Below are 72,089 nucleotides of genomic sequence, written 5' to 3' on the forward strand. Positions count from 1 at the left end.
TGATGAGACATATTCATGCTAGCTCTCATCGAGACAGTACACTAAAACAGTGCACAGCACGATGGGCTAGCTGCCCCAAGTATATGCCTGACAGACCTTGGGCACGTACTTGGAGAGGCTAGCTCATGCCACAATTCATGTGCCACAGCTACACTCTAGTTTAGGGCACTAGCTCGATGAGAGCTAGCACGAGTATGTCTCCTCAAGCTGGAAATCACACCTCTGCCTCCAAGCGTAGACATATCCTATATGATTATTCATGGAACAAAATACTACTCTGAAATAAGGCAGGCAGAATTTGTCATCCTACGATTTCATGAGCTCGATCTAATGGAATTATTTTTGCAGAATAGTTTTAACCTGTCCTGATAACTTCTCTCTTGCAGCTCATGGATTTCCCATTCCTTCTCTTCACCTTTCTGTTAACGTAGTGATGTGTTTTACATTATTAGAGCTTATTTATCAACCTCTTGCTCATGCAAATTCAATGGGATTATCATATGAATGTTTGCAGTATCTGGTGTTTCATGACACCCTAATCTAGAGATCTGGGATTTTTCAGTTTGATACTGAGTTCAGTTTCTCTCAGACTCCCTCATGCTTTCAAAGCAAGACTTCTCCAGCTTGGGAGAACCTGTGGGAGTGGAGCAATAAACCATTATTCCAATGTAAACTAAACACTTATTAACAACTACAGTGTTGAATTTCATAGTGTGATACTAGGTTGAGAGAAAGGCCTATAACCCAGGCTGAAGAGCCCTTACCTCCACCTCATTGCAGAGATGCTGATTAAATGTGCTCTTCTCCATTAGTGCAAGGATTAAAATAACTCAAAAATGCATTTCTTACACATCATACAAAACAAGCTATTGTGTTTTGGGAGAAATAAGACCTTGCCATAGGTTTAAAAATGCTTATCATAGAATCATAGAATATCTGGGTTGGAAGAGACCTCAGGAGGTCATCTAGTCCAACCCCCTGCTCAAAGCAGGACCAATCCCCAACTAAACCATCCGAGCCAGGGCTTTGTCAAGCTTGACCTTAAAAACTTCAAAGGAAGGAGATTCTACCACCTCCCTACTAACACATTCCAGTGCTTCACCACCCTCCTAGTTGAAAAGTTTTTCCTAATATCCAAACTAAACCTCTTCTACTGCAACTTGAGACCATTGCTCCTTGTTCTGTCATCTGCTACCACTGAGAACAGTCTAGATCCATCCTCTTTGGAACCCCCTTTCAGGAGTTGAAAGCAGTTATCAAATCCCCCCTTCATTCTTCTCTTCTGCAGACTAAACAATCCCAGTTCCCTTAGCCTCTCCTCATAAGTCATGTGTTCCAGTCCCCTAATAATTTTTGTTGCCCTCTGCTGGACGCTTTCCAATTTTTCCACATCCTGCTTGTAGTGTGGGACCCAAAACTGGACACAGTACTCCAGATGAGGCCTCACCAATGTCAAACAGAGGGGAACGATCATGTCCCTCGATCTGCTGGCAATGCTCCTACTTACACAGCCCAAAATGCCATTAGCCTTCTTGGCAACAAGGCACATTGTTTACTCATATCCAGCTTCTCATCTGCTGTAACCCCTAGGTCCTTTTCTGCAGAACTGCTGCCTAGTCATTCGGTCCCTAGTCTGTAGCGGTGCATGGGATTCTTCCGTCCTAAGTGCAGGACTCTGCACTTGTCCTTGTTGAACCTCATCAGATTGCTTTTGGCCCAATCCTCTAACTTGTCTAGGTCCCTCTGTATCCTATCCCTACCCTCCAGCGTATCTACCACTCCTCCCAGTTTAGTTGCTTTTACTTGCTGAGGGTGCAATCCACGCCATCCTCCAGATCATTAATGAAGATATTGAACAAAACCGGCCCCAGGACCAACCCTTAGGGCACTCCGCTTGATACCGGCTGTCAACTAGACATGGACCATTGATCACTACCCATTGAGCCCGATGGTCTAGCCAGCATTCTATCCACCTTATAGTCCATTCATCCAGCCCATACTTCTTTAATTTGCTGGCAAGAATTCTGTGGGAGACCGTATCAAAAGCTTTGCTAAAGTCAAGGAATAACACATCCACTGCTTTCCCCTCATCCACAGAGGGAGTTATCTTGTCATAGAAGGCAATTAGATTAGTCAGACATGACTTGCCCTTGGTGAATCCATGCTGACTCTTCCTGATCACTTTCCTCTCCTCTAAGTGCTTCAGAATTGATTCCTTGAGGACCTGATCCAAGATTTTTCCAGGGACTGAGGTGAGGCTGACTGGCCTGTAGTTCCCCGGATCCTCCATCTTCCCTTTTTTAAAGATGGGCACTACATTAGCCTTTTTCCAGTCGTCCGGGATCTCCCCCGATCGCCATGAGTTTTCAAAGATAATAGCCAATGGCTCTGCAATCACATCCAACAACTGCTTTAGCAGTCTCAGATGCAGCGCATCTGACCCCATGGACTTGTGCTCGTCTTGATTAATAACACTAGTTTTATAATATTCACAACTACACTAAAATATCTTTTTCAATAATAAGAATGGATTGCTAACATATATTGTTTTTTACATGTAGCACACAATACAACTCAGAAAAGGCACCCTTTCATCAATCTCAGGAATAAATGTAATTTTTCAGTAACAATCACCAATGATTTTTCAACTCCTGCTTCTTTATGAGGTCAATGCGAAATACAATAAAAATCATAGACACAACTGTGATGGTATTAATATAGGGAGAATATCCTTAATTGATCACTACTCTGAAAGATTTTAACAAGATACTGCATAAAAACAGTAACACAATAACTTCCTTATTCTGGTAGGAATTATTTCCTAAACAAAAAATAACTTGTAAGAAAAAAGATTCATGCCTCTTATTTATTTCCTTAAACAGACATGCATTAATCAAAGGACTATAGGCCCATAACAAAAAAATGAAATAAAATCACATAATTCCTATCAATCTATTTTCAGCTCTAGAATCTTGGCCTTCATCAGAAAGGCCTGGGTAAGCAGATAGGCTTTGCAATGCTTAGGTTACATAATATTGCCTAGAGAAAAGTAGTCACGTTTTATTATTTATTTCTATGATGGTAGAACCTGCAATGAGCAAGGCAGTCCCCAAACCAATAGGGAGAGACAGTTCCTACCAAAACTACATGAAAAGAATGTTGCCAAGTCAAGTACTCAAAAGTTAGAAATGCCAGAATTAGGGTTGCCTAGACAAGCTTAATTCACCCCCTCCCCCCCTTGTGTGTATGCATTAGGATACAGTCCTTAATTACAGGGTTATGTACTGTTTTCCTACAGGACACCTATCTCAGTCAGTGCAGGGTGGACTGTACTTAGAGAATGGCTTAGCTGTTCCATATTTATTTTTACCCTTCTCATCCAAAGGATGGTCCAATGTACTGATGCAGAACTGAGAAGCCCTCCCAAGTTACGGATGATCACACAGGCCGGTGCAGGAGGAACAGTGCCCTGCCACCACAGTTGAGTCACTAGCTTGCAACCTGACTGTGCCAAAGTCTTTGCATCTGGAGCTGCTAAGTAAGGAGGAGACAGCTGAAGGAGCATGGAAAGGAAGTAGTACCGCAGATTCCCAAAGATCTACAGCCTTTCCGATTAGCTCAGAGCAAAGGTAGTACAGCAAGCTGCTACTATGAGCACAGAGACAGGAGACTAGAGCTGTGACACAGCTACCAATCCTATGTATGGTAAGCTTGTCAGGTGTCAAGCATTTGGACAAATGAGCTCACTCTGCAGTTCTGTGTAAGTAGAGTCCACCCAAGAAGTCATATACCTCAGTTCATCTCTTCTATGTACGACTATTTTATATATGTATTAGAGATGGTGGAAACACTCTGAATTTCAAAGTTTCTCCGGGGGGGGAGGGGGAGTGATACAAATGGGCAATTTCTATGCAAAAAAATTTCTATATTTAAAATGGGGAGGTTTCTAGCTCTGATCCCCCTCCCACCTTCCAAACCACTCGGCCCCAGCCCGGAGCACCCTCCTACACCCCAAACCCTTCATCTGCAGCCCAACCCCAGAGCCCACAATTCCAGCCGTAGCCCTCACCCACAGCCAGAGCTCTCAACTCCCCACACACCCCAACCTCCTGCCCTGATCCCGAGCAGAGGGTGGGGCCTCAGAGAAGGGGTGGAGCAGGGGTGGGGCCTCAGAGGAGGGGCGGGGCAGGGCAGGGCAGGGGGTGGGGCAAGGGTGTTCGGTTTGTGCATATAGAAAGTTGGCAACCCTAGAAAGAACCCAAATTCTTTTTTTTTTAAATCACGATTTTTAAGATAATCTCATATTTTTGGGGGAGAGGGAGGGCTGACTCATAATTATTGAATACTTGGCAATACTGTTGATGGAAGTACTAGTTGCAGTGACTGCAATTGATTATGGGCCTTAAAACTACCATGCCAACAACAAAACTTAAACTATGTATCCATAAACTTAACAAATCTTCTGATTTTAACAAAACTGCCATCTCTGCTAGGCTGGAAGGCCATTTGGAGCTGCTCTCCCTCTTTCAACTCCTCCCTCTCTGCCCCAGGAAGGAGGGAGGCCCAATATGCAAAGTCCCCAGGCCCTTATCCTTCCTGGGTCACGGCAACTGTGACTAAAACTTGTCAATCTCCCTTTCCCTCTTGTTTTAAAAAAAAGAACATGGAAGCAGTGGGTACTGTTGGGAACAAGGATAAGTGGGCAAAGCATATCATAGTGTCATGTGAGTGTCTGGAAGTAGAGCTGTGCTTCCTACTGCACAGTAGGGCTGTGCGGAAATGTTGACTCCCATCTCTGGCTGGCCAGTGATGCCAGCCACCATCATTCACCTATTAAATTTTCAAACAAGCACCTTCATACTATCACTTGTGCTGCCCCACATGATTGGGAGGAGCTCCCCATTAACACTGAACAGCCATTTCATTATCTGCCTTCAAAACTTTCCTTGAAACTCTCCTTTGACATGATGCCTACAAAAAAAATCAAGAACTGTTATGCTGAGACCACTGCCTCTTATACCGACCAGTATTGTCTCTTTGTTTCCCTGTACTCCTTTATCTGCCTGTTTCCATCAATTGTCTCTTTTCTTATAAGATTATAAACTCTTTGGGGCAGGAGCTCATCATTTTCTTCTGTGTTTTTACAGCACCTAGCACAATAGTGTCCTGGGTCATGCCCAGGGATCCTAGGTGCTTGGGAATGCCACTACTCTCTATTAAATAATAGTCCAGACGTGTGGGTAGAGAACTGGGGACTTGAGGAAGAGTGTATTTCTGCAGGGCCCAGAAGAGGGGCTGTAGGGGACATTGGAATGGGAGTTTGCTGGGCCTCTGCAAGAAAGCAATCAGAGATAATCCATATCAACCTTAACAGTTATCCATGTAAGTAAATATTGGCACTGGTACATACATTGGGAAATCCCCAAACAAAATAAAATGAATTTTGGTTTCAGGTTGCTAGACTGCATATTCCTCCAACGGTCCAGCACAAACTGGAAAAAGGACAAAATAAACATTTAAGTCATTCAACTGCCTGTCTATACTACACTAACCGGTTCCCCCTTTTTACCTCAACTACCTCTCTTTTACCACCCACAGCCAACATATCTCTGGTCTCATCCTAAAGAAACAATAGGCAGCCTTAACTCTGACCAAAAATATAATACAAAACACAGATATGCAGACATAAACTCTGTAATTTCTATATTCTATTACTACCAATCCTTACAACACAGTTCACTCATTCATATAACTTTTCCTAAACATTATAGGATCTCAAAGCAGTCTTTGCAGACTGCAGACTTACACCCAAGCTAATTTACAGTGTTTTGTACTGGTATATAGTTCACTACTTGTGCATACAATGTAAATTAGAAAAACCACACCAACCATTATTATCAAAACACGGGAACATATAACCAATAAACATGGCCACAGTTCAAGGGTGTGTGTATATGTATATATTTTTAACTCTCTAAATGTATATTTGTTCACTATCGAAATACACACCTCTCTCTGTACATATATTAAATATATGCTTTTGTGTCTGTGCAAACAGATGTTTCTCTAGATACATGTAAATTATCTGTATATATTCAAACACCTCTTTGGGTACATGTATTGAATCTGTATTGCCTGGGTAGATATTTACATTGCTAAATATGGATGTATTAATAGACATGTAGATAGATAGATAATAGATAATGTAGAGTCCACATGTGTTAGCAAATATAGCTTTGTGCATATCTGTATACAGAGATTGTATCTATCTCTGTACATATTCTCTATACGTACAGATTTATTTTTGCATACAGGTAGTGAATCTATACTGTTATGTGTGTAGAAAGATATTTCTCTTACTAGTTTCAGAGTAGCAGCCGTGTTAGTCTGTATTCGCAAAAAGAAAAGGAGTACTTGTGGCACCTTAGAGACTAACAAATTTATTAGAGCATAAGCTTTCGTGGGCTACAGCTCACTTCATCGGATGCATCGAACGGAACTAGATACAGCAGAGCTATAGGCTGATATCGAGCTCTCTGTCTATGTATGAATTCTTTATTGTCTGTGGACAGAGGATTTTCCTTGTAGGCATACTTATACTCGATTGGTATAAACCTGCCTGTAGAAGTAGTAGTGGGTGTGTGGATAGTTCTCACTTTGTATACAGCATTCATTATTTATACACGCATGGACACTAACGTGCATGCTCAGATACATTTTGTCTCTCTTCATAACCCCTTCTCTCGAAGTACAAGTCCTGACATGTCTATGCCTCTCCTGTATTTCACTGAGCTATAGCTTATATGTATGTATGTATGTATGTATGTATGTATGTATGTATGTATTGCACAGGCCCTTCCCCCAGGCGCCGCTCTCAACCCCAGACGTTCTGTCCCAGCAGCTGCCGCCTCCCAGCGCCTCTCGCCTCCCCGCTCTATTTGTTTACAATCAGATTACGTCACCCCTCCCCGGACCCCGCCCTCCCGAACTCACGTCACAATGGTGCGATCGCGGGATTGGTGGCTGAGGGTTCCCGGCCCCGCCCATCCCCGACGCCATTTCCGTCCTGCGGCGGCTATAAGAGGCGAGGCGCGGAGGCGGCTCTCCTTGTCGCTCGCAGCAGGAGATGCTCGCTGTTTCGCTGGTGTCGCCGCCGCCGCTGTTGCCGCCGCCCCCCTGTCTGAGGAGGCCCCCGCCCCCCCGGGATGTGAGCAGGGGGTGCGCTGCTCTCTTGACCCCGCGTTAGAGCCGCGCCCGCCGCCCCCATGCATCCCGCCCTGTACACCCGGGCCAGCATGATACGCGAGATCGCCGCGGCCGTGGGCTTCATCGCCAAGTTCCTGCGCACCAAGGGGCTGATGAACGAGCGGCAGCTGCAGACTTTCAGCCAGAGCCTGCAGGAGCTGCTGGCAGGTGAGGGGCGGCCCGGGGCTGCTCTGGCGAGCGGGGCGCCGCGACCGCCGGGCCTGGGCGCTGCGGGGGAGTCACCCTGCCTCCCCCTCGGAGGTGGTAGCTGGACACTGGGCCCCATGGGAGCCGCCCCCGTCGCTGCTGGTTCCTCCCACACGGGCTCCCTTCCCCCCCCTCAGCTGCTGGGGCGCAGTGGCTCCCCCCGGGCTGGCTCCCCACACGGGCTCCCTTCCCCCCCTCAGCTGCTGGCCCACCTTGGATCCCTTTATTCCCCCATCCCCGAAGCTCCGTTTGCCCCAAGCGTTTTTACAAGCCCTAGTTATTCCGCGTGCCTCTTTCCCAGTACCCAGCACAACCGCCCGTGCCCTCTTGTCACTTTCCAGTTCCTAAACCAGGCCTCTAATCTGTATCTTCTGTCTGAGACAAAGACGCCCGACTGGCTTCTGGGAAGAAACCTCTCTAGCGTTTTTAAAACTCTGCAGTTTTATACAGTGCCTGAGTTTGACCGAGACAGGAATGCTTTTTACAAAGCTACGATATCTGATCGTGTGGTCAACCAACATCATGTAGCTTGTTTTGGTCTCTAGTATTATAATACAGTAAGATAGTTTTTACATAGGGAAAATCGGGGACCTTTCCTGGTTGCTTACAAAGGTCGCGGAGAAGGGGGCGGGATTTAAAGGGAAGCATCTTAAGTTTTACACAAGTGTTTGGACACAGACAGATAACAAAAAGAAAAGGAGGACTTCTGGCACCTCAGAGACTAACAAATTTATTAGAGCATACGCTTTCGTGAGCGTCGAAAGCGTATGCTCTAATAAATTTTAGTCTCTAAGGTGCCAGAAGTCCTCCTTTTCTTTTTGCGAATACAGACTAACACGGCTGCTACTCTGAAAGCAGACCGATAACAGAATCTCTGAAAGCAATCTGCACTTTGTGAGGTGCTGAAAACCCCATTCAGTTTCAAGTGTAAAATGTATTTAAATTGTTTTTATATCTGAAAATATATTACAGAAATGGGAATCTGGTTTCTTCGGGACCTATTTTACAGAATATGCACTATAGAAATCTTTCTGTTGTGGTACCCTTCAAAGGCACCAGTCAGGGTCCTTTGTCCTAGGTGCTATACAACTCCATAGGAAAATGATTCCTTCCCTATACATAAAAAGAAAAGGAGTACTTGCGGCATCTTAGAGACTAACATATTTATTTGAGTATAAGCTTTCGTGAGCTACAGCTCGCTTCATCAGATGCATTTTTTTTCCACTGAATGCCTCTGATGAAGTGAGCTGTAGCTCATGAAAGCTTATGCTCAAATAAATGTTAGTCTCTAAGGTGCTGCAAGTACTCCTTTTCTTTTTGTGAATACAGACTAACATGGCTGCTACTCTGAAATCTTCCCTATATAGTTTCTGATCCAAGGGCCAGGTTCTGATATTCTTGTTGGTTATATTTTGGTGGCCTTACCCTGCTACTTGGGTAACTATGGTGAGTAGAGGTATCAGAATTTAGACCTAGGACAACAAGCCATCTTCCTGCATATCTCTCTAGTACCTTTCTATATGAACATTCAAAATACATAAGGTCTTTATTTTAAATTGCCAGTCTGTTTTCCCTATTAGTTTTCATTAGCAGTACTCGCAATGGGAAAATAATGCTGAAATGTATCAAGATGCTATTTATCTGTATTTTGCCTCTAAAAGTTGAGAATATTAGTAAATTTGGGATAACTGAAGCCCATAAACTCCTTACTGCTTCACACACAACCAGCTTGATACTATGGTTTTGTAATGTCATGCTTAGGTGCATGTTACACGGAGTATTTGAATCATTTTTTAAAATGTGTTGAGTCAAAGTAATGACTCAGTAGCAGTTAACTCTTGAAAAATACTTGCCACATGAGATCACAGTAGGTAGTGTAAATTACCTCCAAAATATTTAAGAGCTCATCTTGAGTTTTTCCACTGTCTTCCAGGTTTACAGTTTATAATAATGTTAGATGTTCTGACAATGTTAGTCGCTTACTGAGCTGGAAAAATCAAATTTCCTGACACTGTCAAGTGTGAAATGGGTTAAAAAAAATTAGTGACCTTGACAATCATAATACGTCTTTCTGACTCTGTTAGCTAGAGCTAAGTAGTACAATCTTTTTTTTTCCTTATTCTGTAGAACATTATAAACATCACTGGTTCCCAGAAAAGCCATGCAAGGGGTCAGGTTACCGTTGTATCCGGATCAACCATAAAATGGATCCTCTGATTGGACAAGCAGCACAACGGATTGGACTGAGCGGTCAGGAACTGTTTCGGCTTCTTCCAAGTGAACTCACTCTATGGGTTGACCCATATGAAGTCTCCTATCGTATTGGAGAGGATGGCTCAATCTGTGTGCTGTATGAAGCTGCACCAGCAGGAGGTAGCCAAAATAACACCAACATGCAAATGGTAGACAGCAGAATAAGCTGTAAGGAGGAACTTCTCTTGGGCAGAACAAGCCCTTCCAAAAACTACAATATGATGACTGTATCAGGTTAAGATATAGTCTATGGATGGATCACCTTAAAATGGATGGATAAAATTGGTTTTTACTTTGGGTGGGCTCCTCTGGGGATGGATTATGGAATTTAAACCATGTCACAGCTGTGAAGATCTGGCACACAATAGAGTGGTAAACTTTCAAGTGACAGTGCCGTAGTTTGGACAGTACCTTTTCAGTGATTTAATAGCCTGTGAGTCAGAATGATCACTTTATTTGCTAGGGAGTGAAGAAGTCCAAGGAAGGTTTCAGTTTCTCCCAGACATCTTACTTTTTACACAAATTATTTCAATCCAAATCTGTATTTATAAAGTTACTCTCTGCTGGTAGTCTTGCAGAGGAAATTTGCACTATTACATTTACAAATTGTTACATTTTTGGCAGCTCAGTAACAAGACTTGTTATATAATGATAGTACTGGAAATTTTCTGACTTTTACCTAGCACTTACAATATGTATAAATGTACATAAAACAAACTGGTAAACATGACCTGGGGAAATGGTCAGATCTTCATATTGTGTATTGGCCTTGAAAGTAACAAGTGACCAGAATCTGCCATGGCAACAGGCTTTAAAAAAGACCATATAAAGACACTGTCTGAACTGTGGTGTTAGCACCAGCCAGCTATCTGTACATTTGCTAGCTTGTAGTTTTCTAAGACTGAGTAAACTTCTTATTTTTAGAAAGTGGAGGTCTGGTTTGTAATTTCCTTGTATGTAATTGGGTAAAAGTTTTTTCCACAAACCACCATCTATTTTGTGAACTTTGTTAGTCATCTTTTATTTGGTAAATTATGAACTGGTGTAAATTTGTACAGTTCATGTATATTGATTGTGGCAAAGTTGTACAGATTTCTATATTTTGGATGAGAAATTTTTCTTCTCTCTATAATAAATTGTTTCCTATCTTGGCATTTTAATTAATCTCTTGTCGTGATTATATAGGATCAGGCAAACTATTTATTTATCCTCCCAGTAGATGTAAAATAGGTACTGTACTCTAAAGGATAAGACCATCAATGGCACACTGTTGGGAAACACTTGATACAGCCATGGATTAATGAAGATCGCTTGTATACAAACATTTGGGAAGTCTAGGCAAACACAGTATTTTAACATTTCACTTTCATAACTTTTTAAAATCAGTCATAATATGGAAATAACTTCAGGGCCAATAATTCCAGGATATGAGGAAAAGGGACAAATAACATCCACCAAAGATGACTTGAATAAATCCAGAGGATTAAAGTTTACATGGCTTCCTGATGAAGTGAGGATATAGCAAACTTAAGTGTCCATTTTCATCCACCTTTGGGGGAAAAAAGTTCTCAATTCTTTCCTGATGGATTCCTTGCTCTATTAGCTGTTCCTGGGACAAATGTCCCGTAGCCTTAAGAGCAGGTTAACCACTTGGCAAAAGGTTGGTTGCCTTTTACTTTTCTTCAGATGCAAGCAAGACTTTCACTTATAAGTCCGTATGATGAGATTCAGCAAACTAAAGGTACGTTGTTTTTTTCTTTCCCAGATTTAAAAAGATGATTGATACTAAATTGATATGCACATATTGAAAAGTGTATTTTTCCAAGTTAATGGTTAGATGGTTCAGTAAGCACCCCACTAAAGGCAAAATCTTACAAGGGTTAGTTGCACTTAAGAAGTTTTATACTACTTTACTGCCATTTATTAAAATACTGAGATGAGACATGATTTTCAGATCCATGATCTAATATGCACATTACGTTTCATGAGCATGAAATAAAATGCCTACAAAACTCAGTTCCCTTCCATAATGTCATTCTTTACATAAAGCTGTAACTGATAAGCAAGTGCATGGCAGAATCATTACTCTGATCTAAATAAGTTATTGTCAAAAAGTTTGTCAAATTAATTGGAGACTTTCCACCTATCATAACAAACTTTGCTGACTGGCTTTAATTTACATGTCGTATCTGTTTAATCACAATATTTCAGTTATTTAGTAGATGCCAGTGCAGGGCTGACAGCCCAAATCTAGGCCTTCCTGTTAGATGACTGTAAACACAGCACTAGTCTAATAGTCTGTTGCTGAGCAGTGAGGCAGAGCACAACTCCTTTCTGTCTTGGAAGCTCAGTTTTACATGCAAGTTCGGATCATGGTAAAACTAAGAATTGCTTTAAAAATTACCTTTTTTTCCCCCAACACATTAATCTACCATTATGTGCCAACATTACTTGGGCTTTCCTCAGTTAAGTCATGCAAGTTATTGGTCAAGTGGTGGATCTTGAGAAGCTTTCAGTTTACTTTTGATTCTGACAGTAGCAGTTTCGTCACAGCTTCCAAGTTGCAGATGTGCTTTAAAATGCTGCTGTTAATCTTTAATTTTGCATCTCAAACTTAAACTGTAGTATTCATTTAAAGATCCATGTGCTTAAAATTTGGAAGACTAAAGTTATTTATTAAAATATAAAGACCAAGTTATGTTCCACTTCTGTGGGCAGCATGAGTACATCTGAATAGATGAGGCAATATAAATGTTGCAGGTGGTTTCCTGTGAATCTAAGGTTTAAAAAAACCACTGGTCTGAAACTTGCTATCTTTACACCACAGAGCAGTAAGTGGAACTGTGCTTTGTGTACTGTGCAGATGCTTCTGTAAACGTCTTCGGCTAGTGAGAAGGGGATGAGGAAGAGTTAGCTATGTAGCTTGCCTGTATGGCATTAATTATGCAAATTGTGAAAGTGTGATCAGACTTCAGCTGTGATCTCTCTTGCTGATAAGTCAGGCATAGCTTTGTGAACAAATATTTCAGCTGTGAGGCTGATGCGATAATTATCTTAGAATCTTCATTATGACATAGATTAGATATAGCTGCAGCTACAATTAGTAATTCATGTCTGCTTTCAGAAAAGTTGATTTTCCTATTGGAATTGTTCAGTATATACCATCCAATGCAACTGCCCCTTCTGTGCTCAAAATAGCTACATGAGCAGTAGCAACAGCATAGGAAGCTTTAATACTGAAGGGCTTTGAGTTAACCCTGGCTACAAGAGGCCATTAAAACTTGTGTTGCAATGCAACCAGGACAAAGATTGCAGATAAACTTTTATAGTGGCATCTTGCATTCAAAGGAAGATAAACTGTCCAGGCTTAAGTTGCAGGAACAAACATACCTAGACAAATGTGAGCGTATCCTCAAGGATGGCTTGCATGAGTAAGCTAGCTAAATTATTAGGCCTTGCATATTCAGTATTAACTTTTTTCCTGTTTGTCAGTGTTCTGAGGGTAGTGAGTTTCACTGTACCTAAAGCTTTAATGTTAAACTATCTGCCTGCCTTTAATTTCTAAACAGGTTAGAATCTACTAAGGTTATCATGGGCTAAACTTCTAGCCAAAAGTGCCTTGTAGTGTGTTCCTGGCATAACAAATGTTTGGTTCTTATGCATCCTTCCCACCACTGCCTTTTGTGTAGCTCCACATAGCTGAGACTCCTTTTTTCAGTTTCTATCTCCTAGCCATCTTCCCAGTAGACACTTTCAGAGCTGTCAGTGCTGCAGTTTAGTGGCCAGAAGAGCACTAATAAACAATTTTTTCCTTTGTTACCCCAGAGCTGAATATCCTACTTTAGTATTTGAACCAAGACTTAAAAAATGAGGTCTTGCATTAATGATCACACTCAAGTAACTAAAGAGGGATTTAGGGGCCTTAATGTTAGGCAGCCGTTTAAAAAAAAATCTTGGCAGTTGCTTTTTAAATCTCCATTTTTCTACTGGATTTTTTAAATAGGGGTTTCCCTAGATTCTATCTGTATGACAGGACTCAACTTGCCAGTTTTTGTCAAGTGGCTAGTTTCTCATGTAGCCTGACATAGTTTGTAAATAACCTGGTGCTTAAAGTGCAGTGTTACAGCGAAAAGTTACTATAAAAATGTTTCCTTCCACAGTTACTGTGCCTCAATGATTCTATATCAAATTGGCTGAGTTAACAAGTAGGAAAAAATCTTAACTACCAGCACTATATATTCTTCTGGGATCTGGAAATGAAGCTGTTTTGGGTAATGCATCATTACTAGAAGTAATTATTCAGAAAGTTAAATGGTATTTTTAAACCTGTGCACTCCTAATCTTCAATGAAACTCTGCAGGTGTAACTCGATCCATAATTTGGAGACAGTGAAACTGCAAGGGGTTACTGCAAAGGGAACTTAAACAGCTCTGTTGATGTGCAAGCTGTAAAAAATCAAATTCACTTGTAGTGCTGTTAGTTTTTCTGTGATGTGGTTAGTAAACATTTGCCACTGTATTAAGCAGTTATTGCTGAACAGCTGAGAAAAGGTCTGTTTTTTTTAACATGGTTACTTTTTTGAGTACATATGCATTAAAATCTGTGCTCTTATTCATTTTAATGCATAACAAGCTGTTCTCTACAGCAAAATGGTATATTGCTTCTATTTTTGCACATCTATGTTGAGTTTACTGCTGAACACTCATAAATCAAGTGGCACACCAGGTTTTTTCAAAGTTTTCTCTAGTACAGAGACTTGAAGGGAAAATGGTTTGTATATGGCAAAGCTGCCATTTGATTAAACTTTAAAGATGTTTTTAATTTAAGGAGTGGAATATGTATAGACTAGAGATAAACATTTGGATTAAAAAGGAATGTATATTTACATCTATTCTTGGGGTAACAGAAGTTATTTTTACATGTGTTTTACATTTACATTCCAGTGTGGCATAAAGTGAACATTGTGAAGCAGGATGTTAATTCAGTGGCTTTCTAAGTCAAACTTAGACAGTAAATGTTGTATTGAGAGTTAGCAATGACACTTAATTTCCTCAACCTAGAAATTGCAGGGTATAATTAACATCCGGTGCTTTGACTCTGCACTTCAATGTATGGTTTCACAATTTCTTTTGGCTGGAGTTAGAGAATATGCTGTGGCAAACTATGGATTGTTGATATAAAGTAGGTCAACAGTAAAATGACTGACTTACCATACATGGACAGACCTGAAATACTCTAAAGCATCAGAGCTTTCTGTATAGTGGATTTTCATAGGGGTAGAAACTTAAGCCTGTGAGACCCTAAAGCATAACTTTCTGTACCTTTTGCTAATTCTTTGCTTTCTTATCACATTTGCTAATTACTGAAAATGTCTTTGAACAAGGGCATTGCTCCCTCCCAGCTTCTAGTCTACTGAAGCCTGCACACAAGTCATAATGCTGCATCTGACACATTAGTCTTGCCATGGTAATGCTGTCATAAGGCTGTTTGTGACTTGACAGCAGAATAGGCCAAATGGAGCTGGAAGTGGTATTCAAATTCAATAGCAAAGGGAGAGTAATTACTACATTTTTAGCAGACATTTTTTGTTTTATTTCAGAGAACTACTTCATGATACCTTTAAGAGACAGGGAAATCCAGCATAAATCAAAGCTGCACTACAGGGACCAAGTCCTAGGTTGGGGAAGACTTCTGGAGACTTTTTTTTTTAAACCTAAGGAATGGCAGTTCCATTTTCTAGCAATCAGCCACTTGATTTCTAATCATGGCTATCACAATAGCACTTTAAAGTGTTTTGGGTGGTGTGGTGGTTGTATTTGACACTTCAACTTTTTAAGATACCAGCCTTTGGCCTTGCAGTTCCCCTGAGATGTTAGAATCCAGTGCAACTTTGTTTTGTGTGTTAGCACTTGTATTCACTTATTAAAGCAAACATTTCAAACACTGGGAGTATAAAGTGGGGGAAGGAAATAACGTTTAATGTTCTTGGAGCAGCCTTACATATACACAAGGAGTGGCAGCATCTAACAAAATGGCAGACAACTGGGGGGGTGGCTGGGGCTGGAGTAGGACTACTTTCCCACTAGAGTTCAAGACCACAACAAGGAGAAGTGGCCAAGGGTGTGAAGTAAGAAAAGGGTATGATTTCTCAAGTTACATAAAAATAGATTGGGCATCTACTAGTAACAGTGTATCAGCTGCTCACAGCTACACTAGGAAAATTCTTAGTGTGCGCTTGGTACTTTGTGCTGTGTGAGGCCTAGGCATTATTTTCGTACTTGAAAATTAATGTTTAGTTAGTTTTTTCCATTTTTTCCTAAAGTTATTAACTCTGCATTGAGAGCATTCTTGCACCTTAGTATGTGAATATTTATTAAAGGCAACATTCCTCCCAAGTGTTGGACATTGGAGATTTGTAATCTGTTTAAAATCAGTGTTTTAAACCATCTGATTAGAATAATTTCACCTCTCCCTTGATTCTTTCATGCCACAATGATGTCATTATTTCACTGGTTCTCAAGTCACCAGAGAGGTTTCTAAGGCGGGCAAGTCATGTATTTCTTAATGTAAAAAGACAAGCAGAAAAAACCCCATATCTGCCCCAGCCCCTTCCCTCCAACCACCCCACACTTTCCATGACTTTTGTACATTAGAATTAAAAATCCATCTTTTCCCCTGCTTGTGAACTTTACAGAAAAATTATAAATTAGGAACAGGTGCTAGTTTGGTTACTGGGTAGGTTCCCTCCCAACACAAATGTAATCAAATTTTTATTTTAAAGGAAATTGCAGTTTTTCCATATTAGATACTTAATATCACTTATTTAATCTGTTTAAATATCAAGCTAAAAATTAAATTGAAAATAAAACTCGCAATGTGGAATATCTTACTTCCTATTTACCACACAGGAAATACCTTTCTACTTTTCCAGCAGGCAGTCTTGTCTGAAACATCAGTAAATGTCCATTTGAGTCAAGGCTAGCTTCATTCACTGAGTAGATATGAGACTAATTTCTATGAAAGTTCAAATACAATCATCCATATTTGTAATTTTCCAGTGGTGAGAGCTTTCCTAGATCATCACAAAGTCAAGCTATCAAAAAATTTAACTTTTCTAATTACAATTGTAACTTGCACTACAGTGCACTTTGCCTTTAACCTCAGATATAACTCCTTTCCTTCCTTTAGCATTTCCATTTTTCAAACTGACCCCTAGCCAGCAATCACTATAAGGCCAGTGTGTTCCTAAGTTTCAAAATAGGAGGGAAGGTTGTGTGGTAGAAATGACAGTGCCAATATTTAGAAATGAGTCAGAATGACATTAAAGTGAATGCTAAATCTGGTGCCAAGTGTTAAAGGAACTAGGTTTGGAAGAATACAGGAAAGTGGTCTGAATTTAGATCTTATTTTGATGCATTTTATTTGTACCTGAGTTTTTCTTTCCAAGTGGTGAGAAAACAGTGTAACATACTTGTGTAAATATTCTGCAGAAGAACACTTGAAGCAAATATGTATATGCATGAATGTTCACAGGCAGGGTGTTTGTGTGGCCATCTTGAAAGCTTTGCATTTGGCAGACAGCTAATTGTACAATAAAAATCATGTGAGGGGTGACCACACAGCATGAACAACAGAATACTAATAGTGAATACTCAAAGCAATAGTTATAATGCATACTTGGAGTAATTGATAGAAATATATTTGCAAATACTATTTATCTAAACTATTTCAAATCACTATTAGTTAAACTCGCTGGATAATTTGAAGAGAAAGGGGAGCTCAGTTAACTGAATAGACTATTGCTTGGGGTTAGTGTGCCTTATTCTGATATGGGCATTATCTATACCTAGGTATGCCCTCAATTTCTCCTAATTTATTAATTCCATGTAATCCTGCGACAGGTTTTTCAACACAAATGCCCTAGTGACCTTCGTCCCTTTTTTATATCTATTCCAACATATATGAGCAACCTTTTATAATCCATTTACAAAGGCCATCCAGGAAAGACGTATGTTTCAGATTTCCAAGAGACTATAGCTTCTTAAAATCTTAGGCCCCAGCCCTACAAATATTTATGTACATGCTAAATTTTATTCACTTGAAGAGGCCCGTTGAAGCCTGTGGGACTATTCATGTGAGTATATATCACATGCTTCAGTGATTAAGGACGGGGGTGTATCTGAAATGCTTTTACAGTGAAGCAAAGAGGGTATTTTCTATTTACAGGGACACTGCAGTGAACCCTAAAATCCTTGCCATTGACCAAGGAGAAACTTCCAACTTTATTCTTACACATTGGAGGCAGTGGTGAGCTGGAGCCGGTTTGCACTGGTTCACGCGAACCGATTGTTAAATTTGGAAGCAGTTTTAGAACTGGTTGTTAACCCACTTCCCTGCAGGAGGTGCTGAGGCTTTGATGGGCTCCGGCCGGGAAGTGATGTAATTCCTCCTCCGGCCGCCAGGGGTGCTGCACTGCGGGAGCCATGTGGGCTGGTGCTGCTGCTCCTCCCCCAACCCCTGGCCCTGGGGCTCCTGATGCTGCCTGGTGGGTCCCTGGCTGCTCTGCAGGGCCTGGGCTGCGTCCTGCTGCTCAGGCTGCTCCAAGCTGCTCTCCCTGTAAGCACCCATCACCCTGCCTGCAGCCAGCCCCTGCCTCCAGCTGCCCCTGCACCCCTTGCCTGCAGCCAGCCCCTGCCTCCAGCTGCCTCCGCACCCCCTGCCTGCAGCCAGCCCCTGCATCTAGCCACCCCCGCACCTCCTGCCTGCAGCCAGCCCCTGCCGCACCCCCTGCCCTGCCTGCAGCCAGCCCCGTCTCCAGCCACCTCCTGCCCTATCTCGTCACCCTCATACCTCCTGCCTGTACCCCCTGCCCTGCCCGCAGCCAGCCCCTGCCGCATACACCCCCTGCTCTGTCTCCAGCCAGCCCTGTACCCCCTGCCTGCAGCCAGCCCCTGCCACACTCCTTGCCCTGTATCCAGCCAACCACTGCCGCACACACACCCCTGCCCTGCCTGCAGCCAGCCCATCTCCAGCCCCATGCTGCATCCCCTGCCCTGCCCGCAGCCACTCCCTGCCACACCCCCTGCCCTTCCCACAGCCAGCCCCTGTCTCCAGCCACCCCTGCACTCCCTGCCCGCAGCCAGCCTCTGCTGCACCCCCTGCCCTGACCGCAGCCAGCCCCTGTTTCTAGCCAGCTCTGCACCCACCTGCCTTGCCTGCAGCCAGCCCCTACCTCCAGTCAGCCCCTGCCCTGTCTCCAGCCAGCCCCATACCCCCTTGCCTCCAGCCAACCCTGCACCCTCCTGTCTCCGCCAGCTCCGCACCCCTTGCCCCTGCCCATAGCCAGCCCTGCATCTCCTGCCTTCAGCTAGCCCTGCCCCATGCCCCTGTCTGCAGCTGGCTCCACGTCCACTGGTGCCCTGCAGTTCCCAGGGCAGTAACCCTGCACACCTGCCTCAATGAGGGGGGCAGGGAGCAGCTGGGACCCACACATGTGCACAACCTAGGGAGACCAGACAGCAAGTGTGAAAAATCAGGATGGGGGTGGGGGGTAATAGGAACTTATATAAGAAAAAGACCCCAAAATTAGAACTGTCCCTATAAAATCGGGACATCTGGTCACCCCTAGCACACCCCCCAGGGAGTGGTGGGGACCCACACATGTGAAACGTAGCTCATTTCTAGTTCAGGCCCATCTTTTTAAAAAAGAACATTAGGCAGGGTTAACATACATCCGTATTTTCCCGGACAGGGTCAGGCTTTTTGGTTCTTAAATCACCATCCTGGAGGAATTTTTAAAATTTAAAAATTCCTCTGGGAAAATATGGATGTATGGTAACTCTGTTGGTACAAAAAATACATACTGGGCACATCCCTTAAATCAGAACTTTTTATAGGTTGTTAAGATTTTGGCAGCTCATCACTGATTGGAGGTATGGTATGTACTGAAATGAATGATTGGTGCACAACCCCTGCGTCATGATCTCATTCTAAACATGATTGTTTCAGTTTTGCTCACATCCAAATGCCCCCAAATCACTAGTCAGAAACCCAAAATATGAGATTGGCTTAAAATAAGTGTTTAAAAAACCCCTACATTCCCAACCTTATTTGCCTTCTGTTTTTTTTTAACCTTTAGGGAGTCATGTTTTCAAGATTTTCTCTGCAACTGTGATGAAGCTTACTTCCTTATTTTCTTTTATTAAAATGCAAGTTAAGATTCTCATATCATGATCCCAGGAGCTCTGGGGCTTTAAAGGAAAATACCAATATGAAACTTGTGATAAAAATTTGCAGGAATTGGCCTCAGTGAGATTTGGGAGATGAGTCAAGACCAGACAAATAATCCTGCTCATAAGAGACAGCAGAGCATCATGAAAGCCTCAGTAATGAATAGCAGTTTCTTTGTTTTTTAGCTCTTGGGATAGTGTTTGACCATCCACCACATTCCACACCTTCCAGCGGGGCTGGTGCAGAGTATGCCCTATTACTTTATGTTGTACTTCGGATGGGATTTGAAATGGGATAAGTGAGAGCAGAGGTTCCCATCCCTTTTTTTGCTGTGCCCACCTTTGGAGATTCTTGTCCCAGGCATGACCCCCCCTTTTCCTCCCCAGCTCTTCCTCCAACACCCTTCTCAGCTCCCTCCAGCCCCATTGCTCTCATTCTCCCAGACTGCCATCCCTTCTGCAGCCCCAGCCAGCTCCTCTCAGTCAGTCGAGATCCCTACCAGTCTGCACCTGGTGACTGCTTGCTGGCTCCAGACACTTCCTCCATGCTGCTGCCCAGACCCAATGCCACAGCCTGTTGCCACCAGCTCAACATCACATACAGGGAGGGTGACCAGATGTCCCAGTTTTAGGGGCTTTGTCTTATATAAGCAACTATAACCCCCTCCTTCCCCCAAAAAAGTGTCCCAATTTTCACACTTGCTATCTGGTCACCATATGTGCGGGGTGGGGTGTGAGATGGCAGAGCAGTAACAGACACTACAGGGGGCAGGCTTGCTCTCCAATCCCCTCCTCGGCACCTTTGGCACATCTTCATTAGCAACGGCAGCGCTTTAAAGTAGCTCTGTAGTCACGGTGCCAGTGCTATAACAAAAATACACCTCAACGAGAGCAATAGCTACCAGCACTTGTGCACTGTCTACACTGCCACTTTACAGCGCTGAAACTTGCAACTTTCAGGGGGGTGTTTTTTCACCCCCCTGAGTGAGAAAGTTGCAGCGCTGTAAAGTGGCAGTGTAGACAAGGCCTTCCAGCGTATACCAGCTGACGCCACAGCTCCTGCCCGCAAAGAGGCACTACCTTGGCCAACTCCACAGAAAGTAGCCAAGATGTGTGAATGTTCTACTTCACACTAGGTCCTCACGTCCCCTGATAATCGCATTGTACCCAGAAGGCACACCCCCCAGTTTGAAAACCTCTGAGTTGTCTCCCTCTCATTCTTGTCTGTTGACAGTTTCCATTTACGGTTAGCAATGTTGCCATCAGGCTCCTAAACTAAGAGTCTGACAAATTTTACTTTGAAGTAAGTGTACTCTCTAGGAGTCTTTCAAGCTTCACATTTCTGCTCAACCACGTATACGAACGTAGAACTCTGTTTGCCAATATTCAGGCTATATAATTGTTAAATAGGACATCAGTGATAGTTTGTGAAACTGATTTTACACATTCATAGTCCAGGTTTCAGACTAGCAGCTGTGTAAGTCTGTATTCGCAAAAAGAAAAGGAGTACTTGTGGCACTTTAGAGACTAACAAATTTATTTGAGCATAAGCTTTCATGAGCTACAGCTCACTTCACAGTTCAGTGGTTATCCCACTTTATGCCCTTGAATTTGGTGGGTGTTGACTGAATCCACTGCTACTATATGTCAACAAGTCAGAGAGAAATCCCAGTGCTGATTTGTTGGCATTAGATTCTTGAGTGATTAGATTCTCCACAGTCTGCTTTCCAGATGTAGATGCAGACAGTATGGATCGAATGTATGGCTGCAGACAACACAAGGTCAATATATAGAATAAGAGATGAGCTGCAGTGACTACAAGGTAGCAATTCCATCTGAGCGCTTTGATATAAATTGAAGCAAAGGGTCTCATGGCTAATGATTTCAACAAAAGAACCCCCTGGAATGGAATATTCTGGGCAATTCATTATAGTTGATTTTGGCTTTTAAATAATGTGTCGATCCACCATTGTGCTAACATTTCAAAACCTTTCAGGCTACTTAAACTACTGAACAATACAATACTTTAAATAGCTTCCTATAAAAAGAAAGGATTTTAGCAGTGTAAAATTTCTGAGAAACTTCTCCAAATGTCCTTGTCTCAGTATTCTAAATTCAGCAATTGTTCTCATGTAACATTAATTTTAAAAGTCCTAAAAACTCCAAAAGAAGGGAAGCATGGCAGCTCTGCCTGTTTCCCTCTCCCTGGAGCTTATGGAGCCTGTTTAGTGTGAAAACCTGCTTCCCCTCCCTTCCCCCCGGGACTCTGGTGGTTTGGAGGGACATTAGATGGATAAAAGAAACTGAGGAACAGCTTGCTCTGCTCAGCATAACTCCTCATGCAACCCAGTGGAATACAGTGGGTGTAGTAGGGGGAATTACTAGCAACATGTTTCCTGAGTTAGCCCTGTGTATGAGAGTGGGATGAGGCCAGAAAACACTGTGGAAAGTAGCTGGTTATTTCTGTGCACGCTCTCAGGGCAGCAGTGGAATTTTCCACAGATTGTCATGGTCTATGCAGTTTGTAGGCTACCCATCCTGTCCCTCTGAAGGAGAATATAGTGGGACACTCCCCAGGAAAGATTGATTTGGCCTTAGGTACTAACTTATACTTAACCAATGAGAAATTTGTCTTCTATGCTTTGATTCAGATGCAACTCTGACATGGACATCTCAAAGATAATTGGAAAATGATAGGAAAAATCTGAAAACACTCTGTACAACTTATGCATAAGAACATTAATTCTTAGATTTTGCTTGCCATTTGGCAAGCAAATGAATACCAGTTGGATGATATCTGAAGATGTTGTTGACCCAGGAGTAAAAAAGTAAATGAACACTTAATGGCATGAGGTGACTTACTACTGAGTGTGGTCCATGTATAGGAATAGTTAGGGTTGGAAATAGTTTAAACCTACTTTGTAATCTACAGGTAATAAAATGGTTGTTGCAAGGAAATGAACATTTCTTTCAATAATCAGTGCTTTCTTTAGTTTTTTTTTCCACAGTCAATATAATGTAAATAAAAGCAATCTAAACAGAATGAACCAAATTCTGCTTGTCTGGTGTAAATCTGAAGTGACTCAGATGAAGTCATGGATTATATTTGGATTCACACAGTCCATTTGGCAGCAGATTTTGGCTCAGTGAGGAGAAAACTAACATTTTAGAGTGTAGTTTTACTCTGAAAAAGGACTTGCACAAATGGTTAAATGTATGGGATTAAATATATTGAATTTACTGGTTTTTTTTTAAACTGTCAGACCTGAAAATGCTACTTCGGCTTTAAATGGACTCTCTCCATCTCATGTATCATCATGACTAGTAATAATTGTTCTGCAAGCCAAGTTAGGCCCTGAGTCACACCTGTGCAACCATTCAGTGGGGCTTTCACAGTGTGGCTGATAGACAATTCTGCTGCTGATGCACTGGGTGAAAGAGACTCTTGTTGCTTTCAGTTGGCCCTGCAGGCCTTGAGGAGTAAAAAACCACTGAAAACATATGTAGTCACTAAAACCAATGGCTATGACTCTGAATACACACACGGACCAGCCTTGTTGAGTAAGTAGCTGCCATTTTTACAGTCATTTTCAGAGAAGAATCACACATTTACATACTGAAAAGATAGTGTCTAGAGTGCTCTGCAGTCCTCTGGATAACTTGCTGCACTAGGAGTCTTGGGTTCTATCCGGTTCTGCCATTGATATGCTCTGTGGTCTTCAGTAAATCATGTAACCTTAGTTTCCCTATCTGTAAAATGGAAATAATATTTACCCATATTTTGTAAAGCACTTTGAGATCCACTACTGAAGTCAGTTATCTAAATGTTAAGTGACGTTATCGGTGGATTGGGAGACATTTAAATTGTTCTGGTAAGAAATATATCACAATCATTGTCCTCTTTTAATTTACATATATCCTGTGCACACAAGAACATTATATTCTTCCTATACTATAGGATTCTGAAAAGTAATGGTTGCAAAAGCTGCTGCAGCACTGAAGTTTCAGATGAGAAATAGGGTAACAAGTACCCGAAGTGACAGGGTGGGTCCACATTTTTTCAGACTTACCCTGATACTCTTTTAATATGTTTAAATTCTTTCCAGTGTTACTAATCCAGGATGCTTGCCCATGCTAAATTGTCACCTCCTGCACAAGACTCTCTCATGGAACTGCAGAAATGTTAATTCAATGTATCGGATAACAGGCAGGACTCACAGGAACGGAGGAGGGCAATAGATACTATATTAAATGTGTCCTTTTAGGTGCGGTGAACTCCCTCTTACCTTAGTTTTAATATACTATATATCAAAGTTTCCTCCTATTGCTATTGATATGACTACTTAGTGGTGGGCAGAACTTTAAGATCAGTGTTGGTGGGAGTGTCAGTATGTGTCAGGAAAATGCTCTGAGCTCAACTTGACACTTAAATATGTGGCAGTTATCAGTATTGTTTCACATCTAAACATTTAATTGGGGCAATATTGGTCTTTTTTCCATTTCCTTTGTTTATTTCATGCTCTTTTCATGCATTATTTATTTTATGCTCTTAGCTTGTCTGCAGCACACCCTATGCTGCAAATTTATTCCAAATGAAATGTTAAATATCACACTTCACTTGAGCCTGTGCTGTGGATAATTCAGGACAGTAACTGCACAAAAAACATTTATACAATCTCCTTCTCTACATTGGAGCTTTTATAAATAATCGTCCCTCGGCCCGCGGCCGCTTCCTGCAGCTCCCATTGCCTGGAGCAGGAAACTGCGACCAGTGGAAAACACGATCGGCTGAACCTGTGGAACACGGCAGGCAAACAAACCGGCCCGGCCTGCCAGGAGCTTTCCTGCACAAGCGGTGGAACAAATTTGGGAACCACTGAACTAGATGGTCATTTCTGGGCTAAGCTCTATGAATCGATGACTATGAATCCATAGTATTTCAGTATTTTAGTGTGTTCTCCACTTTGACTGCACAATGTGAGTGTTAGTGTGCTTTGCTATGCTGAGTCTGGTCAGCCTTGGTTGTAGGTTCCTTTTGTGATCATGTGATTCCCCCCCCCCCATTCCTCACTACATGTGCTGGTGCAGTTAACCCAGGGAACAACATTTAAACAAAGCTTAGGGATATTACAGGATCTATTATCTTCTTAGGGAGGGAGAACTCAATGTTCACATGAGTGCTGCATGCACATTTAGAAAACTCTCCCTCAATCCATTAAAGTGGGAATGCTTCCAATGCTGTTTCTATATAATCAGCACCTATCAGAAAAAAATACAGTTTTAAAAATAAGGGTGACCAGCATTTCTTAAGAAATATTTCCACAAATTTCGTAGTATACGGAACTGGCACCTCTTTTCAGTATCTGTGCAGAATGATTATTTATAAAAGCTCCAATGTACAGAAGGAGATTGTATACAGGTATTATTAAAAATGAAATGGTTATGTCCTCCCACCTGAACTCAAGTAGATGTCACATGGAAGAAAAAGGCAGCCCAACTTTGATAAACACAATACAGAGCTGGACTGGGATTTGAGTGAAGAAGGTGGATAACCTGGCCCTTTCTAAAATGGACTAAAGTTACATTATGCAAACATGAGGTCCTTGAAAGGCAAGAATTTGGGATATGAAAACTTGTGATCTGATCTTAAATATATATTTGTAGTTCTGTCACAGAACTACATTCACACTCAGAGATGGCTCTGAGACAGAGGCGTTGGAGCCGTTACCCACCTTCTTACCACCAGAGGACTCTTGTACATTGGAATGATCCTTCTGTGACTGGTTACTTAGGATTCAGAACTACTTCGTGATAGAGGTGAAATACAAAGTAGCTGACAAGCTGGGGAGAATCTGAGCCTTCTTTGTAAATGCTTTGCAAGTGTTCTCTTATGTGGTCAGTATCTCAAATGACATAACAATATCACCACAAATATTGGGAATCATAAAGCCACATCGTTCCACGAACGATAGTTTCCCCTTAAGGGCCCCTAAGGAAATGAGGACTGTTAATGTGACCCAACAGGAGAGATCTTTGGACTGCTTTAAATGCTAAGGAGGGTATAATCTTGGTTCCACAGAAGTCAGTAGGAGTTTTGCCATGTCTTCCGAGAGGCTGTGTTTTCATTCTCTGTGTTGTATCATAAATGCTGAGTAGATGTTTAATTTCTCTGAGCTCATTTTTGCTCAGTGTTGAGAGTGATCTGAGATTAATATAATGGCAGCACATCTTGCGCAAAAGTAAATAAAGGGACTTTCTATCTCCTTCTATCTGAATATCAAAAAGTATCAATCCAGCCCAATCATGATATCTCAAGGATTGTACTGTTGCTAATACTTCACTGCCCTGTTAAATTGTAGTATGCTTGATATTGCAATTGTGGATGTATAGTTGTTCAAAATAAGATAAATTATTATCCTGTTTAAACTGGAAATATTACTGCATACAAGTGGGGGAACTCGGAATAATTTATTGACAATGTAACACAGTGAACTTAGTGACAATTAGAAGCAATTTCTAACAACTCAATTGTATAACACAAAGCAAAAATGCACAGTAGACATAATTAATATTCACTTGGAATGCGGGCACGTTTTGTGAGTGCAGTGCTTAGATATATGTCCTGCAAAAGCAATCTGCCAAGGGAAGTGCCAACATCCAACTAACACAAACACATCCTGCATGTGATTGGACGGGATCTTAAAACAACTATACTTTTTTGCATTAATTTGATCTCTCATGTCTATGGAGCAAGTAAGTCCAGATCCTCAGCTGTGAATACTAGAAAAAAACATAATTGCCATATTAAACGTTGTGGGCCAGATCCTTATCTGGTATAAATCTGTGTAGCCTTGTTGAACTTAGTAGACTGATGCAGATTCATGCCTGCTGAGGATCTGGCCCATAGTTAATGAGGCAGGGTGGCAAGTGGATAGAGTACTGTTATTTAAGAGACCTGTGTTCTAGACCTATCTTGGCCATTGCGTTGCTGGGTGATCTTGGGCAAATCACTTTGCTTCTCTGTGCCTCAGTGTCCCGATTTGGTAAAATGTGTATAATGATGCTTACTTGCTTTTGTAAAACACTTTGAAATCTACAGATGAAAATCATTATAGCAGAGTGTTGTTATGTAGTGTTGATATTTTATACTCACAGCAAGCTAGGTTTTTGCTAATTACAAAAATCTAAGAGTCAAATTTTCCCAAACAATTGTTGTTTTTCTTTGTATTCGTTCTTCAGATATTGTGCTCAATCCCAGCAGTATTTAGAAGGGGAAGGTAGCGTTGCTTTTCTTGCTGTAAACAGGACCTCAGTCCAAACTGCAGAATTTGCCATTTTTCTCTGTCCCTGAAAATGGCAGAGACTTAGCCTGGAACTGGTCTCATATTATAAAACAGGCATTTGGTATGGGGGGAGGCACAGAAAATGAACATGGATCTACTGAACAGATTTAGAAAAGATTTCATGTATAGTCTAGAGTACCATCATGCCACTGTCTCACTCCCTCAGTCTTGCCCTTGGTATCAATGATAAATTGTAAAAACTCTTCTTGACACTGTGGTCCATATCCTCAGCTGCCATAAATCAATAGAGCGCTGACAATTTTAATGTCACACACCACTCTAGTGAGGATCTAGTCTCATTATTTCCACCCCCTTCCTAAGCACTTAGGGCAACACTAAAGATGTGGTTGATCCCAGTGCAACAGGCCTTTAAGGACTGTGGCAAGTGGTGCATATGGGCCCAGAACACCTAGGTAAATTTCACCTATAACTGTTCGTCCAATACATATTTAGTGATGTCTTATTATACCCACTCTCTCCAATATTTTAAGTGTCTTTGTCTATTGTATCTAATAAAATGAATAAACACGTGTCATTTTGATGCCATATGGAACAACTTCAAATTAATCCATGTCAAAGGAATATATTCTATATCAGTAGAGATTTTTATTTATGTATTTATTTATTTAATACAACCTTTTCACCTACAAAACAGTGTATTTTCCTCAAGAAACAGGTGGCATAGCTTTTAAGTGTTAATTAATCTGTCTCAAACAAAGCAGGGTTAAAGTGATATCCTTCAGCTCTGTGTTGTTTATGTGTATTAGCACAGGGAAATACTATTTTTCAGTTTGATAAATAAAGCCCTCCTTGTCTCTTGTGCTTTTGTCTGTAGGCTATTGTGTATGTGACTAAAGCCATAGCGTGACTTGAGCAAATGTTTCAATAGGTTCTTGTGCAATAGAGCTGAGTAAACAGTAGCCATACCCTTTAGCTTTATGATGAAAACGGTTGATGCAAATGTGCTGGCACAAAACAAAGCAAAACTGTTTTTGTGAGAGCAGAATAAATTGCTGGATAATCTTTTTCTGCTTTGATTTTATAGTTGATGTGCTTACATGCTACTCTTAGATATCTATCTATTTTAATATGCAAACATGAGAAATTAGGGGTGAACATTAGATTAGGAGGTCAAAAACAAAGTGTACAGTATAATCTGTCCTCCATTCTTAAGTATGAATCTAATGTATGATGGAGTCATTATTGTGATTGGAACTCTGTAATACTATCATTTGCACATTAGGCTATTAATTAGTCCCTTAAAAACAGTAGCTAGTATTTTTTTCCTTTATGCATGTGAATCTTTCACGAGTTAACTATATTTTCTCTTCTCTGTATATACAACATGGAATATTGGGGATTTGCAATGTGCCAGACATGGTAACCTGCTGTCTGCCAAGCTGTTTCCTTAACGGTCCACCTTATTTACTGCCAAATCAATGCACTGTCATTCATAGTTACGTGGCATAGCAATCACATGAGGTCAGTCAATTGAATCATAGGTATGTATTTCCTGTGGGTAGCAGCTATTCATTTCTGTTTAACATTGTCAAACTACTAAGCATCTTCTACTGTATAACACTAATTTACTAAACTATCTTGAGTTTGGTTAACTATGTTTGAATTTTTTTCAGAGTAGCAGCCGTGTTAGTCTGTATTCGCAAAAAGAAAAGGAGTACTTGTAATAAATTTGTTAGTCTCTAAGGTGCCACAAGTACTCCTTTTCTTTTTGCGAATACAGACTACACGGCTGCTACTCTGAAACCAGTCTTCAAATACTTTACCATTAATATCTTTATGCACCAGTGGAAGGCCATGCTCTTTCATATCAGCCAAAGAAAGTGTGTTTTACATTCAGGATTCACTTTAAAATGTATACTGTAAATAATATTCTCACATAGGAAAATGCCCCCCTCTGCATATCCTGAAAAATTTGGAGCTTACTGATATTTCAGAAAATATGAAAAAGTAAGACATTTTGTTAGACCAGGAGTACTTTAAAATTTAAAAAATAGCATATTCAGGAATCTCCTCATTCCTAAATCAAAGGAGATTATAGTCCTCATTAGACAGGGTAATGATCCAGACTGTTAAATTACAAAGAAATAGTCTGACATCTTGCAAATACAACAGAATTCTAGTTATCCCAATTCCATTTATCTGAAAATCCTATTTATCTGAATCCACAGTATCCCCTATGTTCGTTAATAGCACTTCTGTTTATCCGATTGCCTGGTTATCCAAAACTTTTGGCTGTCCCATAGACCATTTGGATAAATGGTAGTGTACTGTAAGTTGTGTATATATAATATATGCCAGTGTAACCATGATTTTCAGCTATGGTCTGTTGCCTTATATTGTAGGAGGATGCAGGCGTTTATATATGTTAGTTTGGTCCAGAACCTTAAATAGGGGTGTTTGTGTTTTTACATATGAAATATGTACAGATTTTGAAACAAATTAAAAAGAAAAGGCTGATGAGAAGAAATTTAGATAATGAAGAAATAGATGGCTAGGATTGAGCCTGACTAAAAAATAAGAAAAAAAAAATCTTATCAGAAATGCAGGCACCTTGATGAGAAGATAAGGACCTTAACATATTCTTAAATGTTTTAAGAAATCTTGTTTGTATCAATATGTTGTCTTGCTGAAGATGGACTAAGCACTTCCTTTTCCTGGAACACCAATCAGTGTAACTTTGTACTGTGATTTCATTCTTTCAGTGAGCTGGTCTGGCATTTTTAAAATGTCTTTAAAAAGAAATTAAAACCACACAAACTAAAAGAAATAGATATCTAATGCTACTGCAAGTTGGTATAAACAGAACATGAAGGTGGAATATGGGGCTAGTATCCTAATCTCCTAGCAAGAAATATTGTAGCAGAGTTATGAATTGTTATATAGTTTGAGGAAACTGGAGCATCCCACCCACAGTGTGTTCCCCATAGAATCATATCCTTTCATTTTATTTTTGTTTCCTGAATTGTGCCATCACAATCATTGTCATTACTCATTAACTGCTGATGTTAAGAGCAGTCTTCTAATGGTGACATTGCGTGAAAAACAGCTTGGAAGTTTACAGAAAAGGTTAGAAACTCACAATCACAGTGACATTTAGGGAAATGGAAAGGGGGCAGAGCTGGAGAATGACTCTTACTCGACACCATCAAAAACAACAAAAGAGCCATTATTTTTTCTTGGTCCTCTCTCTCCTGGTATTTTGCAGCATTCTATAAACTGAGGATATACCTGCATGTGAGATGCTGTTTTATGATTCTTTTATGAACGAGATGGGTAATAGCAGGAATGGATGTACCATGAAACAAAACTGTGTGGTGGCACGGGGCCCCCAACGACAGAGGGGCCCCCAAAATGCAGGACAAATATCTGACAACCTGCCCTGAGCCCCGGCACTGCTGGCAGGTGGTGGTGGTGGGGGGGGAAGCCCTGGGCAGCGCATGGAGACCCACTGCCCTCCTTCCCCCAAGGGGCGTGCAGAGACGTGTCAGCAGGAGGGCTAAGGCGACTCCCTGCCAACTCTGCCTCTCTCCCTCTGCACCGCTTTGCTCCCAGAAACGGGAAAGCATGTCCCAGCAGCCCCTGGGAGGTTTATGTCTCTGCAACGCTGCCCCCACCCCAAGCACCTACTTCACAGCTCCCATTGGCCAGGAACTGTGGCCAATGGGAGCTGCGGGGGCAGTGTCCTGCAGGCAATGGTACCCAGAGACTGCCTGCACCCCCGCCCCCACATCTAGGAGCCGCTTCCGGAGGGGTGTGTGTGCCGATCGCTTTGGGAGCCACTCTGCCAAGGTAAGCGCTGCCCCCTCCTGTACCCCAATCCCCAGCCCAGAGCCTGCACCCAAACTTCCTCCCAGAGCCCGCATCTCACCCCTCCCACACTCCAACCCCTTGCCCCAATCAAGGTATCTCACTTTATTTTCATTTACTTCCCATTACTATAATATAGGAGGAGGACGAAGGAAAAGAAGAATGTTCTTTTTCTTGGCTGGGTCTCGAGGGGGGGCCCCCTGAAAATGAAGCTGCGCACAGGGCCCCACTAACTCTAAATCTGCCACTGGTTGAATGGATTCTCTGTCTATGTACTTCAAGTTAAGGGCTCAGTTGAGCCATAAGGCTCAGCTCTGAGCTAGAGATCGTGAGTAGCTAGGCCAGTAACTCCAAGAGCCACAATTTCTTCTTCCAACTCCCCTCTTTGTTCATGGAGAGAAATATTTATTGCAGCCCCGAAAAGGATGCAGCTTACTTTCTCTGAATCCACAACTTGCCTAGCTACCTGCTGGCAGGGAGGAAGTATTGGGCCCACAGTCCTAGCTCTCGCTCCCACCATCTAGGGCCAAGCTACTATAAGTAGTCTGACGTTATGAACAAGCAGCAAATGAGAAGTATCCCTAAAACAGCCACTGTGGGTAGAGGAGATCTTACTCCCCTGTGCAGGTGCAGTCAGGTAAGCCATAATCTAGCTCTAAGCATGCAGTTGCCAGTCATTTTGAATGAAAATATTCAGTTCCATGTTTTCTCAGGTGGACTGAAAACTCTGAGGGAGAGGTCCTCAGCTGTCATTACATGGCATAGCTCCACTGAAATCAGTAGAGCTACCCTGATTTATGCCATCTGAGGTTCTACCCCCAGAATACTATTAACTTGTAGAGTTGCCTCCTAATACTTCCTGGTGGAGGATGGCTTTTGCCTCTCCCGCCTGCTTTTAAATCGGCAGGAGGTCACCCCACTCCCAAAGGAATGCATGTCACCATAGCCAGCTTACAGTGCTCTCCTCCCCGAGCAGTACACCCCCTTCTGGAATAGGCTGCTCTTGGCTCCCTTCCCTAGGCTGCGCAGTAGCAGCCATAAATGGGTCTCTGAGATTTAATATTAAGATCTTTTTTTCCCTTGTGAATCTTCTGTATAGCAGAACAGGCATGTTGGCTGCCCAGTTTTCTGCCCTGCTATCCTCCAAAATATACAGTTTTATGCTCTCCCTGAGGTGGGCTATGGCCCGGTGATAACAGCCAAATGGAGCTGTACTGAGCCGGATCCTCAACTGGTGAAAATCGGTATAGATGTACTGAAGTCAACTGAACTGGGCTGGCTTACACCAGCTGAGGATCTCGCTCTGCACATGGAACAGAGGGTAGCTCAAGCTGTGACATTTTCCTTGCAACCCAGGAATAAATGCTCATTGAGGAGACATCATTCACTCTATTTTTATCTGGGTTCCTTATGTTGAAGGAAAGCCTGTTTGCATTCATCATTGCTCTTGAACAATTTGTCCAGGTCATTCATGTAAAAATGTGTCCCCCAGAAGTCTAATGCTATCTGATCTACTTACAGCTTGGGTGATCTGCTATGGAAGTGCCAGGCCTGTTGGCACAAATCTGCCTGGTGGATGTGTTGACTGCACAAATCTAATTGTCCATGATGTCTTAAAATAAATAAACAAAACAGAATGAAGAGCTTATTTACCTTGGACCAGGGTACTCTGACTTCTACCCACCAAAGCATGCCCACCACATTCGAAAAGGGAGAAGAATATCATTTGCATGCAGTTTGAACAACAGAGCCATGGAGCACCATTTGTTCATCAAATTAGGCACAAAGCCAGGGTAAAAGCAGAGGAGAGATTGTAAGAGTCAGTTTAATTTTTAAATGGAATTAACAATTTACTGCCACAAGTATTTGTTTTCTTCTGATATGGAGAAGGAAGGCAAAGGGAACACGTTTCTCAGGAAAATTGCAAAAGCTCAGGAAATTCTCTGTCCCTTCTTTATTCTCCATGCTATACAGGAGAAAGAAGAGGACCTATTCAACATAAATCAAGTTCTTATGCATTTTTCCAGCAGTAGCCTCCTGTCTTCATACTTGATTAAAAATTTTGCATAATAATAAAACATATATATTTTTATTCTTATAGTAGAATGTGTCTGTCCTATTATTTGCTGCCCTCTCTTCTTCCCCCCTCCCTCTCCGTTCCACCCACTACTGCTCAGAAAACAGCAGGAAAAGAACTATTGTACTGAGAAGAGTCAAGGTCAGGGATTTGTTTTTAATGTTGGCTGCCAGCGGCTTCATTTCTCTTAACACAGTTTCTAAATAAGTCTGAGATAGCAATCTAGTTAGTTTACCACAAGTTATATTGCAGCTACAGGTAGTTACAGTAAGTACAAAACAGCAGGAGATAACAGGACCAGTTCAAAGGCCCAATGCTGCTGCAATCCTTATTCACACAAACTCAAGTGAAGTCAGCGGAGACTTTTGCCTTTCTAAGGGCTTCAGAATTGGACCCTGAGGTCCTGATATTGTAAACAGATCTGCAAAGACAGACCCCCTGTTGGAATCTGTGTGAGTACAGAGGTTTGTCCATGTCGATCGGCTTGCAAGATCAGGGCCTTATAAATTAGTACCCACAACCACAAAGGTGTACTCTCTGTAACAAACAATTTTTAAAAACCTGAACATTTCACTAAAAAGGCTGGAATCTATGCATCATATATTGTAGGTGATGTGGCAGGTTGGTGCATTTTTCAAGACAGGTTCTTTGGCATGTGATTCTCTTTTCCAACTTATTCATATAACAATCCAAAGATTCTTGTTGTTTTTAAAGCCTTGAGTTAATTGAGTAAGGGAAAGTGGTAATAAAATAATCTATTGGCCAAAGAATATACCACAGTATTTAGCTGTGGCAGTTCAGAGCCCTTCTTGCCAGGAAAAGAAGCTTGAAAATGTTGCATTTTGGTGGTTAGAAAACACAGTAAATTGAAAGTTAGAAAATGTGCTGGAGTTTATTTTCTGATCTTCAAACAAATTTGAAATACAAGAAAGCTCAATTCTAATAATCCCAGTACAGACATTCATTGATATTCTGTAACATTCAGTGAGGTTTTCTTTTTTCCTTAAGGTAAGACTCAGAGTTTTACAAAATCATTAATTAGACATTTCTGTTAATGGAAACCAGGTTCCAAGTGCTTTTGGACAAGCATAGATGAGAATTGCAAAAGCATATTGAATTTTGTAATTAACTATAATTATTAAGAGTGGGACAAAGATGAAGTATATGAAAGAGATGAACAATGGTTCTAGACAGTGTTGTGCAAGGCCCACTCCCTATTTTGGTTTGCAAGGAGCTTTTTTAGAAGTGAACACTTTTTCAGCTCTCTTTCTTTTTGTCACAGCCAAGAAATAAAGCAAACAAAACGCCAACTAAAGGCTGTTTTTCATGGTCTACTTACTTTGTTTTACATGAAATCCTGTGCCCTACCTTTGTTTCTCCCTAGCTCTTTACAGTTCTCCTGCAAAACAATAGATATGCACAACAAGAGCTGGCAGTTGCTCCATGGCCTTGCTGTTTATCAGGATTAACTGTTACACCAATAAACACAGTAGGGGAAGCAGGTTTTTTTTTTTTTTTAATCTACCACTGGCCTTTGCAGTTAGTGTGCCAGATGGCATCATATGTGTGTAACCCCTCCTTCAAAAAACCAACAAAACTTTGCAATTTACAATGTTGACCAGGCTCAGTTACTTCCACACCATCACGCTGTTTGGAACCTCCTTTGATGTATATGCCATACACCCGCCCCCCACCCCCCCTTGCCTGCACCCCTCCTGCCTAAGATAATGAAATGCAGTGGCAGCTGGCTAATGGCTGGGAAAGTGCAAACCCTGCATTGAACTCTTCCCACCAGACTATTCAGCATCAAGGCAATGTCAGTCTTAAGGAGACGGGAAAGAAACAGAGGCTTGTTGCTGTGCAGCTTCTGGGCAAACTACTGTAGGTGGGGTATTATTTTCTCTGCTGAATGGAAGTGGTCTGCCCAAGGCAAAGGGAAAGTAGATTCATCAAGTTTTATGATCTTAACATGTTGACCTTCTACATTCTGTCCTAGGAAGGCTTCATTTAGAAGCAAAAGGGCAAAATTGTTAGATGCATCATACTTAGGCAAACTTTTAAACAAAAATATATTTGCCAGAAATCCCATTGGTCATGTCATTTCCATTGGTTTCCTTTTCAGTGATGACTAGCGTGAGGCCTGACTCAGTGAAAACAAAAATATATGTGCACACTTCCTTTGCAGTCTGCCAAGGCGCAGTCGTGGGACACAATGAGAAACGAAGCTCCAAAATGGGAGGAGAACACTCAGACCAAACACAAACACCCCCTGTTCATTCTGGACGTTTATAATGATGTGGGATTTATTCCTTTAGCAGAAATACAAATTTCTATTCTCAGTTAAATGATTAACATGTATCATGTTAATAATTTAAGCCATGATCCTGCAAACACTTAGTGAAATGTGCTGATCTTCATGCACGTTAGTAGTTCTATTAACTTCAGTAGGACTGCTTATCTGTGTGAGGTTACACACATGTATGGTGTTTGCAGGATTGGGGCTTGAAACAACAGCACACTTGTGCAGAATAGATGTCAATTAGGGATATCTGTCATAGTAAAGAACAGTGAAGAGGTACAATTAAAATCCATGCCATGCAAAACATTGGGGTTTTTTGGGAAGCAGGAAATGACGGCTTTTGTTACTTTGCAGAAATTGGTTGTTTTCTTTTTTATAGCTGAATCAAATCCTTAAATATTAGTACTTGTGGCACCTTAGAGACTAACAAATTTATTAGAGCATAAGCTTTCGTGAGCTACAGCTCACTTCATCGGATGCATCCGATGAAGTGAGCTGTAGCTCACGAAAGCTTATGCTCTAATAAATTTGTTAGTCTCTAAGGTGCCACAAGTACTCCTTTTCTTTTTGCGAATACAGACTAACACGGCTGCTACTCTGAAACCTTAAATATTAGTGTGTACTATAAGCTTCTGACTTTCCAGTCACGCTGTTCCACTGCTGGATTAGTTCAATGATATTACTATCCACTACCTTGCACTACTATCCACTATGTAAGCATAGCTATTCGACCAAGGTTACATGCAAGTGAGACATGCCCTAGATGTGCCGTGAAGCTTCAGCCCAAAGATTGCCTAGAATTGTATTTACAGTAAAGCCTCATTAATTTTGATGAATGATTAGGCCACTCATTGCAAAATGATGAATTTTGCTAATTAGGCAGTAAGCAAACATACACACACAAGGATATGGCATCACAATGAATACTTTAATCATTTAGATGACAAGTTCAGTTTAATTTTAGTTATTTATGATAATGTTTAATATTATCCCATAGGAATTTTGTGGCATATTTTCTAAAATAAAAGTGATGAGACTTCACTACAACACTGCAATAACAAAACTGTACTGACAAGCAGAAATGGCCATATTTGGTATGCAAATTAGGGGAGAGGGTGGGCAGCAAAATTTTTCTGTATTTGCTAGGACCTGCCATTCTGGAAATGTGTAGTTAGTTCCTTTTATGAAATTGACACTTACTAACAAATCCCATCCAGCATGGATCTATGGCTGTCATTGTCGGTCAGTTAGAATCCTTTCATAATCCTTGTTTTCTAAATCCTCTTCCTAGAGTGTTTAATTGGTTGCCGGACTGTTTCAAAAACTTGAAGCTGTTTGTTACTTGCACTTCTTGGTTGCTCTGCTAATCTCTAGACTTTGGCCTTGAAGCTACTATTTATATGGTATTTGTATTGGTGGTTGCTGTTTTTAAACTTTTTTGTTTGTATGTTTTCAGATTTGCTGCCCATTTCAAAACCGCTTTTCTCTTTGTATCCTGGTGTTGGGGTGGTTATTCTGATTTGCATTTCTGGAGGTTTTTTAATGTGTCCTCCTCTCTCTCGTTCTGCCGAGAACAGAGTTGCAACCCATACCTCCCTTTCATTTGTTTCTTCTGCTTTGATATGATTTCTGGTAGAAGTGGCAGCTGCTTTGACTTTTGGATCCTCTATTAGATCTCTACGACAGGTTTAGACAAAACAATAATGACCCCTTGCTCAATTCTCTCCCCAAACTCAAAATGCATTGAAACAGAGTATTTTCCCAAGGTTTAGATTAATTCTTAGGATCCTCTGCCCCCTTCTTATTTTTGTGTGTCTAAGCACTTCTGGGATCATCATCTTCTCAGTACCAGAGCCAGGCTTTGTAACTAAGAGGAAGGAAGAGTCAGCAATGAGTCAATGGTGTTCAATTTTCAATTAAAAAAATGCTTGAAAAGATAGACCTAAAAGGTGCCGGGGGTGTGACTGCCCCCTCTGTCCGCCTATTGGCTCCACCACTGCATCTTCATTCTGATGGCAACTTAAAAGCAATATCAAAGGTCCATGTTCCAGTTTGTCATCCACTCTATGGCTGCCGATGACATGGAATGAATCAAGGCTGCCCTCCAGAGAAAAAATTGAGCGGGCACTAGATGTTTTATGGTTTGGATGTCTTCTCCGTATTTACATATTGGGCTGTCCTTCATTTTTCCATTTGTGCAGTAGGTAATGGCAATGCCTTTCTGAGGTTCTGATACTGTTTGCTGTGATCCATAACTTGTGTGACTTGATGAAGCAGGTGGCTAGTCTGTAGGATCCATGATTAAGGCTATAATTTTGTCATGGAGGTCGCAGAAGTCATGGAATCCGTGACTTCCAAAGACCTCCATGACTTCACCCCTGGTGGCTGGGAGCTGCAGAGTCCCCCCACCTCCCACAGCATCAGGGAGTTGCGAGGTACCCCCGCCACCTGAGGCAGCAGGGCCCCCAAGCTCCGAGTTCCCATAGATGGCAGGGATACCCCACAGCTCCCCGCCAACATGGGTGACAGGGGGACCCGGGAGCTCTGAGCCCCTAAGGGTGGTGGGGGTCCTTGGAGCTCCCAGCCACCCCACAGCTGCCCAGCCCCTTCCTATTTTGTCATGGATATTTTGAGTAAAAGTCAGGGACAGGTCACGGCTTTTATGAATTTTTTTTTATTGCCATGACCTGTCCCTGACTTTTTTACTAAAAATATCCGTGACAAAATCTTAGCCTTACCCATGATCAGATGTTGATTCTTGACCCTGCTGTTTTCTCACAGCCTCTGCCACTTGTCTTTTGGTGACAGTCCTGAGGTTTTGAGAACTATGGCTGTTAACCAGAAGGGGTTCCTGGACTTAATGCACCATCTTGGGGGGTGGGAGATCTTCAGAGATGGACAAATCTGGATTCATTATTGCACAGTCGTATCCTCGTATTATTGCTGCTTATCTTACCACCATCCTTTTGAAGAGATGAGGACAGAGAGTCAAACTGTTGGTGCTGAGAACCCCTGTGGTAATTCTCATAGCAGTGTGCAATTGCACGTCAACAAATTTTGTACACGAGTTACCTGCCCTAATGGTGCACAATATTCAGCTGCTGAAAAGATGAGAACCAAGGTGGCTGTCTGCAGAGTGTTGGCATCAGGTCCCCAACTGGTCCTGGCTAACTTGTGGATTATATTGTTTCTAGCCTTTATCTTGGCAGCAGTCTCTGTCAGTTGTTCCCAATGGGGAAAAAGCTACACAGAGCCTAGATTTCACCCACTCAAGCAGGCACCCACTCCTCAATCTTGGTGGTGCTAACCCTCTGTGGTACTCTGTACCTAGAAGCAGCACCCTGGAAACTCCATATTCACCACTGTAATCTAATTATGATATATACAAAGCATGCCATGTAGGATATCATATGAAAGGTCATGATCTGCTGATACCCACTGTTCTGTCCAAATATGTATATTGTTAGTGTATATCAAGTTAAGAGATTTTGCTATATGATTGTTACAGAAATATGTTGTAAGTTTGCTAGTTATATGCAAAGGACCCCTGCCCAGGATGGTGTTCAATGACCATTAATCAGCAGGGGTGTTATAATCAAGGGATTTACATTTCAGTGACAGCTGCCCAAGCACTACTCAGTGGGGCCTGCTCAACTCTGACTAAGTTGCACAAGACCACACCATGGGGATTGTCTAGCGCAGTGACTCAGCAAAGCCCACCAGGACATGTCTGGGCAAGCGTCTTCTAGGCACATGGACTAAGGATATACAACAGGGAACACTGGCAGCATGCCTTTGCCATTCTCCTCCCCCACCTATGCTAGAAGCAATAAGAGTACCAAGAAGAAAACTTCACCTGAGGAATCTGGTCCAGGTTTAAGAGAGGCCTGTGTATTAGGAACTATAACATCCAGTGGGGTGAGAATATTGCTTGATCTAAATACTGCCTAAAATAAGGTTTAAGATTTAGATTGTGTTTCTTTTATTTTCTGTGGTAACTCTCTCTGACCTTTTATGCCTACCACTTGTAATCACTTAAAAATCTATCTTTCTGAAGTTAATAAATCTGTTTTATACTTTACCCAAAACAGTGTATTTTGCTTGAATTGCTTGAGACATCTCAACTCAATTTACAAAGGCTGGTGCATGTCTTCTCCACATTGAGGGAGGGGCAGATTAGGTAATAAACTTATACTGGTCAGGCTGCTGATTAGGGCAGGACGATACAGCTCTGGGGTATAAGGCTGGGCAGCTGGGGGAAAATTGGCTGGTGCCTTTCTCTGTGTGGTTCATGAGTGGCTTTGGGAGCATTCATGCAATCTAGTTGGGTGTGGGGCTCCACATGGTGTTGTGCTGAGTGATAACAGCTCCTGGAGGGGTGTGCTGCTTGTCACTGGCAAAGCATTGTGAGAGACTTCCCAGACTGGAGAGTTAACGGGGCACAGCAGTACCCTACTTTTAGCTTGTATACCAGAGATCTCCTCACACCCTCCCCAATGCAGAATGCCAACATAACACAGTTGGTACATACCCTGGACTTCAGAAAAGCAGACTTTGACTCCCTCAGGGAACTGATGGGCAGGATACCCTGGGGGAATAACATGAGCGGGAAAGGAGTCCAGGAGAGCTGGCTATATTTTAAAGAATCCTTATTGAGGATACAGGAACAAACCATCCTGATGTGTAGTAAGAATAGTAAATATGGCACGAACAAGGTCAGCTACCAGACTACTGCACTGGGCAGCACAGCATGGGTGGAGGTGACCAGCCCTCTGTGGAGAAAGAAGTGGTTCAGACTATTTAGAAAAGCTGGACGAAGCACAAGTCAATGGGGCCAGAAGCGCTGCATCCGAGAGTGCTAAAGGAGTTGGCGGATGTGATTGCAGAGCCATTGGCCATTATCTTTGAAAATTCATGGCGATCGGGGGGGAAGTCCCGGACAACTGGAAAAGGCTAATGTAGTGCCCATCTTTAAAAAAGGGAAGAAGGAGGATCCTGGGAACTACAGGCCAGTCAGACTTACCTCAGTCCCTGGAAAAATTATGGAGCAGGTCCTCAAGGAATCAATTCTGAAGCACTTTGAGGAGAGGAAAGTGATCAGGAAGAGTCAGCATGGATTCACCAAGGGCAAGTCATGTCTGACTAATGTAATTGCCTTCTATGATGAGATAATGGGCTCTGTGGATGAGGGGAAAGCAGTGGATGTGTTATTCCTTGACTTTAGCAAATCTTTTGATACGGTCTCCCATAGTATTCTTGCCAGCAAGTTAAAGAAGTATGGGCTGGAAGAATGGACTATAAGGTGGATAGAAAGCTGGCTAGATTGTCAGGCTCAACAGGTAGTGATCAATGGTCCATGTCTAGTTGGCAGTTGGTATCAAGCAGAGTGCCCCAAGGGTCGGTCCTGGGGCCGGTTTTGTTCAATATCTTCATTAATGATCTGGAGGATGGTGTGAACTGCACCCTCAGCAAGTTTGCAGATGACACTAAACTGGGAGGAGTGGTAGATACGCTGGAGGGTAGAGATAGGACACAGAGGGACCTAGACAAATTAGAGGATTGGGCCAAAAGAAATCTGATGGGGTTCAACAAGGACAAGTGCAGAGTCCTGCACTTAGGATGGAAGAATCCCATGAACCGCTACAGACTAGGGACTGAATGGCTAGGCAGCAGTTCTGCAGAAAAGGTCCTAGGGGTTACAGTGGACAAGAAGCTGGATATGAGTCAACAGTGTGCCCTTGTTGCCAAGAAGGCTAATGGCATTTTGGGCTGTATAAGTAGGGGCATTGCCAGCAGTTTGAGGGACGTGATCGTTCCCCTCTATTTGACATTGGTGAGGCCTCATCTGGAGTACTGTGTCCAGTTTTGGATCCCACACTACAAGAAGGATGTGGAAAAATTGGAACATGTCCAGCGGAGGGCAACAAAAATGATTAGGGGACTGGAACACATGACTTATGAGGAGAGGCTGAGGGAACTGGGATTGTTTAGTCTGCAGAAGAGAAGAATGAGGGGAGATTTGATAGCTGCTTTCAACTACCTGAAAGGGGGTTCCAGAGAGGATGGATCTAGACTGGTCTCAGTGGTAGCAGGTGACAGAACAAGGAGTAATAGTCTCAAGTTGCAGTGGGGGAGGTTTAGGTTGGATATTAGGAAAAACTTTTTCACTAGAAAGGTGTTGAAGCACTGGAAATCATTATCTATGGAGGTGGTGGAATCTCCTTCTTTTGAGGTTTTTAAGGTCAGGCTTGACAAAGCGCTGTCTGGGATGATTTAGTTGGGGATTGGTCCTGCTTTGAGCAGGGGGTTGGACTAGATGACCTCCTGAGGTCCCTTCCAACCCTGATATTCTATGATTCTATAATGCCATCACTTCTGAAATTCCAAGGCCCAAATGGAGTGTCATCACAAAAGAAAAGTGAAAAAAGAGCTTCATTGCTCCCTATCTTGCTGCCCAGCAACATCAAATCTATCAAAGCCATTCATCAGAGAAGTAGACAAGGTGATAAGTTACCAAACTCAGATGGCATCTTCCCAAAATTTCTGTAAAACCTAGGTCAGTATGGCCAAGACTGGCTAAATGGGCTCAAAACACAAGCAGCCTTTGTGGACCTGTCCATATCCAACATGTATTGATGGCATGGCCTGTTACTAAAAATGTTGAAAACAGCATGCTGCAGAACAACATTGTGCCTACTGACAATTATGCACATGAACTGCAAGTTTTGCATATGTCTAATAGAACATACCAGCAGACTTCATCTACTGAACAACAGGCTCCCACAGGAATCTATCCTGGCACCATCATTCTTTAATATTTATATCAGTGATATGCCGTTGACCCAGTAGTAGAACTTTGGATATGTGGATGATCTTGCACTTGCCATCCGAGCAAGCACTTTCACCCAAGTGGAATTCATCCTAACAGAAGATCTGAAAAAAATGGAGGAGTACTATCATTATGGCAACTCTGACTGTGAACCCTTACAAACCAGCTGTCTCCACATTCCACATGAGTAACCACCATGCAAAAGAAGGGTCTGAATGTCACCTTCTGACATACCAAATTCCAGCATAAGGATTTCTCAAAATATCTGAGTGGTTCTGGATTGTAGCCTTGCATATTACCATGGTTGCAGTAACAGGGTTACCTGTTGGTCTGTACTCCTTTAAGAGTGCCCCCATGTCTGCTAACAAGCAGAAAGTACAGGTCTCCTGTAATCCCAGGGGATGTTCTTTTCACAGCCACTTTGGGGAGACGGATGAACATATCGTAGTTGGCTACATTCCTCTTAGTGATGAGAGTTTTTGTGCATTGTCCTAGTTACCTAATTCATTTTTTATTAAGACTTATTCTGTTGTTTCTGCCACTCTTATGTCTGTGTTGATGGAGATGTGGTCAGCTCTTGGCCATTTCATTCCCTGTGTGTTGAGGAAAAAATAACCACCAGCTTCATATTCCCTTAAGCTGTAGGACAGCAGTTATGGATTTAGCTTTTTTCCTTGTTCCTGGCCTGGTGCTTTAATGTCATTTGTGTGCAGTTTGCTTTCAGTATTTTCATCACATTTTTCAAAGACTCATTGTCATTCATCGTTCTCCTGATTCACTAGCTAACTTCCTGGCTGAACGACTTTCTGTGTTTGTCTCCATTGCTTGTCCTTTGTGGATTTTTGGCAATTTCAATTTGCATTTTTATCAGTCCTCTCAACCTTCAATCCTTAACTTTATTAATGCAATAATTGAGTCTTTTAAAATCCTGGGTTGCTGTGGCAATACACTCAGTTTGTCACAGTCTCCACTCGTGATTATGTGACTGTGTTCTCTGGAGTTCTATCAGAAACCAGTTTCCCATTTCTGGATGATAACTTGATCTCATTCAAAGTTCCATTTTGTATAACTCCAGGTTCCAATGCTGCAACTTTGAAGCTATTTATATTAATAATTCGATAGATGAAAATACTGACTTGGTTGCCTCACATTCCTTTGCTACTAACTCTACATTACTTTTTAATTTTTTTTAATAAGATTGACTGAATAAAATTGATCTCCGATGGCCTGAATGCATTTACCTCAGTGGATGAGGCCCCTGGTTTCTAGAAAGAAAGAATTCTTTCTTTCATCTATGGTTCATTTGAGCTATATAGCCTATGATAGCTGCTTTTCCATTATGAGGAGTGGGAGTGGAAATCTACTAAAGGGCTCAGTGAAGAAACTAAGTGTTTCTTCCAATATAACCTGTATAGAAAGTTTTAGCTCATTCTGTCCAACAATTTCATGTTCAGTTAAATTACATTCTTATTCCTTGGAGGCCCTGAAATGTTAGATTATCTATGTTAAGTGCCTTCTTCCTAGCCCTCTGGTTCACATCCAGGGAAAATAAAATGAATGACTAGTAGAACTAGCTGAAAAACTAGGATAATTTTTCATAGGATTTTTGTCCTCAAAATTTCATGTATAATAAAATTAAATATGTAATTGAACAAGTTTTGGGTTTTGATTTTAAAAAAGGTTTAATTTAACCAATTTTTTTACCAATGTCCCCAAATTTTTTTAGTTTCCAGTTTGTTTGTTTTTTTGGGGAATTTTTAATGTTTTTCCATGAACATTTTCATTTTGGTTGAAAGGCCATTTTCCCTCAGGGTTAAAAAAAGTTTTTTGACCCTCCAGCTCTAATGACTAGTTGACTATATTCTTTAACAAGAAGATCAGTAAGATTTAGGATGTTCTTTCTTCTTGCGGTGTGGATGCCATTCAGCATTCTGCTTCTTCCCAGTCTGACTTGTTGTCATATCTTGTCTCATTCTGTTCATGTTCTCTCTTTCTTCTGCTGACATTGCTGTCATGATTTCAACAAGATGAATTAGCTATTTTCTTAACTGATCCTGCTCTCTTCTGAGTATCTGATCAGTTTGATGAGCCCAGTTACTACTAATGCTTGTCCTTGGATTTCCCCCCCCCCCCCCCCGCCAGCTATTATTTCCTTATTCTAATTTAGGACTTGACACTATTAGGGTGAGATTGTGGCTGGTCCTGTTTGATTGCACAAAGAGATGGTGAGGATGTAAAATGCTCTCCTTCCCCTTTACACTGGGCATGGGAAGCTCAAGTGCTGCCAGCAATACAAGTCTCTTTACAGGAATGACACTTGTAAGGGAGGGGAGCATACAGTATGCCTCCCAAAAGGGAGGTTTAGGAACTACACCTGAGCATATTCCCTTCTCTGCTGCCAAAGGCATTCTCTCTGGCGGTATACACCAAAGGCACAATGTCTCCAGGAACTGCCCATGGTGCATTATCTTTCTCTAACCTCCTCTCTACAGCCTGGCCTGGGCCTGTGAAGCCATGATAGAACTCTTAGGTTAAGTCTCCACTGCTGCCTCCCAGCATGGGTAGATAGACACATGCTAGCTCTGCTTGAGCCAGTGTGCTAAAAATAGCAGCGTGGCGGTTACAGCATGGGCAGCGGCGTGAGCTAGCCACCCAAGTATAAGCCTCCCCTCTTGCTGGGTATGTACTTGGGTGGCTAGTCTGAGCCACAGGCCACGTTGCCATTTTTAGCACACTAGTTTGAGCTGACGTAGCATGTATCTGGGCTGGGGGAGACAATCCCATCTGCAGCACAGACATGCCCTCAGTGATTTTTCCTTCACTTTGTATCCAGGAATCAGCATAGTGGACAAGAGCTAGACCTGCAGGTGCTGGGGTGATGGAGGGAATACGCTGGGACAAGGAGCTGATGTGGGGATACTGGGACAGAGAGACAAGGGTTGTGGTAGGAAGACTGATTGGATGAGGGGTTGGGGCACTGCAAAAAGATTGGTACAAGACTGGGGATGGGAATGTGGCATGTTGAGCTTGGGGGTGAAGAGCATGGGGGAGACCTAGGACTGGGATAGAGCGTGGAGGGAAGACTGGGACCTAGACAGGGAGCCTACAGTGGGAGACTGGGCCTGGCTGGTTAAGGAGACTTGGATGAGGAACAAATGGGGACAAGGAACAGACAGGAGTAGGAAAGGGACAGGCTGGATGGGAGGGGGCAGAAATGATCACGCTCGGGGGAAACAGGTGCAGGAGGGTGTGTGACCACAATAGAATACAGTCTGGAATGGAACCCAAGATTCTTGCATCCCACCATTCCTCTGCCATTAGCAAATATATCTTTGAAACCCACTGGCAAAGTGTGTGCACCACATTGCTCTCTAGTGGCTGATCTGCAAAGTAAATAAGGCAGGAGGCTTTGAACAATGAGGTTAAAATGAAATATTGAATACTTGCTAGAGCACCATGCATCCTGTGTACTGAATGTGGCAAGGGTCCTGTGGAAAAAACAGCCTGTAATCATGTAGTTAAAAACTGTATAATAATGCATACTCACAAGGGACTGAATTAAGGTTGCACAGGCACATTTCCTAGTTTTTGAGTGATTGAGTTTGCACGAATGTCCTTTGAACCTATGTTTTCGTATGTGTATATATTGACCAGAACATGGTAGGAATATGGCCCAATAGAGCAAAAGGCTGGTCATCATTATGTCCACATTTGGTGTCAAACTTCATGTCTACTGAGATTCTGTGGTACATTTCCCCCCCGCCTCCCAACCCTTGCTACTTCATTTATTGGTACAAGCAGGATGAGTAGCTGACTAGTTTCCAAACTACTGATGTAATCTGACAATAAGAAATGCAAAGCATTTAAAAAGAAGTGGGTGGAAAGAGAGGTTTTCATACTCCTTTCTTTTGTTTTTTTCATTGCCTGACAAACTCTTCGAAAGTTTTGCTGTCAGGATACATGATTGTGTACTCCACACAGTGCATTTATATTACCACCTCAGGTTTGAACTTTTTAGCTGTGTATTTCTTATGTGTCTGAGGTTGCTTGAGAAAGCAAACCTGCACAATTTGCCATTGTTCTGCTTCCTGAGTAAATTCAATGCACTTTCTGTCAGGTTGTTGGAAACTAAGAAATAAACTTAGTGCCCTACAGTGAGCTGCTAATGGGCCCTGTTTATAATGGAACTGCAGAGATTTGGAATGGAACACTAACTATTTTTTGCTAGAGAAAATGATATATAAGTCAGAAAAAGTGATCAGAGTATGTTGATTCAGTTGTAGAATTTGGCCTTCAAACTACTAAACATAGGTTACAGTTAACTAGAGTAAATATTTCTGTTAGACTGCTTTTCCCCCCATAGCAGGGGCAGGGGAGGGATAAGGCCCAGTTCTTAGATCCAGATGGTAAAATGATGTTTTCATTTTCACTTTGTGAAAATAAACTATTTTTGGAGCAGGGCTGTACTGAAACCAAACCAAACCCCCTTTTTGTGGAGACCGGATGGTAAAATTACGCTCTCATCTAGGTCTGGTGCAAATAGTGAGATCCCAGGTAGCGGCAGCCCTGGGGCACAATGTTTAATGGGTAGTGTCCCAAATGCAATTCCCCAAGGGCCCTTCATTTTAAGCTTTTATTTTATTTAATTTTTCCTGGAAATATATCTGTGTTTATTATAACCGCAACAAAAACAGGTGAAAATTAGTGAGAAAAACTATTAATAATTTTCTGGATAAACATTGGGGTTTATTTTGGTAGACAGAAAGGTGGGGGGAAAGTATTCAGTAGATTAATGCTTTGAATTCCATTCATCAATGTGGTTTCTGCAGAACTAAAACAGAACTTAAAACACAATTTTACCTCTGAGTTTTAGAACACAATATCTCTGTAATCCCCCCAAAAAACTTTTTACTTGAATAGACAGTTTACTGTTGTAGATTTAGAACTATTAGCCTATGAATATTTACATTTAATAATTGGGCCACATCATTTGCAGTGCATATACTCAACTTCATCCTTTTCTCCTGCTTTTGCTTTTTTAAAACTTTTAAGGATATGAACCATGCCTTTGAGTCTGGCTGTGCAGTTCTGAATCCTACTGTAAACATGCCAGGGCAAGGATTTAGCCATATGGGACTGAGCCAAAGTTCATTGAACTCAGTGGAACAAGTCCCATTGTCTTCAGTGGGCTTTGGCATGGGCCCTATATGAATGAGCACCTTTTCAAGACTTGACTATAATGCCTCATTTTCAGTTTGCACTTTTTCCATTTGTTCCAGTACTTTTGCTGATTGCATGTGCCCAGTTGACCTAGGGTGAGGTAGTCTGATTAAAAAGGTACAAGTGAGCCTCCTTCACGGTCCCCAGCTGAGACCCAGGCAAATGGATAGAAAAATATATTTGGATTGTGCATATCACGTTGCAGATCCAGTTATGTTTGCTTTTCAGTTCTAAATGCATCTACTATTTTGAAACATCTCAAGTATTGTTGGACTGTTAGCTATTTTGGATACAAATATGTCATTTCCTCTCCCTTTGCTGCAATCACAGTTGGATCCTGAAAGCATTTCCCAAAACAGGCCTCAGTTATTATCAACTGCAGTAGTTTCAGAATATTTTCCTTTACAAAGATTTTTGTTGCCAGGTGGGAGTTGCTGGCTGCTTATATCAGGCTATGAGTAATGCCCTTTTGCTAGCACGGTTCACAATGGTCCCCGTCCCCTCCTTGACATTTATTCCTTCTGTTATTATCCAGTGCTGGTTGTGCAAGTTTTAAAGAAGAACCCTGTTTCCTCAAGTATCCTCTTCTGAGCCTTTTGTTATGTCCAGACATTTATTTTCTGATTTTTAAAGATAAAATTAATTTTTAAAAATAACAAAAGCTCTCTGGGCTACTCTACTACTTACTCACTGCTGTCAATGGGCTCTGAATACATCTCTTATATTTCAGTTTTGCCTCTCCGCTTTCAGGTCACCCAAATTCCACTCTCAAATACCCTTAAAAGGTCCATCTTGTCCCATGGCATGAAAGGCCTGGGTGCAGCCAAGATTTCACCAGCTGACTCCATGGGTTTCTTTAGATGCAGAGAATTTTCCTGCCCCCTCCACAATTTGCTGTAGGGGCCTTATCTTATGAGGCCCTGACCATGTCCTGTGAGGTGCTGAGTACCCTTAACTGGGGCGGCTCTACCAATTTTGCCGCCCCAAGCAGTCACCGCCGAATTGCCGCCACCGCAAGACCGGCGGAGCTGCTGCCCAAAAGCCGCCGTGGCGGGAAGAGCAGCAGGGCTGTTGCCGAATTGCTGCCGCGGGACACAGACTGCCGCCTCGTTTTGAATGCCTCCCCAAGCACCTGCCTGGAAAGCTGGTGCCTGGAGCTGGCCCTTCCCTTAACTACCATTTGTTACAGTGAGCACTCAGCCCCTCACAGTGTCAGGGCTTTAAGCCTGAAATAAAATTTTGGCAGGCTTTTCAGTTCACCTTCAACATCCTTTTCTTTCATTTTACTGAGAAAATTTGTATATCCTGCTATCTGCTTGTTCCCCACTTTTCCTCCTTTCTAATTACTATGCCATTTACTCTAGACTACAGTCTGCGTAAGACACTGTACAAGTTCTGCAATAGCATAGAAACAATAAATATTAAGAGACAGATTGTGGCATTTGTGCCATTGCTCTGTAGAGTGCATAGTACAAATGTGCACGACCCTAGGAGAAGATCTGGAGAGACTGTGCTTCAGGCAGGCATAGTCTTGCTCCCCTATGTAACCCATGCTAACATACCGTCCTCTCTAGTGGCTAGACCAGAGGTCGGCAACCTTTGGCACCCAGCCCGTCAGGGTAAAGCCACTGGCGGGCTGGGCCAGTTTGTTTATCTGGAGCATCCACAGGCATGGAGCCCCGCAGCTCCCACTGGCTGCGGTTTGCTGTTCCCGGCCAATGGGAACTGTGGGAAGTGGTGTGGGCTGAAGGACATGCTAGCCACTGCTTCCCACAGCTCCCCTTGGCCAGGAACCCCAAACTGCGGCCACTGGGAGCTGTGGGGCACCATGCCTGCGGACGCTTCAGATAAACAAACCGGCCCGGCCCGCCAGCAGCTTTACTCTGATGGGCCAGGTGCCAAAGGTTGCTGACCCCTGGGCTAGACCATATGTAGAAGTTTAATGAGTCTGTTATTTCCTCTGAGTTAAAGGAACTGGGTTCAAGCTTTTGGATCCAGAGGTTCAGGGTTCAGTCCCCACAGATGACATGAGCTGCAGCAACTGGGGGTAACATCTGTATTGCCCAAATGCACAGGGACTGTTATTTTGAAAAGCCTTTGCAGAGCTGCTCTAGTGGAGGAAGGTTTCTTAGCACACACATAAGGGCTGCTCATGATCTGGCTCTTCCGAGTGTCCTTTTCCCTAATTAAAAGTCTCCCTCCACTTAGTATTGTGGAAGAACATCTAGGAATGTACAAGATAAAACTTTCAGTAGGCTGCTACCGTCTCTCCTCAGTAAAGACAAGTGCAAAGTACTTCACTTAGGAAAAAATCAAATGAACAACTACAAAATGGGGGATAACTGTCTAGGTGGTAGCACTACTGAAGAGGGTCTGGGGGTTATAGAAGAGCACAAAATGAACATGAGTCGTCAATGTGATGCAGCTGCAAAAAAGGCTGATATGATTCTGGGGTGTATTAACTGGAGTGTTGTATGTAAGACAAAGGAGGTAATTGGCCTGCTCTTCTCGGCATTGGTGAAGCCCCAGCTGCAGTTGTGTACCCAATTCTGCACACCACAATTTAGGAAGGATGTGGACAAATTATAAAGAGACCAGAGGAGAACAACAAAAAAGTTTTAAAAATTTGACCTATGAGGAACGGTTACAAAAACTTGGGCATGTTTAGTCTTGAGAAAAGAAAATTGAGGTGGGATAAGTTTTGCAGTGTGTGAAGGGCTGTTATAAAGAAGATGGTGATCAGTTATTCTCCATTATCGCTGAAGGTAGGACAAGAAGCAATGGGCTTAATCTACAGCAAAGGAAATTTAGGTTCGATATTAGGAAAAACTTTCTAACTATACGAGTAGTTAAGCTCTGGAATAGGTTTCCAAGGGAGGTTGTGGAGTCCCCATCATTTCAAGGTTTTAAGAACAGGCTGGACAAACACCTCTTGGGGATGGTCTAGGTTTACTTGGTCCTGCCACAGTGCAGGGGGCTGGACTTGATGACTTCTCGAGGTCCCTTCCAGTCCTACATTTCTGTGATTCTCTTTAGCACAAACTTACCTGTGGATAAAAATAAAGGGAAAATGTAACTCTCCGTTATGCCTGGCTCCCACTGAAATTGATAAATGCACATCCTTTGGATGTATTTGGCTGTAAATACATAGTTCAGTTTAGCCTCATTCCTCAAGGTTATCTAGTTGCTGGTCTTGATTTGCAAGTGAAAACATTATGCAAGATCAAGAAAAGGTAACAAAATTTGTTGCCAGCTGGATCTGCGGATAACAGGCGGCTGCTGGTTTTCCCTGTAGAGAACACTGAAGAACACATTTTTATGTCAAAGTAATTGCACTAACAGGTGCAGTTGAGCAACTGTATTTTGGTTGCGACACTGTTGTGGCTCAATGCTTACCACAAATGTTTATATAAAAAATATTCAGTTCTGCTTTTATAATCCCATCCAAACTGACAGAAGAGAACAGTATAAACAAGGATGAAGCAATAACTAAGTATAAAAAGCTAGAAACTCATTTGTGTTGCTGTTTGATGGGTGAATTTCACAATCTAATAACATAAGTAATATTTATTTGTTTTTATGACAGCTGTCAGGAACAGATTAAGCACTATGCATTTAAGGACCTTTAAGACCCAGGCCTACATGGAAGAACATGGGTTTGTGATTGTGTTACGTGTTTATATAATTATGTTGTTGTCACAAATCCACAACATGAGACCCTGAATAGTCTCAGTTCAGTGGACTTTTCCTGTCCCCCTGAAATCAATGGCAAAACTCCCACTTACCTTAGCATGAAAAAGATCAGTCCCTGGAGTGTACAGTGAAAAGTGTGCAGATAATGAAGTACTTATGGATCGCAACACTCACCTGCTTCAAAAATTCCATTAAGTTTGGTGAATATCCATTAGCAGCTCCATAATGTCAACCTGCAATACATATGCAAAAAAAAAAAAAGTCACCAATCCTGGTCCAGATCCTCAGCTACATTGAGTTTAGTTTCAGCAAAGGTAGGAATTGGGAGATGACAGCACTAAGGGTATGTCTACACTGCAATTAAAAACCCATGTTTGTCCCCTGCCAGCTGAATCAAGATGCTCAGGCTGCAGGGCTGTTTAACTGCAGTGCAGATGTCAGTGCTCATGTTGGAACTTGGGCTCTAGGACCCTGTGAGGTGGGAAGATAGCTGGAGTCAGCTGGCACAGGCCAGATGTGGGTTTTTAAATGCAGTGTAGACAAAAGTGACAGGCTTGATCTGAAATAGCCCCTGCCATAATTTAGAACCTCATATGTGCTGCTTTAAGGGCCTGTTTACTACAGTTGGTCAGGATTTTTGTCAGAAAATGCCGATATATCTCAACCAAAACTGTTCACAAGAAAGGGTTGACTATGACAAATTTTTCATTTTGGAAAAAATTTATCTGTTTTGACACTTTAAAAACAAAAACAAAAATTCCATCTTTTTGACTCAAAAGAACTTATATTCCAAAATGAAAAGTTAATTTAAGGTTTTAAAAAAGTGTGTGGGGGAGGGAGTTGAAATTAAAAAAAAAATCCTAATTGAAATTATTGAAATGTAATATTTTGACCTGATATAATATCTTTTGGATTTTCAGTTTGCCAAAATTTGAGATTTTGACTTTTCATCCCTATTTTGGACAATATTTTTTTTCAAAATCTCAACAATTCTTATGGGATGGGAAAACACAGCTGGGCAAGAGACTGTCTGCCTTGTTGTTCTCCTCACATACACACACACACACTCTCCTGCAGGTAATAGCTCACCTTACCTGTTCACTCTCCTTACAGTGTGTATGGTAACACCCATTGTTTCATGTTCTCTGTGTATATAAAATCTCCCCACTGTATTTTCCATTGCATGCATCCGATGAAGTGAGCTGTAGCTCATGAAAGCTTATGCTCAAGTAAATTTGTTAGTCTCTAAGGTGCCACGAGTCCTCCTTTTCTTTCTATCTTGTTGTGTTTTTTGCATCAGTATAGCTACATAGTGTACCCTGATGTAAATCTCTACGGTGGATGTGCTGCACTGGTGTAAGATGTGAATTGCATGGTACAGTAAGTCCTATGTGAGGAACAGCTTGGAAGTGGGTGAGCTGCACAGGTACAGTAGGAATTTGCACTGATGCAACTACATCAGTGAAAAACATCCACTGTTTACTAGCCCTCAGTTTTGCCAGTCATCTGCTCAGGAAACATAAATGCACTATATGATCCGTGTCTAATCAAAAGGTATTGACCGCTCCCAAAAAACTCCTTGTGAGCTGCTCTGGAGGAAATGCTGAGTCCAAATGGCTTTTCTTCACTATAAATATGTATACTCTCCTCATTCAGCTCTGCAATCTTTATTGCCTAGCTCTGTTACTTCTTCCACACCTTAAGTCTCTGGCTTGCAACCACCATCACTTGTTGGCCTCCTTTGGGTCCCTTCTAAGACCTCTCCCTTCCTGCAGCTCCCTTCCTCTCTGCAAAGGGTCAGCAAGACCCTTTGCAAAGACAGACTAGCTCCATTGAAAAAAGAATGAGGAGTACTTGTGGCACCTTAGAGACTAACAAATTTATTTGGACATAAGCTTTTGTGGGCTAAAACCCACTTCATCGGATGCATGCAGTGGAAAATACAGTAGGAAGTTATATATAGATATATACACAGAGAACTTGAAAAAATGGGTGTTGCCATACCAACTATAACAAGACTAATCAATTAAGGTAGGCTATTATCAGCAGGAGAAAAAACACTTTTGTAGTGATAATCAGGATGGCCCATTTCCAACAGTTGACAAGAAGGTGTAAGTAACAGTAGGGGAAAAATTAGCATGGGGAAATAGTTTTTACTTGGTGTAATGACCCATCCACTCCAAATTTTTATTCAAGCGTGAAGGTGACGGCTGAAGGTAATGGCTAGTGGCGTTCTGTTACTTTCTTTGTTGGGCCTGTCCAGGAGTAGATGACTTTTGGGTATTCTTCTGGCTCTGTCAAACTGTTTCTTCACTTCAGCAGGTGGATATTGTAGTTTTAAAGAACGTTTGATAGAGATCTTGTAGGTGTTTGTCTCTGTCTGAGGAATTGGAGCAAATGCGGTTGTATCTTAGAGCCTGGCTGTAGACAATGGATCATGTGATGTGGTCTGAATGAAAACTGGAGGCATGTAAGTAAGTATAGTGGTCAGTAGGTTTCCAGTATAGGGTGGAGTCTATGTGACCATTGCTTATTAGCACTGTAGTGTACTACACTACACTATACTACAGTACTAATAGCCACCTGATGAAGTGAAGAAACAGATTGACAGAGCCAGAAGAATACCCAAAAGTCATCTACTCCAGGACAGGCCCAACAAAGAAAGTAACAGAACACCATTAGCTGTCACCTTCAGCCCCCAACTAAAACCTCTCCAGCACATCATCAAGAATCTAAAACCTATCCTGCAGGACGATCCCTCACTCTCACAGATCTTGGGAGACAGGCCAGTCCTTGCTTATAGACAGCCCCCAACCTGAAGCAAATACTCACCAGCAACCACACACCACACAACAAAAACATTAATCCAGGAATCTATCCTTGCAACAAAGCCTGTTGCCGGCTCTGTCCACATATCTATTCAACGGACAACATCATAGGACCTAATCACATCAGCCACACCATCAGAGGCTCATTCACCTGCACATCTACCAATGTGATATATGCCATCATGTGCCAGCAATGCCCCTCTGCCGTGTACATTGGCCAAACCGGACAGTCTCTACGCAAAAGAATAAATGGACACAAATCAGACATCCATATAAGAATTATAACATTCAAAAAACTGTCGGAGAACACTTCAACCTCCCTGGTCACTCAATTACAGACCTAAAAGTCACAATACTTCAACAAAAATCCATCAAAAACAGACTCCAATGAGAAACTGCAGAATTGGAATTAATTTGCAAACTGGATACCATAAAATTAGGCTTGAATAAAAACTGGGAGTGGATGGGTCATTACACAAAGTAAAAACTATTTCCCCATGCTGATTTTTCCCCTACCATTACTCACACCTTCTTGTCAACTGTTGGAAATGGGCCATTCTGATTATCAGTACAAAAGTGATTTTTTCTCCTGCTGATAATAGCTCATCTTAATTGATTTAGTCTCGTTACAGTTGGTATGGCAATACCCATTTTTTCATGTTCTCTGTGTGTATATATCTCATCCCACTGTATTTTCCACTGCATGCATCCGATGAAGTGGGTTTTAGCCCACAAAAGCTTATGTCCAAATAAATTTGTTAGTCGCTTAGGTGCCACAAGTACTCCTGTTCTTTTTGCTGATACAGACTAACATGGCTACCACTCTGAAACCTAGCTCCATTGAGACTTCCTTCCCTCTGTTCTCTTCCCAGGACCTTTTCCTAGACTCTGAGGTTATTCACGTGCTTTGCACCCCTAACCCCCTGAACCTCCTGTCTTCCCAACTGTTACTCTCACTTCCCTCAGCATCTCACTCTTTTCTGGTTCCTTTCCCTTTAAGTACACACACTCTAGTTTCCTACCTCCTAACAAAAAATAGGCCTTGTACCCTCCCTGCCTTCCCAGTGTACACCACTTTACCTTTGGACTCATGCCACCTAGATCTACTCACTATTCTTCTGCACTGGCACAACCCAACTGCTGATCCAGAATTGGGATGGTGTAGGTTAGATACAGAGCATGTGTTTGTATCACTGGATCATTTAACTTTTCTCTGGCCACAGTGGTAAAAATGTCCATGTCCTTTCTGTACTACAGTTTTCCACCATTGAAAGCACCAGTCAAACTATGCCAGTGCAGAAAAATGCTTACGACTTTTTCTAGTGTAGACATATCCCTAATTGCTCTCACAAAGGTTTCTAATGACATCATACTACTTTCTAATTTAAGAGCCCTGTGAAATTTGCCACTGAATCCACTTCTTAACTCAAAAACTAGTGTCTCTTCATCTTTTTTTGCTTGCTGCTGTCCTTATGTGTGGATGCACAGTGCTCTACTTGGTCTGATCTGCCAATCTACTTCACTCCTACTATAGCTTCTCCTGGAAAATTCACCTCTTCCACAATGCCTGCACTCTGTGCCTCCATAATCCTCTCAATTTTATCTCTTAATCTTCCTTTATTCATTTATATGTTAATTAGTTATAGCTCAACGAAACCACCATGATTGGCACATACTTAAACTGAATAACCACATGATCACTGGGCTGTGTAACCCTCATCCTTCCCCATCCTCTCCCCTTCCCACATTTGTCACATCCACTTGCATTGTCATGCCTAAAATTTAGGAGATGAGAGCTTTCAGGCAGGGTCTGTGGGCCACATTCTCAAATAAGTTCCAATACCTTTGCACTGCTCAGGAAGCTCCACAATGCTGCATTCTGGCTGCAAATGGCCATCTGGGAATTCCCCCATTATAGGGAAACTTTGTGCTGATGGAAAGATGCTGTAACCAGCTCTGGTGTCACTCACCTCCCCCTTCTCAGTGTGTTGGGATGGGGAAGATTAGTGTGCAGTAGAGCTCTGCAGTGGCTAATCTACACTGACAAACAGTCCATTAAGGATCCTGCACCGGTGGCATTACTTAGAGCAGCCTCTCAGCTGGGGCTGGCTCTTTGAATCAGGAAATTTTAACTGGCTCCCTCACATAATCCCTGTGCTGAGCTCTCTCTCGGTTGCAGGAGAGAATTTGGCCTTGTTCCTTTTTGGGGTACTTGACTTTGCAACCTTAATACTATTCTTTTAATGTAGAGTTTTTTGTGTGTAATTAACACTGATACAAATAACTTGCTAGTGAAATCTTTCTAAGCTTGTAAAGTGCTACTTGCTTTCAACCTCACGTGGGCAGTTTGACACCTTAGATCAGGATATTTTGTTGAACAAAACATACTCCTAATTTTTTCATGCTAGAATTCAGACTTTTACCAAGTAGACAGAGGTGCACTTTTGCTATCTACTGTTTATCAACCGGTAAGGGTTGGGGTGTTCTATGATTCTGACGGATGTTTCCTAGAATGACAGTGCTACATAGAAAGCGGGCATGACCAGGAACAAGGTTAAACTAGAGCTATGCTCAGGATTCATAATGAAATCTGAAACCAGGCATGTTCATTATGAATCTAAAACTCAGGCCAGATTTATTGAAAAGCTCGCAAAACCTTTGCGCAAAACTGGTGCCTAGGAGCAATTCATGGAACCACATGCTGGGTGGGAAATGCAAAACTCGGTGACATAATCTAAATTTCATTTTGAGTTTTGTGGCCTTGTCTGAGTGTGAAACTCAAACTGAAACTCATGACATGTGAACCCATGTGAACATTTTAAAAAGAAAATTTAACACCTGGAGGGGGGCAAATAGTTTGATTCTATTATGATTACTTATTTCTCCACTGCACCTAAAAAGGGGGAGGCATTACTTTCCCTGCTGCAGAGGGAAGGCAGCTGCCATTTTGGTTCATGGTGACACAGACTATGTTCTCTCTCATGGTGATATACTTTTGCCATTCTCTTGCTGTGGCATGGAGGGCATTCTGATGGAAGGTGTGTGTGTTTTGTTCTTGATTCACTGAACCCTACCTTTTCCCCACAACCTGGGCAAATTGTAACTGTTGAATTTCTCACAGCTGTAGTCAAAGAATTAAGAACTAGAGTGTCACAACCCTCACCTGGCAATGTAGGGCCCCTTCTTTATTTCTCTGCTCAGATTGTGACTTCAACCATGAGGCTTGGTTCAGGTGCTGCTCTCCTGCTATTAGCCACTGCAAGCTAGTGGGCAGGAAGAGAGTGGGAAGAGACCTGGTTCCATCCCACTTGTCAGTCAGAGCAGCTGGCTGGGCGCAGGGAAGGTGATCTGTGGGGGAAAAAGGGAGTAATAGTTAGCTCCTCCTCACAGAATAAGTGGGGAGCAGGGGAGGAATTGTGTGTCTCTGCAGACGTGGTGCAGTTGTACATTGTCCCTTACTTAGGGCAGGCTATCAGGTTCTGGTCTAACCCTGGTAGTTTGGATAATTTACCTGGGTTGAAGGGACATAGATCATGCAAACCTTATTCCCCTTTAAAGGATCTTTGTTATAGGTTCAAAAAGGACAAGTGCAGAGTCCTGCACTTAGGAAGGAAGAATCCCATGCACTGCTACAGACTAGGGACGGAATGGCTAGGCAGCAGTTCTGCAGAAAAGGACCTGGGGATTACAGTGGACAAGAAGCTGGATATGAGTCAGCAGTGTGCCCTCATTGCCAAGAAGGCCAATGGCATATTGGGCTGTATTAGTAGGAGCATTGCCAGCAGATGGAGGAAAGTGATTATTCCCCTCTATTCGGCACTGGTGAGGCCACACCTGGAATATTGCCTCCAGTTTTGGTCCCCCCATTACAGAAGGGATGTGGACAAATTGGAGAGAGTCCAGCGGAGGGCAACGAAAATGATTAGGAAGCTGAGGCACATGACTTACGAGGAGAGGTTGAGGAAACTGGGTTATTTAGTCTGCAGAAGAGAAGAGTGAGGTGGGATTTGATAGCATCCTTCAGCTACCTGAAGGGGGGTTCCAAAGAAGATGGAACTCGGCTGTTCTCAGTGGTGGCAGATGACAGAACGAGGAGTAATGGTCTCAAGTTGCAGTGGGGGAGGTCTAGGTTGGATATTAGGCAACATTATTTCACTAAGAGGGTGGTGAAGCACTGGAATGGGTTACCTAGGGCAATGGTGCAATCTCCATCCTTAGGGGTTCGACAAAGCCTTGCCTAGGATGATTTAGTTGGTGTTGGTCCTGCTTTGAGCAGGGGATTGGACTCCTGAGGTCTTTTCCTACCCTAATATTCTATGATTCTATAAGGCTAAACCGATGTAGAGATGTGATTTCTTCACTACATTCCAGGTCAATAGTCCATAATTTTCTTTAAGCGTTAAGGCACTCTGCACTAGAACTAGTTTCACGTTGGCTTCTTTGAAAAAGACTAACAGGAAAAAGCAGTGCCTTTCGTTTTATGTTTGGTGAAAAGCTACTCGCTAACCACTTCTTTTCTTGCTCACATCAACAGGGAGATTAACTGTCCATAGCAACTCCATCCAAAATAATAATAATAAAAAGGCCAAGAAGTTGTGATCTCTGCAGAACAAGCTCTGTTGCCAAGACTTTTTTTTTTATCATGTTGAGTCAAGGACTGTAAGCGGATTGCTTAACATATGAACGATACCTCCCCGGCTGCATTTAATTATTTTTCATATTTATTTATGGATTGATTGTGTATTTTGAAAAAAATGTCTGCAAAGTCTATGGTCTGATTCAGTCACACTTCTGTGCCATTTTACTACTCTGTATTATATAATTTTGCAATCAGGGATATATATATATACACACATATAAAACCTCCCTGGTGGAAAATTTATTTATATTTTTATAGCCTGTAGGCTACATTCTTGGTAGTGGGGGAATTATGGTCTGTGGAGGATGAATGCACTTTTCTAACCAGAACAGCTGGTAATTCTCTAGTGACTGGTATTTGTTTTAAAGTCATGTGGTGGTGTTGGGGGGGGGGGAATCCAGCCTCTAAAATTTACTATTTAACTCTACAAGAGCTCAGCTACAGCATATGTTCACACAAGAAGTCTATTCTTTCCCCAGGTTATACTGCAAGAAAGGGGAAGTCTCTACTCATACTGAAAATTTCGGTCTAAATAGAGAATGAATGCTTGGCGCTACCATTGGTGTTTCTCTCTTTCTAGAGCAGCTGTTTAGATAAGTACCAAGGAGATGTGATTACCTTTAGGACGTGTCAAACACAACTGTACTTAGGGGCATATCTTGGTCTTCAGGGAGTCAGTGTCAAAACTCCCCCGGGAATAGGATTTGTCCATTAATTGTGGTCAGTCAATGGAAAGGTTTAGTGTTAATCAAAAGGAGACATGTTGGGCCATGTTCCATAAAAACTGTTGCTGACAGAGTTTTTTAAATGGTTGCACTTTACCAAAAAGAAAGGCTTTTTCCTTTCAATAGACACAGAAGCGGACCACATGGCTAACAGGTTTACCTACAGAGGAATATCCCAGAATACTTTCAAAGTTTTGCCCAGGCCTCCCCAAACTCTCAACTCTGAAAATACGTTTAAAAAGTAATAGAAAGCCTTGAACTAATCTAATATCCATTCTGTTATTTTAATACTTGCCTTTCTTCCAGTGTTTAATCCCATTGCTTCTCTGTTTACATATTATTCCCACATACTGTCATTATTATTGTGATTTTACTGTTGTGTTTGGAAAAAGAGCACAACAGGAGTGTCAGTATATTGTTTGTAAAATACAAAGCAGAGTAGTGTAACATCCGTGTATCCTCTGAAATGAGTGTAAAGTAGTTGGAGATGCTATCCTAAAAATTCTGTGTGTTTTGGTGGATTTCAAAATATAGGTTACATTTAAGGTTTTCGGGTTTTTTCCAACTATTTCTTTGAAATCTGCACAGATTTTCAGACTTGTAAATCTTAATTCCAATCAAAGATAATACCCAGCACAGAAGAGACAAAGAGAACAGTTCATCGAAGTCAAGGATAGGCAAGAAGTATAATTTTTCCTGGCTCATATCATTCCAATCTCTCCACACCTCCATCCTGATCACCCCTTTCCAGAACCAAATGACAAGTAACAAAACACGATTGACACCTCTAGGTTTGATTCTGCTCTCACATACACTGGTTTATGTTAAGAGTAGCTCTGCTGGAGTGTAAGGAGCTGCACCAGTGTGAAAATGAATCGGGGGCCCTGTAATTTTAATTGGATTGTAGTTTAAAAATATTTTTCCCTTTTGTAAAATAAATAGTGGCCTTGTTTGAAATTTATTTAAAATAAACCAAATCTTTCTTGCCTTGCTCATGCATATTTTCTTGCTGAAGTCAGTGGGGTTATATGGGCATGGTGAGCAGGAACTACACCAGTATGTCCCCAGTTTAATCTGATAAAGTCCATATGTTCCTATTTGTTCATAACAAAATATCTTAACATGATACAGTTTTTTAAAAAGAGCCTACATTTAAAAAACAGTGGTAAAACACTGTAGTCTGGTATGAATAGTCAATACAGCTGTCACTTATCTAGAGCAGTTGTAAACCATTCTTGATTTGATACATCTTTCCCACCATTGACACAAATGAGAACTGCCTGTGAAATCTTGCTATGACTCTGGCTTTCATTTAGCACTACTTGTTTTAAGCACAGTGTTTTGGAAATGCAACCATATAAATTTACCTAACTATTCAGCTTTGATAGTGAGAGCACTTTGACAAAACTTCCCTTCACCTGGATCATTCGCTTTAAATGGGTATGTCTGAAAACATCAAACAAGAATCTGTCTGCCTTTAAAACTTTCCAATTATGGAAAATTGCCTCCTTGATGCCTGGCATATACTGCTCCTGATTCAAAAGAGCTAAATTCTTCTCTCAAATTCATAACCTTGTCCTCAGATTGGAAGGCATTATTGGGAGCCCCTTGTTAAAATCCTCTCCCCAAGGTAAAGGGCGAGTCAAGATGATCCTGCTGCTGCTGATGGAGTTCTCCCCCCTCTCTGCTTACTGCTAAACCATTCCTGCCAGGGGTGACTATCGCTGGGGCCCATAACAATACTTCAGAAGAGCAGCATTCTTTTGCCTTTGGAATGGTCCAGATTGCACTAGAAGACAGGCATATTCCAAACAGATTCCCAGAAGAGGATATCCCAGTCCCTTCTGCAAAGTCTTCACTCCCCACCCCCAATCATTAAATGACACAAGTTGAACTCTCTGGTGTACTATCCATATCGGGCTATACTGGGGCTTTGACCCAAGCCCCAAATAAGGGGGAGAACAGTGTTCTGCTGCCCCAGGAGCAGCCTGGAAACCAAACAAGGACTCAAAGTCACAGTCTACTTCCTGGTTCCCCATCACCTGCTCTGGGAGGCAACAATCCACACTAGGCCTATCCATGGTATAGATTACTGTCCTCTGCACAATGGCACAGCTATACTGGCTTGCTCAATCCCTGACCAACTGCATGGGAATAGGGATAGCAGTAACTGTGCCGAAGCTGCTCCTACTCACGTGCTGCTCCCCATGATGTGGGGGTCTTCAATGAGTCACAATTTGGACCATACTTTTTATATTATCCCTGAAAATTATACTAACATGCAGCAAAGTGTCTTCAGTTTTGTTTTGTTTTTTGGTTCCCCAGTGACATTGGCTTCTTGCTTGCTTATAGGCAGTGATGAGCTGCCAAAATCTTAACAATGGGTTCCCTCCTCATCCCACCAGGGGGTCATTGCCCACCCCCACCCCCCAGGACTCCTGCCTCATCCAACCCCCCTGTGTTCCTTGATGCCCCCCCCCCCCAGAACTCCTGCCCCATTCACCCCCCTCCCCTGTCCCCTGACTGTCCCCAAAACTGGGAAGGAGGGTCTCGTGGACCACCGTAGTGGGTGCCCACCCCACCCCTAAGAGCCAGAGGCACCTGCCGGAGGGGCGAGGTGGGGAGTCCCGGCGGTTCTTACCTGGTACAACTCCCAGAAAGCATCCGGCACGTCCCTCTGGCTCCTAGGGGCGGGGGAACGTACTGGGCGGGGGAGCAGGGGGAGCAGCTGCTTGAAGTGGTGTCCATCATATACAGAGTTTACAGTTTTGTTCAATGGCTTTCAGCACCCACACTATACAAATTTTTCCAGCACCCCTGGAATCGTATGATGATACTGAGTCCTACCAGACTGATTTGAAGGAGGATTTTGCCCAGAACTATGATGTTCATTCCAGTTTTCCTATTATCATTTCATTGCTTGTTCTGCTGTTGAATGACTTTTTGGAAATAGAATCACAGAGGGAATTGTAAATTATTCTTAGTGTGGCAAAGCAATCTGATCCTAGGGTATCAAATACATATATTTACCATATCTGATTTACTTCCTAGACATAGTATGTTGGGTACTAATGGAGACTAAATGTTGCTAGTCCTAAAATTAGACCTACCAGCTTTTTTTGTGGGTATGCTTATGGATGTAATTCTCTCCCTCCCCTTTGCCTTCCTGCTCTATTCTTGCACTATTGAAATGACTCCATTTTTGTGACAGCAGGAATCTTGTAAGCCGGGTTTGTGTGCACTATACTTCCAAAGGGACCCAGTGCTCTGACTTTGTGGCTTTTAGGTTTCTCAGCTGAGAAACTGGGATTTCATTTGTTGCTGCTACCTGCCTTTAGAAAGAGTTGAGGGTTTTTGTTTTCCCTAAGGTTAGGAAAAAATGCAAATACAAATGCTGTATGTTACCTTTGGGGCCTGTAAATTTTGACAATGTTACTTTTAAACTGGGCAACACGTTCTCCAGCATCTTCAACAGTTTACAGCTGGTGATGTTTCATTATCCATTCCATAATATCACTAGACTGAATTCATATTAACAGGCCAAGCATTGAGACATACCATAAAGTTTGCACAATGTAAAACAAGCATCCAGTGTCATTTACAGTGGTTATTCTGTGTATTTATTTTTCCTTCCCAGTGGCAAAAGAGTCAATGAACCTGATTTTAAAGTCAAGCCATTAATGTACTTCTCTTCCTGATACTTTGGGCAAGTATCAGAGTATCAGATGCAATCAGTGCAGCCAGGTCAATTGCTTTTGGCACAAAGGCATAAACTTAGTTCTTCTGCCTGCTAACTGCTGTTTTTCTAGCAATCAGTGGGACTACTGTCTAGTCCACTTCCAAGACATCTTAATGGAAAACAAACCAGATTTAGCAAAACAGACAAGATTTCTTGGATCATAAAAACAATTTGAGGTAAGTGCTTCCCGTTGTATAGGTTTCTTTTAGAAAAACAATGATGATGATAATACCAGCTGCTGTTCACAATAGGTGAAATTCTGTCCAGTGCAGAGGCTTAGCGGTGGGACCGATGGAACATAGATCTGTGTGAGCCCTCTGCACATAGGTAAACTTTGTCCTTCTGCTTCTCTCAGATGCTTTCCCTATAATTTATCTGCTAAAACCTCAGCTATAAAGTCTGCTACTTAACCTGATGGAGACAAACTGATTATGTTTCCTGTCCTGTTATCGCCAGTGGAATGCATCATGCAATCATTTGTAATTAAAGTGAACATGACAAAAATGAATAGGAATGGGAGAGCCCACAATGATTTGGGTGTTTGTCAGCTTGAACTTCTAGAGTTTATGGCCCTGATGCAATAATTTCAGAGTTGTCCTGTTAATTTCCATGGGAGGACTTGCATGCTAAAAGTGAGGCTTGGGCTAGAGTACCTTGCTGAACAGGGGCCTATAGAAATGTGTGTGAGATTTCCAAAGTGCTCTTGGAAAAATGTTGTTGTTTTAAAGCAATTACTTAGTTTTCATGTCATAAAAGCGATCAAAGGGTGACATTCACAGTTGTGCAAAGGGCCAGGAAAAGGCCTGACCTCCATCTGAATCCCAGGTAATCCCTCAAAATAGGTTCTATAAGTGGTGCATATGCCTGGCCGCAGCTGTCTGCACAGAAGTGAATTTCACCTCGGACTACACAACCCTTCTCTCCGTATGAAACGGGTTAGAGAACAAAGCTCCATGGCAGGCTTACCAACTGGCAAGGAAAACATGGCTGGTCCAGGAAATGGTCAAATGGTTTTACTGACATTTTACACTTTTTTTCCCCTTCATCACAATAAGATTTGGTTTTAAATAGTTTTCATTGGCAGGTGATAGTTTTTGTTAGTCCGTAAACATATCAAGTACTGGCAACACAGCTCTGTTATCTTAGCAGACAGGAAAATCTGGGCACTGGCATAGGAGATCCAGAGCAGGACCCTCATTGATGCTAAACAATCAACAGCTATGCGGATGGATATTATGGATATTATGGAACCATGAGTTATTTTGATATGTCTTTGTGTTTGCAAGGGGATGATCTGTATGATGTTGTTGTTGTTTTTTCTATTACTCCATTTCATTTTCTCTCTCTCTGATCTTAGACCTAGTCTAAATTGTACCAGTATAACGAGAGATGTGGTTTCATACCAGTGGAGTTAAACTTGTGTGTGGGGGGTGAGGGTAGGGATGGGGGTGGGGGGCCTCTCTCATCAGTTTAAACCTGGCTTTTATTGATTTAGCTGTTTTATCAGTTTTAGTCTAGGCACCAGTTAAACCAGTGTAACTAATTTTAAAACTGATAAGAGAATCCTTCCCACCCCCCAAGAGGTACTCCTTTAACTGGTCCCTTCTGTTCTCTCTTTCCACATCCAGTCTCCCTCTGTCTTTTAGCAGGTCATTTACTTCCTATCAGCAAGGATCTTTCTCAGCAGCCACATCCTCTAAGAATTACTCCAACCTCCTTCTCTTGAGAATCACAGCAGGAGGGATGCAGGATTATCACCCAAACCTCACTATAAAATTCTGAGTAACATAGATGGTGAGCTGGCTTGTCTTACAATAATCTTTTCTTTTGTTTCTCACATATTTCTTACAATCACCTTTCCAGGCATCTTCCCCTGCACTTCAGATGATGGAATTTAAGAGACAGTAACTCAATTGTTTCTGCACAAATAAATTAATGCTATCTTTATGCATAAATCTTATAAACAACCTTTCAGCAGCCAGAGCATGAATTGTTTGCTTATAAACTTAAGTAGTGGAGGTGTGCATGGGCTTTCCATATTTTTCTCTTGCGCACACAGCACTGTTTTCTAATAAAGGTCAATCATCCTAAAAGTCTCTCCCAGCTCACCTCTAAATAATGTATAATAAACAAAGCCATATGAGGCTGGGCATGAAGAATATTGGTGATTTGTAATAAATCTTTCAAGTAGTAGCCTGACATCTCCTGCCAGATGTAATGTAGTTTATTAGGCAGGTTTTATGGTTGCCTCAATGGATTTTTTTTTGGCTCATAGAGTTCAGCTAGGATGAGGTGTAACATGGTTCTGCCTCTACCTAATTTTACAGGTGGGTTGACTGATGCTCAAGATAATTGTCATAGGCAACAAAGTGAGATAATGATGCTCCCTTCTGGCTCTCTGGCTTTTGCTGTAATCTCTAGGCTACATGGCCTCCTATTAGCAGCACTGTGCTGAGTTCTGCTCCTAGATTTCTCTCTGTAGAGATCCACAGCTACAACCCTCTCACAAAATTGTTTGATAGATGCTAAATAATCAATTTCAATGTTCTACTTCTCCTCTAATTTATCTGACTTTGGAGAATTCACAGTACTAGCTGCATTGGTTACAATGAGCCAGCTTCAGCTCATATGTAAGAGGGTACACTTGCATTAGAATGCACCTTCTGCTTCTACCAGGACTATATAGAACTGAGGATCATATATCTGGTACAGCATATTTCCAGTGTCGTCTTTTGCCATAACTGACAGAGAATAGGAATTGGACTCTACAGTATGTCCATGACTGACAGAAGCTGCGAAAGTTTTGTCATGTGTTACACATCTACTTTGTATCATGTTCAGTGGAACTGGAGTCAGAGGGCTCATGTTCCCTGGAGGGACTGTTATTTAGGGTATGCCAGAGGAATAGGAAATAGCTGGAATTAAGCTGGAAGCAACTCAGCCACATGGACAGAGAAATGCACAGATTTTAATAAAGTTCCATTTGTTCAACTTAACCTGCATTCAGCTTCACTATTTGCTGATGAAATACACTTGATGGTCTTATATCATGAACCAATCATGAATGCAGAGCTGGCTGGAAAATCTTTTGTCATTAAAGAAATAATCCTGCTCTGCTTTGTAAAATCACATGTCCAACAAGGGGGAAGGAATGCAAGCCAAAATAGAGAAAGAATGGGTTAAAGAATATTTAAGTAAGTTAGATGTATCCAAGTCAGCAGCACCTGATGAAATGCATCCTAAGGTATTTAAGAAACTAGCTGAAGCAGTCTTTGAACAATTAGCAATTATCTTTGACAACTCTTGGAAGACAGGTGAGGTTCCAGAAGACTAGAGAAGGCAAATGTAATACCTGCCTTTTAAAAGGAGAGCAAAGAGGACCTGGGAACCTGTAGACCAATCAGTCTAACTTTGATACCTGGAAAGATACTGGAACAAATTATGAAACAATTTGTAAGCACCTGGAGGATAATAGGCTTATAAGGAAAAGCTAGCATGGATTTGTCAAAAACAAATCATGCCAAACCAACCTAATTTCTTTCTTTGACAGGTTTACTGGCCTAGTGGTTAGTAGGGAAACAGTAGATGTGATATATCTTAGTTTTAGTAAGGCTTTTGACACAGTCCCAAGTGACATTCTCATAAGCAGACTACGGAATGAAATTACTATAAGGTGGGTGCACAATTGGTTGAGAGTCCTACTCAAAGAATAGTTATGGTTTGCTATCAAACTGAGAGGGCGTATCTAGTGTGGTTCCTCAGGAGTCCGTCTTGGGTCTGGTACTATTCAATATTTTCATGAATGACTTAGATAATAGAATTAGAACTCGAAATGCCCTTGACAAATTAGAGAATAGTTTGAAACCTACAAGAAGAAATTCAATAAAGACAAGCACAAAGTACTTCATTTAGAAAGGAAAAATCAAATGCACAGCTACAAACTGGGGAATAACTGTATAGGTGGTGGTACTGCTGAAAAGGATCTGAGGGTTAATAGTGGACGATAAATTAAATATGAATCAATGATGTGATGCAACTGCCAAAAAGGCTAATATCATTCTGGGGGATCTTAACAAGAGTCTTGTATGTAAGACATGGGAGGTAATTGTCCCACAGTACTTGGCACTGAGGAGGCCTCAGCTGGAATATTGTGGGTGCCACACTTTAGAAAAGATGTTGACAAACTGGAGAGAGTCTAGAGGAGAAATAAAAATAACAAAAATTTTAGAAAACCTGATCTCTGACGAAAGGTTGAAAAAACTGGGCATGTTTAGTCTTGAGAACAGAAGATTGCAGGGGGACAACACCTGATAACAAATTTCCAATATGCTAAAGGCTGTTATAAAGAATATGATCTGCATGTCCATTGAAGGTAGGACCATAAGTCCTGCAGCAATGGAGATTTAGGTTAGATATTAGGAAAAACTTTCTAACCATAAGGATAGTTAAACTCTGGAATAGGCTTCCAAGGGAGGTTGTGGAATCCCATCACTGGAGGTTTTTAAAAACAGAGTGGACAAATGCCTGCCAGTGATGATCTAGGTTTACTTGTTCCTGCCACAGCACAGAGGGCTGGACTTAATGATTTCTCAAGGTCCATTATAGAAATGTAGGGCTATGATTTGAAGTTGTAGTAGGCCTAGTCATGGGATTTCTGAATGGAAGTGGGACACTGGGTGGAATTATATACAGAACACTATCCATAATGCTCGTCCAGCTATTTCATAGTTGTATCTTTATCTGAATGCAAGGAACAAACATCAGGAGTAAGTCTGGCATCGGCTTGTGTGCAAACTGAGTTCTTGTCTACTTCTGCCTTTGGATGTGCCAGTGTCACTTTCTCTTGTTAACTGCCATGGAAACAGTATGGATCCATCTCAAGGGAGAATTTGGTTGTATGATCATTGAAGGTGAAATTCAACTCCTGTCCCAAGGGCCAGGACAAGACCTGCGCACAAATTTTCAGTCTTGCTTAAGCCCTTATGACACTTTCTCGGGGTGCCCAGGACGGAGTCATCTTGTTACCTCCCTGACTCCAGTATGAGGAAGTCTTTCTTGTAGGAGTCGAGTGCCGGAGACTGTACAGCATCGGCCTTCCAACTACGCAAGCACTCTTCTCAGGATTCTACAAGTCCTAGTTTGCGGTGAAGATTAACAATAGGTGCACCCAGTCCCTGAGCCCCCTTGAAGAGCATTCCCCTGCAGTATCCAGCGCCTGTCACTAGACATTCACAGTAGTTACCTGGTTCACTACTCCCCAGGGAATAGTATATACACACCACCTTGTTTGATTCACCTGAGCATCAATTCCAATATACTACAGTACTATAATCTGTTTATAGTGAAAACAAATAGTTTTTATTAACAAAGGTTAAGGGTTAAGAGATAGTACGCAAGGGTAATAAGAACAACAAGTTACAAATAAAACAAAAGTGTAGTCTTTCTAGAGACTAAAAATTAACTTTACAGGCTACAATCCTTATCTAAAGCAGTCTTATCTCACCTAAGCCTTTTCTGCAACGTTTCAATCCAGGTCAGCTGAGAACTTGTTTTCATGGATGTAACTGCACTACCTAGTTTCCCCTAAAGTACAGGATAAAAGAGGGGTCCTGGTGCTGCCTTCTTATACCTCCAAAGTTAATTGTCTTTGTCTCCTGAAGCAGGATGATCCTGAGGAGTTCAGATTCTGGTGAGCTCTCCCCTGTTGAGTTCACATTCCCCCATCAACCTGTTTCTCCTGTTGACTTTACATGGAAATGGGTCTTGCTTTGTGTTGGCTTTACAATGCTTAATTCACATTGGAGATCTAGACAAACATGTGATTCCACATCCTTTTGCCTGGCAAAAACCTACCTGGGACACAGATTCTAAACGTATTTTCAATACGTACGTGCAACTTCTCAAATATCATCTGTACATACATCACACAGTTATTAGGAGAATCATTATGATGTAAGCTTCCATTAGACACCCTGCACAACCCTTTTTGGGTAAATATTAAGAAAGCAGTGTGTTAGGTGTTAGCAGTTGCTGTTACAGTGCAGTGAACTCTTTGCCAGTTGGCACTGAGGGTTTCTTAGAGTTACAGCCCTATTTTGAGTAGTTAAATGAGACTTAAATGTTGCATAGGCCTTATGCTGGCTGCCTGCACAAGGGTTAATTTCCCCCGAAGTGAGCAATGTGGGTTAATTATAAATAAACTGTAGAAGGATCTTGCAACTTTTAGGCTTCATTCCCCTTTTAAGCTTGAGTTTCATCACTGATGAGAAATGTTATGTGTTTATTTCCTCTTTAGTTTTTGTCCTTAACAACTAAATTCAGTTATTTCAGTGAAATGGGTCATCATGTGTGTGTGTGTATAGACTGCAGTGGAGTAAGACTCTAGAGAATTAGGTACAATTTCCTGTGTGATCTTGGGCAACTCACTTGATCAACCCTGTTCCTCATTTTCCACATGAAAAAGATACTACTTCCCTACCTCAGAGCGGTGTTCTGAGGATAAAATCCTTAATGATTGTGAGGCAACTATTATGGTGCTGAGGGCTATAAAGGGTTATAAGTATCTGGGTACTTTTATTTAAAAAAAAAAGTAAGTGGGGGCTATATAAAATCTCCAGCAGTCTCTGGATGACAGTCAGAGCCAAGTTTACAACTATATAAGAAGCTGTACAAATCTAATAGCTAGTTTTTTGGAAACTGTAATAAATAAGTAATTACTTCCCTAAATTGATCTATACCACCTAGAAGCCTGAGGGTTAAATCATAAAATCTGGGTAGTTTCTATCTATCCTTGCCAAGATCAAAGAGATGTGAATCTTAAAAAATCTTTCCAAGAGCTTTTACTCACCATGTTAGCAATAAACAGCAATTTACTAGGAGAAGCATGAATTGCATAGACAGTGAGACATTTGGGGCTACATTACTTGGAATGTAAAAGTGGTAATGCAGTAGAAGAGATAAGGCAGTAAGGGACTAGAGGACATTAAGAGCAACAGTAACAAATATCTGGCAAGGCTGGTGCAAAGAGCCATGTGTTTATTTCAGGAGCCTCTCTTTAAAGTGACCAGATGCCTCAGTTTAGATGGGCCACTTCTGATTTTTAAAAAAGTCAGTGCTGTCCCCATTCAGCTGTTCCCATATAGTTTCTCTCTCTTATTTGTCGGCTGTCCTCTCTTCTCTCCTCACTGCTTTTTTCCCCGGCAACAAGGGCTGGATCATTATTACATAGCTTGTCTGTCACATTCATTTCAATGGGAGTTGGATCACGTGGAGTCGGATCATTATTTCAGCAGGTACCACTCAAAACAACACTTCTTCTCAATTGTTGAAAGGAAGCGCTGCTGTCTCCAGATGGGAGATTTGGAATGGCAGGGCAAGAGATGAGTGACAGATTACTGGCAGCAGGGCAAACAGGAAGCCAGCTTTTTAAATATAACAAATAAAAAAGCCCTTATTCCCACCAGACCCCCACATCTGAATTCTGGGCTGTTCTTGTGTTGATTTTGAGCTGGATTCTGCATAGTGAAGTCAATGGAGGTTCAGTCTGTGGCTTAATTGGAAACAAGATTGGGCCCATAGTGCCTAGGTCATCCTATCTACCAATAAAACATTATAAGGGTTTTCAGCCCACCTCAAGTTCTTTAACATGATGAATCTACAAAAAGGGCCAGAACTGCTTTTCTTGGGGGGAGAAGGAGGGCGGTCCTCAATTTTATAAAGGAATTCTTTATTCAAGGGAATTCTTTTGGGGTGACTTTCGGGCTATAGAATAATAATTAATGTATAGCTCTTAGCACTTTTCATCAGTAGATCTAAAAGCAATTTAGAAAGGACTTCAGTATCATTATTCCCACTTTACAGATGGGGGGGATACTGAGCTAGGGAGGTCACTGAGCAGGCCAATGGCAGAGCTAAGACTAGAACTGAGGTCTTCTGAATCCCAGGCCAATACATTCACCACTAGGCTACCATAAAGTATCATATTAGGTACTACCATACGTCCATCAGACCTTGTAAAAGCATTCTTTTGAGCGTGGTGATTTCAGTTTATTTAGCAGCCCACATTTTCAAAAGCGACTAGTGATTTGGGAGGGAATGGGGAGCAGGAAGACTCAGTTTTTGGATGCCTAACCTGAGATTCCTTAAAGGAGCCTGAATTTCAGAAAGTGCTCAGGACACCCTCTGGAAGTCAGCCCTTTTATGACGTGTAATATTGGATTCCCAAAAACATAGATACCCAAATTCACTAGTCACACGTGAAAAATGAGGCCAAATGAGACTTTTAGTAGGACAAGATGGTGGGAGCAGCTGCTGTTTGTTTTTATGTTCTAATAGTACTCAAGCTAGGGATCTAGCTAATGATTTGAGGTCACACACTCTCCCTTGTTGCTATCCTCAACCCAGTTCACAGAATCCTTGTTTGTCAGGACAGACGTGGATATTATTGGCAGATATGATCACTAACCCAGCAAATGCAGCTTAGATAGTGATCGAGCAATCTTTTTATAAGAGATTTGTTGAGTGATTAAAACAACAACCCTGCCTGTACAGCGTGAGAAATATTTCCTCAGGAAATTTAAAAATTGCATGCAACTCCAAGTGCTAATCTTCCCCCTCAGATTCTGTGAAGAGACTTGTGAGTTTCCCATTGGCAGAACTTCAGCTTTTGGAACAAACATTTGTGTTTTGTGAAATGAGTCACCAGACTCTGTTGCCACAGAATCATGTGTTGTTCTGCCATGTCTGTACCTGCTTCAGTGTCAGAGCAGAAATATAAACAAAACAAGACCCTGTTACTTTAGGGGTGGAGAAGATCTCTTCAAATCAGCTCAGAAAGGAAATGAGAACAGTAATTTTTGCGTCTGTCTTCTGTCACTAAGCTTTGTGTGTGTGCGTGTGGTGTGAGGGAAGAAGGAAGTCATATTTTTGCAGCCCC

General features: G+C 41.9%; 1 protein-coding gene across 1 annotated transcript; it reads left to right on the plus strand.

Moving 5' to 3' along the window:
- The first annotated feature begins 7,022 nt into the window (after window positions 1-7,022).
- BTG1 (BTG anti-proliferation factor 1) lies at window positions 7,023-10,865 on the plus strand. Its single transcript, XM_038387346.2, has 2 exons — window positions 7,023-7,413; window positions 9,580-10,865. The coding sequence occupies exons 1-2, from the start codon at window positions 7,266-7,268 to the stop codon at window positions 9,942-9,944; spliced, it is 513 nt and encodes a 170-aa protein (XP_038243274.1). The 5' UTR covers window positions 7,023-7,265; the 3' UTR covers window positions 9,945-10,865.
- The last annotated feature ends 61,224 nt before the right edge of the window (window positions 10,866-72,089 follow it).

Source organism: Dermochelys coriacea, chromosome 1 (genome assembly GCF_009764565.3).
Source record: "Dermochelys coriacea isolate rDerCor1 chromosome 1, rDerCor1.pri.v4, whole genome shotgun sequence".
Classification (NCBI taxonomy): domain Eukaryota; kingdom Metazoa; phylum Chordata; order Testudines; family Dermochelyidae; genus Dermochelys; species Dermochelys coriacea.

What these genes read in the sequence shown, in the direction of transcription:
- BTG1 (XM_038387346.2), top strand. Translation starts at nt 7,266, where the DNA reads ATGCATCCCGCCCTGTACACCCGGGCCAGCATGATACGCGAGATCGCC. An exon ending in CCTGCAGGAGCTGCTGGCAG is followed by an intron (nt 7,414 to 9,579) that starts GTGAGGGGCGGC and finishes CTTATTCTGTAG; the next exon opens with AACATTATAAACATCACTGG.